Source organism: Xenopus laevis, chromosome 1S, assembly GCF_017654675.1.
Source record: "Xenopus laevis strain J_2021 chromosome 1S, Xenopus_laevis_v10.1, whole genome shotgun sequence".
Classification (NCBI taxonomy): domain Eukaryota; kingdom Metazoa; phylum Chordata; class Amphibia; order Anura; family Pipidae; genus Xenopus; species Xenopus laevis.
In genome coordinates this window covers 1,484,191-1,556,279 of record NC_054372.1, presented here as the reverse complement: position 1 = coordinate 1,556,279, position 72,089 = coordinate 1,484,191, and the positions used below count along the sequence as shown (strand labels likewise).

Below are 72,089 nucleotides of genomic sequence, written 5' to 3'. Positions count from 1 at the left end.
AACTAGACCAAGAGCCTTCATTGCCAAATTCCTTGACTATGCTTATAAAAGTACTCTATTCCAAGCATACAAATGATCCAAAAATCTGGCATTAGAGGGAATTTTTTTTTAATTTTTCAGGATTATTCATTATACCTATCCCAAAAGAAATAAAAGTAACAGTGGAAAAGAGGAAAGAATTTATAAAAGCATGTCAGTCCTTAATGTCTCTGGGTATTTATTTTTCGCTAAAAGGTAAGTGTTCACACCCTGCGCAAAGGAAAGTCAAATGGATGTGTAACACATACTGGTTTCCAAACCTAAAAGAAATGAGTACAGATAAAAGGAATTGTGTGCACTTCCCGTAATAAAAGTTTTACCAGACCATTGCGTCCCTCCTTCCTTCCAAAGATTACTCTTCCAAGATAAGCCTCTGAGCCATGGACAACAAACAACGTCCTCCCACTCCAAATGAAGCAGCGCGGCGTTGATCCACTTCAGAAAAAACAGGCAAGAGAGAGAGAAGACAAAGTTTGCACACTATCTGAATGCGAATGCTAAAGCCTACCCTAAAATAAATATGTAAATAACAAAAATTTAACAGTTACAATTTGTAAACATAATTCCACATTAAAATAATAAAAAACAGTAGCCTGCATTGTCTTTTTTGTTTCTTTTTTATATTTTCATTCTGTATTTTGCACTTAAATTAATAAGCTTAATTACATATAACCATTTTTTATACAATATAAACAATAAAGAAAAAAAAAAAAAAAATATATATATATATATATATATATATATATTGTAGGCCAGCTTACAGCCAAACCCAAAAAGAGAGAGAGAGGGAAAAAAAGTTATAGCAAATAATCTCTTCCTATGGTTTTCTATGTATTTGTTTATTTGTAAATTTACATTAATACGACTCTAGTTATTTTATAATAAAAGCATTCCATAACACCCATTTTTCCTGTGTTTATGTAATGTATTTTTATTTCTAGGTTCGAAATATTCCAGTTTTTCTGTTAGTTGTATAGAAGGTAAATAGAAGGTATTTGTTGCAGTAAATGTGAGGTAAAAATCTTGGATAGTAAGTCAAAAACTTGAGTCCAAGATAAGCATAATTTTGGGCAGGACCACCAGATATGGCAAATCGTGCCTCTTTGTTCACAATTCCTCCAGCATTTCTCACAAGTTGTTAATGGAAATATCTTATGGAGTTTAGCTGGCACATAATACCAGTGATACATTAATTTAACTGATGATTCCAATAATCTTATCAATTTGGTAGATCTTAGAATAAATCTGAAAGCATTATTCCAGTTTTATAAATCAAATTCCATACATAAATCCTGTTGCTATTTTACCACATGGGAGTCTAAAGAATCTTGGGCTATATCATTTAAAGTGGAATAATATTGGGAAATCTTTGTTGCAGCTTGTTTTAAAAAAATTATCTTCTATTGTTGAGTAGATGGATTTTTAATTTTACAAGACTTAGTTGTTCTAATATAACTTGCTAATTGTAAATATAATAAGTAAGATTTATTTGAAATATCCTATTTTAATTGAAGTTCTTCAAAGGATGCTAATTTGTTATTCCCCACTATATCTACCAGATAATAGATGCCCACTGTAAACCATGGTTGTGGGTTAAAATTTTGAATAATACCCATAAAGGCTACTAATGGAAAATTAGGATAGAAGCCACTTTTTTTTTAAAATCTGCATGCATAATGTTGTCCCACACTTGCAATGATGCTTGGGTAGTTGGGAGTAATACGTGTAAGGTTAGCTGTAGTTTAGGTGGTATTCAAAGTATCTCCTTTAACTGAGAGGGAAATAGAAGTAGTTCTTGCCTCTTGGCTGACCCATTGGGGTTGGTTAACTGTATTAAAAATCCTTTGTATACCACAACATCAGATAGATGCTGGCGGAATTGTGGGCAACTAGGTTCTCTATCACACATACTCTGGGACTGCCCCATTATTACCCCCTATTGGGAGGCGGTGCGGGAGCTTCTCAGGAGGGTCCTTCAGGTGGATGTAAGGAAAGACCCTTGGACATTTCTCTTAGGGAAACCCGATACCAAATTTATTAAGCCAGTCAGGAAACTGCTGAATCACATTTTGTCTGCAGCCAGGAGATTGCTCTGCCAGAAATGGAAACAACCCAACAAGCCCACGATGGGGGAATTACAGAATAAGATTGTGGAAATAAAGTGTATGGAGTACCTCTCGGCACTTAGTAGTACTTCAATGCCCAAATATATTGAGACGTGGAGCTCCTGGGTCTCCTGCTTCCCAGAAAGTTGACTCACACTATATCTGACACAATAGTTAACACCTGACCCCCCACCCTAAGCCTGCATATATGATTTTCTTTGCCATTTTCTTTCTTTTTCTTTCTTCTCTTTTTCTCTATGTTGTATAAGTTTGCATACAGCACTCGACAATGCTATAGTTGTACTGTGTGCAATATTCTCATGATTGTACCATGTGATTTTTATTACCTGCTACTTAATACTTGAAAACTATTGTCACAGATACTTGATGATATCAGCTGTTCAAAAAAAATAAAGTGTTTCAAAAAAAAAATCCTTTGTATAAAATTTAAATGAACCGATTTATATTTTTTAAAGTCTGGGAAACCAAGTCCTCCTCGGTTTTGAAGTATTCCAAACAAATTTCAATATTACTTTACGTAACAACACAAAAAACTTGTTTGGAAGGTCTATGGGAATAGTCTGAAACAAATAAAGTATCTTTAGAAACAACATAGTTTTTATGGACGCCATTTTTCCCATCCAGGATAAATAAGTCCCAGTTCTCCAGCAATGGACGGAAATTTACATCATACATAGATTTAACTGAGGTCCCAATTTTTATACCTAGATAAGAAATATATGACCTCTGCCAAGCAAATCTGAAAGAGGATTTTAGCTCAGACAGCATATTTTGAGGAATCCATATTGGTAATGCCTCTGATTTAGATTAATTTACTTTATAATAAGAAATACTGGAGAAATTCTAGAGTGTTTGTGTTATTGCCGGTAAAGAGATAGAAGGTTTAGTAAGAGATCAAATCACATCATCTGCAAATAACGATATCTTGGATGTTATAGATCCAATACTATAACCATAGATTAGGGGGTTTCTTCCTATTGTTTCTGCTAAAGGCTCCATAAGTAGGACAAAAATCAGCCCTGACGCGTACTTTCCTAGTATTATCAGGAACTTGTCAAGAAGGAATAAATCCTACTTGGTCATTAGAAATAAGATATTTCAATAGAGGATTTAAACAATTAGCTAGAATTTTAGCATAAAGCTTTAGATCTGAATTTCATAGAGATATGGGACGATAATTCTCAGCTAGACTGGGATCCTTATTGGGCTTTGTAATAGTTATGATATTAGCTTGGCTTGACTGTAACAAATTAAATAAATTAGCTAGTCCTGGAGATAATGGCATTGCTAATATTTTATAAAATTCATTTGAAAACCTGTCTGAGCCTGGAGCTTTGTTAAGTTTGTTAAGTTTAAGCCCTTTGGTTATTAGCACCACTTCTTCTACCACAATTGAGCTGTTAAATGTTCTTCTTTTAACACTGGTAACGAGATATTAGCCAAAAAGGACTCAATATTAGGTGAATCAGGTTGTATCGTATCCTTATCTTCATGTAGATAGAGCTTGCCATAAAATTTTGAAAACTCCTGAGCTATACAGTATATTTTGGATTTGTAAGAACAGCACCTTCAGGAGTTTTTATATTCAGAATTCTCTGTTTGAAAAGGATGAGGGAACATTATGAACATTTAAGAAAATAGCTTTTTTGGATCTGTTGCGAAAGATGTTTATCTGATAATATTAAATCTATTCTAGAATATGAAGGATGCCCTGATCTCCATACATCATATAAGTCATAATCTTTTAGTATTTTAGAAAAAACTTTGGAGATATTTATTTCAGTTCTAAATGTATTACCCTGGGTAATTGGGTGTTTAACTTTATTAATACATTACATTAACATTACATTACATTAACTTTATTAATACATCTCCCCTGTTGAGAATTAGGAGCATAGACATTCACTATAATATATGTTTCTGAATTTAATTCACAGTTTACTATGGGGCGTTTGAATATATTATTTCCTTGTAAAACTCGGAGTACAATTTAGGATATGTATTTCCCGCTAGATGTGTTTCTTGGATACCCAGAATGTTGATGTTGGAATCCTTTACCAATTTAACAGTGATTTCCTTTTATGAGGACTATTAAGCCCTTTAAAATTCAAGGAGGCAAATTAATATTCATATTATTTACATTAATTAAGTTTTATATACTCTTATTATCGTTGTTCTACTCTTAACTAATAACTTGCCTTCCTTTAACGTATAATGACAATTGAGTCTTAGTAAATGAAAAGTCAAAAGAAAAAAATTAAATAAATAGATGACCATAATAGAGATGCCCTCTATACTATATAAACAGGAGGAATGTTTTTTTATTTTACAACATGTATGTCTGTTAAATAACAAATAGTGATGGGCGAAATGGCGCCAGAGTCTCGTTTTGAAGCCGGCGCCCGTTTTTTTATGCCGGCGCCTGTTTTTTTGACGCTGGCGAAAAAAAAATTTTTTGACGCAGGCGAATTTTCGTGGCGTTTCAGAATTTATTCGCTGGCGGCGAATCACGCAAATTCGCAGTGAATTTGTGCCTGGCGAATAAATTCACCCATCACTAATAACAAACTATTTTCCCCAAAATAATAACTTATTCTGTAACACAGAGATTTGAAAGTGTCAAAATAGATACTTAGGCAGGTGTTTAATCCTTATCAAATTCTCAATTTCAATGCCTACTTACACCTAAAAATATATTAACTTTCTTGGGAAAATTATGAACCAATTGTAGTTCAATCTAAAAGGTCTTTTTTTGTGGACATGTTTGTGTTGCTACATCCAATCCTTCTGTTAGTACATTCCAATCCCGTAAAGCACTTGCAGCTTCTTCTGGTTTTGAAAATATAAGATGTGCGCCATTTCTGTACACTTTCAAACACACAGGGAATCCCCAGCGATAGTTTATATCTTGTTTGCGTAAAGCTTCTGTTATTTTCACATATTCCCATCTTGAGGCCAACGTATGAGTGGACACATCAGCAAAAATGTGTATATTAGCGTATTGCTCCGGAATTTTAAAACCTATCCTGAAGGTTTGCATAATCATGTTCTTGGTGTTATAAAATTGGATTTTGGCCAGAGTGTCTCTAGGCTTATCCACTGATGTTTGGGTTTAGGGATTCTGTGGATTCTATCCACCTTTCTCTCAATATCAGATAATTGTGGGAGTAACGTTTGAATAAAATTCTGGAAGTAAAGTTGCAGCTGATCCTGCTTAATTTCCTCGGGGATGCCCCTGATCCTGATGTTGTTCTGGGACAGTCTTCCATGTCCGCCAATTTAGTTTTAAACCCTTTAATTTGTTCTGCTTGGAGGGCAATAATATCAAAGTGGGCATTAATAGAGACACAGTTCTCATCTGTTTTAGTTTCTAACCTGTTCACTCTATTACCAATCTCTACTATCCCTGCAGACATTTGATGTAAAGCGTCAGTTATATCTGTTTGTATAGAGATTTTAAGTTCAGCAAGGGACATCGCATGGTCTTTTCAGTTATAGTCTTTTCAGATAAGGAGGTGGATGCACACTCACCCCACACCTGGTTATCAAGTTCAGGGTCTTCTCTGTCCTTCGCCAGGCTGCTTTGTTTCTCGGAGTGTGGTGATTCCTCATGCTCCGGGCGCAATCTGCCATCTTGAATTTTGGCCACTTGCTTTGTTCTTGCCATGAACGGGTCCAGATCCGGGTGAGTCACCTTTTTATTAAGCTTGGGAGGCATCTTAGACAAGTGTTGATCCTGGGAGGACAAGGGGGGCTGCTCCGAATCGGTGTTCCTTTGCTAAACGGTTGTTTAGGTTAGAGTCGGCGTGGTCTGGATCTCTACGATGGTGCTCTGTAAAACACGACCATCCAGTCCTACATCATAACCTCTCCCCCTGCTTACTTTTTTGGAAAAGAGGATATGATGTCACTGACAAAGTAATGTTGAGGATATAGCTGTATCATAACAATTTACTAGGAAGAACCTGGCGAAGTAGACCATGGTAAAAAGGGCAATGTATTGGAAAGGTTATACTTTGATAAATTTGCAGATTAACACATGTTTGCCTGAGCAAAAATTCATCTGGCTAAATGAAGCAAAACTTCTCGTATACTGAGTTTTTTTTTGCTAGTAAATTGTCTTTGCCTTTTAGTAAATTTGTGAATTTGCAGTGAATTTTCTTCTATAAATCACAATTCACTCTTTAGTTAATAAGCCCCCAAGAAGCATTATGTTCCATCCCTGAATGGAATATAGTAATATAAAATATATTTAGGGGGTTATTTAACAAATTCCCAAATTTTCGGAATTTTTTATATAAAAAATTCCAACCAAACTAGAATCCATGATTTACCCTTATTTATCAATAAAAAAAAACACAAAAAAAGTGTGGGGAAAAAGAAATTTAATTTTTTTTTTAGATTTGACTCTCCGAAAAATCAAATTTGTTTGCAAAATCGGTGGAAAATCCTAATATGATTGGATTATCATACAAAACCCAGTGCAGACAATAATATCTTCAAATTGCCATTGACTTCTACAGTACTTCGACAGGTTGAAGATGGAGAATTTTCGGATTCTCACTTTTTTCAGCCTTGTTATAATAATAAATCTCAAACAATTTTTGGTTTCTTTCAACTAAAAATTTGAATTTTATAGTAAAAAAAACTAGATTGTTTTGTTTCTAGCATTTGCATTCTCATAAATAACCCCCTAAATAGTTTAGCATTCTTGGAGAAATTTCAGGTTCATTCTTCTGAACAATCAGGAAACTTAAATAAAAAAACAGTTTTTGTAGATGAAATCTTTACCATTAACAATCTTAAAAGGAAAAAAGCAGATGTCCAGACAGACTTTCCCCAATTTTCTACAAATTCTTGAAACAGAAAATCTGTTTCTTTATCATTTTTTTTATTTACATTTATTTTACTGGGTAAATCATTACCTACAAGTTCATTGTCAAACGTAATTACTCCTAAGGTAGATAAAGACCCATCTTTCCCCTCATCTTATAGGACTATCCTGTTAGTAAATTAAGACATTAAAATACTTTCAAAAATCCTAGCTGATAGACTTGCATTGATTTTACCTTGTTATTTCACCTTTTTGAAAAAAAAGATTGAAAAATTAAAAACATGAAATCTTAAAGATAATTTGTTTTGCCAAACCCTTGTACTATTCTCAGATTGCCGAGAAATAGTGATGGGCGAAAAATTCGCGAAACGGCGCCGGCGTCTCGTTTTTGACGCCGGCGCCCGTTTTTTGACGCCGGCGCCCGTTTTTGACTCCGGCGTCCGTTTTTTCGGAAAAAAAATTTTGACGCCGGCGAATTTTCGCAGGCGTTTCGCGAATTTATTCGCCTGCCGCGAATCGCGCAAATTCGCCGCGAATTCGCGCCTGGCGAATAAATTCGCCCATCACTACCGAGAAAGCATTTGACAATGTGACAGGGGATCACCTCTTTAACTGTTTAGAATCAATTGGTAGTAGAGGCCTCTTTAACAATTTTATAAACTATTTATACTCACATGAATCGCAAATTCTAATAGCAGGTGTGAAATCTCTCCCATTTTACATTTTAAAGGAACTATACAGGGATGCTCTTTATTCCCACTCATTTTTAATATCTCGCTAGAATAATTTATTAGAGCCCTAGATAATTTGGAGACTTTTCAAGGTATCAGGATCAATAATGTCCATATAAAATCTTTAGCATTTGGTAATGATTTATGTCTGATAATTCAAAATTACAATAACTCCTTAGGATAAATGTTTAAATTACTTAATTATTTTGCTCTATTTCCAGGTTACAAAATTGAAACTAAATTCTCCAGCATCACAATTTAGATACTTGGGGCTAATTATCCCAAAAGAATTAAGGAAGCTTTATAATCTAAATATTGCCCTGAATGTTAATAAAATAGAGTTTTTCGTTGTCATGATTGGAATAATACTTTGAATTTATAGGGGAAGAAAGCAGTCTTTAAAATGATGATTTTGAAGTTATTCTACCCTCTAAACAACTTAAACATTCTGATACACAAGATTTGATTCAGCATTAAGTTCCTTTATATGGAGTGGTGAGAAGCCTAAAATTGCTCTGTCTAAGTTGCATTGTCCCTATAATATAAATTGGCTTAAACTTCCCCGATCACTAGATATCTAACAGAATGGGTCTTTGGTGGTGAAAATTCATAAATCCTAAAGTAGAAATTTTCCCTGCATCTCATTCTCATACACTGTTTATTTTATACTCCAAATGGAAAGACGTACCTTCTGAATGTAGGACCAATCCCTTATTTTGAGATTAAATTTTTACCTAGCAATTGCTATTTTCAAGTCATGGTTTTAATCATGTGATGACTCATTTTATGCCAATTTAGCTTTTAGAGAAAAATGCAAAACCAGGTTATTATTCTTTTATATATGTATATTATGTATATTTTATATTTTGTATATTATTTTTAAAAGCTGTTTCCTTTGATTTCCAACAAGTGATTTTTTGCTCTCCAAAAACATTGGTTGGCTGAGGAGATCAAAAGATATATGTCCCAAGGCTTCTTTATAGTAAAAATAAATTATTTATTAATATTCACATTAAAAAGTTTTTGGTTTATATTCTTATTCTACTTTTGATATATTCTTAATCTACCCTTTATCTTTTTATATTTCTGTCAATATACTATCTATGTAAAATTTATTAAAAAAAAAAAGTTTTTGGTACATACTGACCCCACATGGCCCACCTTACGCGTTACTTACCCTCTGGCACTTAGTCATAGGTGTCTCTGTCAGAAGCATATTGAACACCAAATTTAAACCCAGGTAATCCCACCCATTTTCTATTAAAACCAATCAAACGTCACAGGGGATTAACACTACTTCCTTTGTGTCTTCTCACAAAGTGCCTATGCAGGGTATTAGTACCGTTTCTTTTACATTATACATTGTAATCTCCAGTTTCGTTGTAGTACCATAACATCTACACATTCATTGTTATACAGCATAATATAATGGAAGTGTATAAATATCATAATCACCAACAAGGTTATAAAAAACTTTGCACAAACGTCCATTGTTATAAATATATTATAAGTTATAAAAGCCGTCACAAACTCATTCTATTTAGAATTCTACAGGATAAAAATATTTCTATAACATGGGGTAGATTTCTACCCTTTCATGTTTAGGTATTTTGATATCAAATTCATGGTTAAGTCCTAATGGCTAAAGATTAGGGATGTAGCGAACTGCCGTTTATGTGTTCGCGAACGCCGTTCGTGAACACCGGCAAAAAATGCGAACAGTTCGCGAACTGTTCTCGAACTTCGAACATCCGAAAATCGTTCGATTCGAACGATCGAAGGATTTTCGTTCGATCGATGGATTTTCGTTCGAATCGAACGATCGAAGCCATTCGATCGAATGATTTCATTCAATCCAATGGCTTCGATCGTTCGATTCGAACGAAAATCCTTCGATTTTAGCGATCGAATGGTCGAATGGTCGAACGATTTTGACGCGAACGCCTATTGGCGAACGTCGCGCGACGTTCGCGAACATTCGGCGGACGCGAACAGTCGAAGTTCGCGCGAACTAGTTCGCCGGCGAACAGTTCGCTACATCCCTACTAAAGATGGGCAAATTAGGGGCGGCCACTATGAATATCTGGTAATGCCATTTGGTCTTTGTAACGCCCCCGCAGTGTTCCAGGAATTTATCAATGACATCTTCCAGGACCTGCTGGGGTTATTCGTAGTGGTCTATCTTGGCGAAAAATTCACAAAACTGCGCTGGCGTCTCGTTAGACATTAGAATTTTTGTGGCAGTTTTGAGAATTTATTCGCCAGCGGTGAATTGCGGGAATTTGCCACAAATTTGCGCCTGGCGAATAAATTCACCCATCACTGCGAATGGCAAACATTTTTCCAGATGAAAAATCCAATACACCTTTCTCCTTTCTAGAAGGCTTAGATGGTCCCCCCTCTCACTCCTAGTCTTACTCTTTCTATCCCATGAATGGAAAAGAGGGGTATGTCCACTCTATTACACAATGCAAAATGTCTAGTGATGTTACTTTTATTCTACTGTTCGGGGGTTTCTGATCTGACTCATATGCTCTCTTGCTCTTACTTTCAATTTCCTACTCGTGCACCCCACATATTGTTTATGACACTTCAAACATGTGATCAGGTAGATCACAAATGTAGTGTTACAGTTGATATATCCTTTGATATCAAACTCTTTGCCTGTCACTGTTGATTTCAATTTCTTAGATACTTTCATCATCTTTTGATATAACTTATGCATTGTGACTGCCTTTGGAACTGGGGCATGTCCCTCTGGCTTGGTTAGAGATTCACAGAAATCAGCCATATGGACTCCCGACCAGAAAATAATTTGTGGCTGAGGAGATGGCTAGATTGGGTGATGGTATGGAATCTTTCAACTTTGATTATTTATCCTGGAGGTTATGGTGTTCTCCTTTAAAACAAAACCAGCCCTCAAATGGTCAAAGTATCTCCTTTGTGAAATCACTTATTCCCAATTAACTCATTTTATTCTCAGGTTTAGAAAAGTTTCTTTTCAGAAGATTGGAGAGTCTAACATTTTAGGTTGATCCATTAGGGTTATGGGAAACTTTTTTGTAACAAATGAATGTTAACCTTTTTCAATACCTTTGGAATTGCCCCTAAGTCCATAATGTCTGGCAAAGATTGGAAGAAATTATTTGTTCAAAACTGAATGTATGCTTTGCTATGTTTCCAACCTTCGCTTTATTAAGTTGGGTACCATTGGTTGGGCATAGTAAATTAAATCTCAAAATGATTGTTAATCTAATCTCCTTCTTCATGGCAGCTACTAAAAAATGTTTTTTCCAATTTTGGCTGTTGGAAGGTACTCCTTCTATAAAAGATATTGTAACAGTTAAATATTTTATGTTGGCAAGATACAATAAGGACCAAAACAACTAAATCCCACTTAAAGCAAATCTTTATTGACAATTGGGCTTTTTCTTGACCATTTTGATTCCACTCCAGTTACCCAGAGGTATTGGTTGATCCAAAGATTTATTGTTTTTATTGATTTATTCTTAAGATTCAGCTTTATCTGTATTTGTCAGAGAAGAATTAATTTAATGGTTCCATATTTCCATAGCAGCAAAAATAACTGTAACGTTTTCTGAAGAACCAAAGATCCCCAGGTGTCTGTGTCTATATTCAGGATACTGTACAAATCCTCTCTCTGTTCTCTATAAAATGAGGGTTGGATTAGCCAGTTCCCTTACTCTTTTCTATGCAATCAGCCAATTCCTGGATCCCATGTGTTACTGATTGCTGCTGCTGCTGGGAAAAGTTCTGACCTTGTGCCTTGTATTTGGGTATAAGTTTCTGTATGTGGGCACAATGTTGAGAGACACAGCTGCATCTAAATATCTGAAAGCTCTGATCTATCTGATAGTCCTTCCTATGGCACCCTGCAGATCTGGGGATCAGACCAACAATCCTGCCTGTCGGCTGAAGGTGTTGATTAGAGCATCTGAGCAATATGAATATATACAGGAAGGAGACATCATGATTGGAGGAGTATTGACTGTTGGTGTCAGAGGTACCTATGTTAACAAGAAAGTAGTGGACTGTGATAAGTAAGTGTCATTTCATACAAACTCTATGAAACAGAGAAGGGATAACTGAGAAACACAGTATCACATTGGTTTTATCTGGGGCAGTTACAGACTTGTATTTCCCTCATTATATTACACAAAGATAACTATTTATTCTTATTGATCTTTCATTTTTATAGCTTTGACATGGTTATACTGTGCTGCACAGAGATTGCTCATGACTTTAGTTCTGTTGTTCTTATTACTCAGGGATATACAGTATAACATTGAAATACATATAGTCAAATACAAGAGTCCTCTGCACTCAACCCATTATCAATATATTTAAGACATTGAGACATTTTGTGCCACTGCTACTGAAAAATGCCTTACCCTTTAAACAAAACAGGGATTGTTTGTCCATATATTGCAATATATTTAAGCTGAACAACTATGTCACAGTCATCCCATATCTGGCCAGTCCTAGGCTTAATTTTATCTGATTCATTAAGAATTCTATTGCTTCATTATACTGTACATTTTACAAAGGGACTAGGTTTTACCTGCAACTTACTTGCTGCTTTCAAAGTAAACCTCCCAAACTTGGCTGCCCTTTTATTAGACACCAGTGGGACTAGGTTTTACCTGCAACAGTATAAAAGTGAGATGTGTGTGTATTGCATATATCATGTCCCATACCGCGGAGCTGCAGTACATACTAATTCCAAATTCCATATGGCAGCAGAATATGTTGGATACTGCATGTACTGGAAATGGAATCAACCACAAGCAACCTCCAATGGAAGTGTCCTGGCCTTAGCAGAGCATGGTGGGTGGCTTGGCAACCAGACATAACTCCTAGCAAGGGATTTCATATTTACACTGCCCAGGTGACTTTGAGAACATGGGTTTGCCCTGCTTTGGGAATTACTCTATGTAATAACTCTATTTCCACACAAAAGGCAACCTTTGTATGCAGAGAATTCATACTGACATTTCTCAAAAGGTGTAAACAGTCCCAATAATGGCTTGTGTCAGTAATAATAGCAAAGCTTTTGCAATGCAACTACTCATGACATTTTTTATACCTGCCACAATGGCTAAAGCTTTCTTATCAATCTGAGAATAATTCATCTCTGTGCTACCCATGGTCCATGAATAGAATGCAATGAGATCCTTATGACCGCCACTTACAGTATGACTTAAAGCAGCCCCTCTCCCATAAGTAGAAGCACCACATGTAAGGTTAGGAGGTTTATGCAAATCATAATGTACTTACACACTGTCTGATGATAAGATTCTCTTGGTGATTCAGCCACAGTAACTTTGTCTTTCAAGAAGGAATGGTAGAAATTGAATGGGCCAAGAAATGTTTGCAGCTCCTGTTTATTTTTGGGTCCTGGAGCTTCATGAATGGCTTTTACTTTTGCATCTGTTGGAAATATGCCATTTGCATCAACTTTGTATCCCTGGAACTAAACACTTGGTACCCCCAAACACATTTTTATTTCTTAAGTTTTAACCCAGCATCTGCAAATTGTTGTAATACTACTCTTACCCTTTCAGTAAATGATTCCATAGAGTCTGCTTCAATGAAGACATAATCAAAATATGGCACCACCCCTGGCAGATATGTCCAAAAAGCTTTAGTCACATTTTTTTTATGCTCGTAGACTTTAATGGGCGTCATTTCGCCGGCAGCACATTTTTGGTGAAACTAAACAGGTCAACTTTGCCCATCCCTAGCGCTGGCTCTTTTTCTAGATACTGTGATTCAGGCTTGAAGTGATACAAGTGTGAGCCGGATAAGGATTGTGAGCACAATTTGATCTTAGGACTAATACTATTTGGACATATATGACTTTTATCCTGGAGACTCTAGTGAATTGGTAATATGTTCACGCAAACAGAGAGATATGACATTGAGAATATTTTTAAAGGGGAATATATCCTGGTTGATGATATTAGTAATTTGAAAAACATAAAAATTTTAATTGTTTTAATGAATTAGAATATATTATGTTTAAGGAATTAAGAGCATGGTGGGATAGACTGGCCCTGAATAAATATATAGAAGATAAAATTTCAACAAAGGGGCTAAGGCTGATAAAATAACCCAAATTTGGTAAAAATTACCCTGAATTTATGTCAGAATGGAATTGATTTTAGAAAATTGTAGTTGAAAATTGATGCAACTCATTGTAAAACAGAGAACAAAGGAGCTGGATGGTTACAATAGAGATATCAATACAATACAAGAAAAAATTAAACCATTCATAGAACTAGATGAATATACAAGACAAGAACAAATGCAAATAGAAAGGTTGGAGCAATTAGAAAAAAACACATTAGAAACTAAACAACACAAGTTAAAAAGAGATATTGGGGACTGCAGGATGGAACACATTAGAAAGTGGGGGGGAAAATGATGCACCCAAGAATAATGTACAAAATACTACAAAACTGGTAAGGGAAATTGGTATAGATTTAAATTATAAGAAGGGTCACTAAAATAAAAACACCAAATTTTACTATATATGTAAAAATAATGAGCACAGAAAAGAAGTAAAAAAAAGGGTAGCTTTTTAGGGGTCAGACACAAAGTAACACAGAAGAAAAAGATAAAGAGGAGGGGAAAACACATTACCACAGAGATATATGGATGGATACAAAATGGGCGGATATTACAACTGGACTAAACCAATACAAATTAGTTCACCGAAAGAAAAATACACCATGAAAGAAATGAGAGAGAGAAAACAAATATATATAAATAAAGACAAAACCTAGAGGGAAGAAAATGAGAAAAAGGTACTAACCAAAGGATTAACCTTTGCTCCTATGAATAAACCTAACAAGTTTGAGGCATATCAAGATGTAGAAAACAGAAACTGACACACAAAAAATTATAAAGTAAATCAGAATTTATTCCATCCATAGAGAAGGGAAATCACATACAGTTATATGAGGAAACAGGAGAAAGAGATCTCAAACGGTTACAACAAAGGTTGGAAAATAAACAAAAAAAAAAATCAAATTCAATTAGAAAAGAAAAAGAAGCTTAAGCAGGACTAACAAAAGATGAACAAATAGTATTCAGGCCAGCAGATAAGGAGGAGGAATAGTTTTGATGGATAAAATGGGAAATTTATATGTGTGCCAAGATCTTCTAGGAGACATTTATATAAGATCTTAATAAACTTTCAATCCAACATTTACAAAATTGATCGATAATGATAACGATAAAGGTATTCTAAATGAAAATTAATATAAATTCATTAAAATAAAAACCCTATTATCCCTATATTCTATTGCCTACCAAAAATACATACGGGTAGGCCCATCATTTTGGACATAGGGTCAATCACAAGTAATTTATCACAGTACGTAGATAGAATATTACAGGAATATGTGATAACATTTCCCACTTACCTAAAAGACTAAAAGACTCTACCCAGTTGATAAAAAGATATTTTTTAATTACAGGAAATAAAATGGACAAAAGTTCATCATAGGGACTTTAGGGGGCAGATTCACTAAGGGTCGAATTTTGAAGTAAAAAATACTTCGAAATTCGACCCTCGAATTGAAATCCTTCAACTTCGAATATCGAAGTCGAAGGATTTAGCGCTAAACGTTCGTTCGATCGATCGAAGGATTTTTCATTCGATCGAACGATTAAATCCTTTGAATCGAACGATTCGAAGGATTTTAATCCAACGATCGAAGGAAAATCCTTCGATCAAAAAAAGGTTAGCAAACCTATGGGGACCTTCCCCATAGGCTAACATTGACTTCGGTAGGTTTTATCTGCCGCAGTAGGGGGTCGAAGTTTTTTTTAAAGGGAAAGTACTTCAACTATCGAATGGTCGAATAGTCGAACGATTTTTCGTTCGAATCGAAGTCGAAGGTCGTAGTCGAAGGTCGAAGTAGCCCATTCGATGGTCGAAGTACCCAAAAAATACTTCGAAATTCGAAGTATTTTTCATTCGAATCCTTCACTCGAGCTTAGTGAATCGGCCCCCCGATGTAAAATCTTTGTACACGTCTATAAGGCACAACCAGGGCATACAATCAACTGCACATTTCCTGGATAAAGAAATGGAAATGACAGTAGAACAAACAGAGTTCATTTTAAATTCCATAGAATTTATTTTGGAACATAATTTCTTTTGATTTGAAAAAATTTTTATGTACAATTGTGTGGCAACGCCATGGGGAACAAGATTCTTGCCCAGTTATACAAACCTATTTATGGGTCTATGGGAAATCCACAACCTACTCCCATTATTATAGATGGGTGTGAGTCTATTCCTATGGCAGCATTGCATTGACAATATTATATTTGGAAGGGCACAGAGGGTGAAGTTATACAGTTTATAGATGGATTAAACAAAAATGACCTACCATCAGTAAAGAGAGCGCTATATTTCTGGATCTTGAAATAAATGTAAAAAATAATAAAATACATAAAAAATATTTTAAACCTGTACATTCAAACGATTATGTTATGCCATCAAGTAATCACCATCCCCAGTGGGTTCAAAATATACCCCTATTGGAAATGTGTAGGGTAAAAAGGAATTGTTCAGAGCCTGAAAATATAAAAGACCAATTACAGTTCATGAGCAATAGATTTAAACAAAGAGGATTTAATTGGGAACTAATTGACTATACTGTTGATGTGGTTCAGAAAATATCAAGAACAGAACTATTGAAGGAGAAGCCAAAACTGTTAGATGAGGAAAATAAAATAGTGTTTTTGACTACACACAATCAAATAACAAAACAGATATGGGGCATTATAAAGAAACACTAGAACAATTTAAAAGAAGAAAGTTCAAAGCTCCCCCCCCCCAACCAAAAATAGTCTTTAAAAAACCCAGGAATTTTAAACATGTTTAAACTAAAAAAAATGTATTAAATTATAATATTAAAGATAGATGCCTCATGGGCAGAATTCTTTCCATGCGTTACATGTAAAGTCTGTAAATAATTTATTTAAAGCCTGTAAAGAAATAACTGACATTTCGGCTAATCCTATAGCCTTTCTCAAAAAGCTGATAGCACCCAGGCACCAAACACCTTTTTACGAGTGGTGCTGGCCCAACATGGACGCTATATATGTATATATATATATATATATTACATTATATACATTACACTATCTTCCCATCATCTTATGATGCATTAATAAACAACTGTTTAAAACAAAATGAAAGGATTAGGCCCCAACGTTTCGGCACCAAGGCCTTTGTGAATCCCCTTGACAAAGGCCTTGGTGCTGAAACGTTGGGGCCATTCTCATTTTTTTGGTAGGTGTATCCGCTCCTTGCTGATATCTTGCTTGCTATGTACAACTAATGGGTGGTTGATATTCTATGCTATTTTTAACATTGTATAAATTATGCCATGTGTTGTATGTATGTGCATTCCCCACAAAAACAAAATGTGAACAGCCTCTTTGACATTTTTCAATACCTGACACTCCACTTGTTAAAAGGGTAATAGTAAGGCTGCAGCATCCACTTAATCACTTAGGATTGCTTCTCCTTCTCCAACCCACTCAGTCCTCTTCCTAAGCAATTTACTTTAGCTTTTGGCTGCTGGGCATGCTCAGTTCTTTTCAGCTCATATTATTAAACACATCCTCCAGTCTTGCAGTCTAGAAGAGACCGCATTGCTACTTCCATACAAACTCTGCTTTAGCTGTCTGCTCCTATTTTTTCTCCTTACCTCCTCCTGAGCTCAGCTTAACCACTATGTTGCACAATATGACTTTTTATCATTGTTAATTGTTTTGAATTATTTTACCTTATAAGTTAACCCTTACCCCATCATCCTGCCCCCCCCCCATCCACTTTCCCTTATCTCCATAGAGTTGTAAAAGTATAGCATTTTATATGGTATTTTATATTGATATAAATTGCAACACAAAAAAAAATATTTAATATTTGATGGAACAATTTTTTTTCAGTTGATCCAGAGGAAGGCAAAAAAAACCCCATCTGAAGTTTCTCCAATTTGCCTCAGAGGGGGAAAAAATTTCCTTTCTGACTCCAAAATGGCAATGGGACCAGTCCCTGGATCAACTTGTACTATGAGCTATCTCCCATATCCCTGTATTCCCTCACTTGCTAAACACCATCCAACCCCTTCTTATACCTATCTAATGTATCAGCCTGTACCCCTGATTCACTTCCCAGCTCTCCCTGTAACACCCCTTTCCCTCCTCTAATCTCATTGGCTCCCTGCTGTCTGCTGGGAGGAGCTACTGGTGAATAAAGCATCCGACCCTTCCTTGTACCTATCTAATGTATCAGCCTGTACCCCTGATTCACTTCCCAGCTCTCCCTGTAACACCCCTTTCCCTCCTCTAATCTCATTGGCTCCCTCCTGTCTGCTGGGAGGAGCTACTGGTGAATAAAGCATCCGACCCTTCCTTGTACCTATCTAATGTATCAGCCTGTACCCCTGATTCACTTCCCAGCTCTCCCTGTAACACCCCTTTCCCTCCTATAATCTCATTGGCTCCCTCCTGTCTGCTGGGAGGAGCTACTGGTGAATAAAGCAGCCGACCCTTCCTTGTACCTATCTAATGTATCAGCCTGTACCACTGATTCACTTCCCAGCTCTCCCTGTAACACCCCTTTCCCTCCTCTAATCTCATTGGCTCCCTCCTGTCTGCTGGGAGGAGCTACTGGTGAATAAAGCATCCGACCCTTCCTTATACCTATCTAATGTATCAGCCTGTACCCCTGATTCACTTCCCAGCTCTCCCTGTAACACCCCTTTCCCTCCTCTAATCTCATTGGCTCCCTCCTGTCTGCTGGGAGGAGCTACTGGTGAATAAAGCATCCGACCCTTCCTTGTACCTATCTAATGTATCAGCCTGTACCCCTGATTCACTTCCCAGCTCTCCCTGTAACACCCCTTTCCCTCCTCTAATCTCATTGGCTCCCTCCTGTCTGCTGGGAGGAGCTACTGGTGAATAAAGCATCCGACCCTTCCTTGTACCTATCTAATGTATCAGCCTGTACCACTGATTCAGGGAGACAATTCCACATCTTCACAGCTCTCACTGTAACAAACCCCTTCCCAATATTCAGGCGGAACCTCTTTTCTTCTAATCAGAATGGGTGACCTTGTGTCAGCTGGAAAGACCTACTGGTAAATAAATCATTAGAGAGATTATTATATGATCCCCTTATATATTTATACATAGTTATCATATCACCCCTTAAACACCGCTACTCCAGCGTGAACATCCCCAATTTGGCCAGTCAAGCGATAGGAAAGTGCATCCCTAGCCAATGGCTCATTGCTGTTCCAGGTTGCATTTTTTTTGGTGTTCCTGTATCCTGACAAGACATTCGCTTAATTTAATTATTTTCATGCAAGACAACACATTATTTGCTAGTTAGTAGTTAGTTAGTTAGTAGCCATGGAATGACACTGCCGAGACTTAGAGAACTTATAAAAAAAATCCTGAGAAGCTTTTCAGTTAAGGATGCCACTAACATATTACTATTTAGTGTATTTATGTTGATTCTATCAAAGTGCTTAAATTTGCATTTATCAACACTGCAAAGTGGCAGCTTCCTCCATGACACATTTGTACAATTTGCACAATCATCAGCAAACCAGTACTTTCTATGCCCTCCTGCAGATCATTAATACAAAGTTAATAATTCTGTAGCCAAGTACAAATATTCCTTAATTTAACCATTAACCTTTTGTGTGGAACTGTATCAAATGCTTTAGCATAAGTTATATGTATATGACATTCACTGCCTTCCCAGAGGGAAAATTAAAGGAAATTAAATTAGTACTGTGATTTTCAGATTAGACATATTACCCCATGTCAGAGGAGTGGCAACCATAGAGCTAAGCCCATTAAGTACCCTGGAATGATTAAGATCCACTCCTAGAACTTTGTTTACCTTTACATGATTTTCCTCCTGAGTGACCCATCTATCAATATAGAATACATTTAATTAGTAAGAGACACATATTGACTATGGCATGAGAACTTTAAGATGTTTGCCTTTGGGGGAATTTATCTGTTCATGTTATTTGCACATATATTATTTGCTAGAATGATTTTCAGATTGAATGATTTTATTTCCCCAGACCTAGTCCTCAGAAATACAGATATCTTGTGGATTTTGCCTTCCGTGTAAAGGAAATGAATGAGAATCCAGACCGGTTACCCAACATAACTCTGGGATATCATATACAAGATTCCTGTGGAGACAAACGAAGAGCTCTGATGAGTCTTTTGCAGATATTATCTGGTACCAGGAGTATAGTTCCTAATTACTCGTGCAGGAGAAAAGGGAGGCTAGCTGGCTTTATTGGGGATTTACTCTCAGAGACAACAGTATCCATTGCACATATTCTGAGTGTACTTGGTTATTCTCAGGTGAGTCAGTTAAGCATTTTTTAAAATTCAGAATATTTATGATTAACCCTTTCCTTGTCAGCTGATCTGTCCTAAATGTGAAGATCTATTGCCAATAAGTTTTTAGGCCGTCATTCATTACATTTATTTAGGGTTTTAAATGAAAATAAGGCAAATTATATATTTTATTCTGTAAAGTATTGGGCTTGAACACTGAAACAAAATGCTGTCATTTTTCTGTTGACATAACAAACATTTTGAGTCAAATATTTAACAAAAAATATGTGAAATAATGACTAAAGTAGTTTTTTTTGTTTTTTTTTCCAAAGAAGAATTAAATTTACTGACAAAAAGTTTACTGTTTGTAAAAGCCCTGATTCCGCTGAATCCAACAATACCAGATATGTATTGGTATCCCACTTTTCTTTGTTCAGAATATACCCCAATAATAAAACTGCATTTTGTACATTTATACATTGAAACAAAACAGATAAGGGCATCTCTAGGTTAATGTGGCAATAACTAATGATGGAAGTGAAATACCCTTATATATTAGGTATTTTTTATAAACTGCCTCAAGGATTTTAGCTGTGGTGTCATTTTTGCTCTAATATAGATCAGCATAAAACTGTAACCATATTTTTGGGGATTTTTTTTTTTTTTTTGAAACACCATCACTGTCACAAAGTCAGAAGTGAATTTGAGAAAAATACTCCAATAAAAATATTTTAATTAACCTAAATATGAAAGAAAAAGTACCGCATGTTTGGGTATAGCTAAAGACGTGGCCTTCAAACAACCCGAAAAAAGAGGCAATACATCTTAGCAGCACCATCATTGCTTTAATACATGCAGAACTGTCAACACCATAGATTGCAGTTTGGCCTGAAATAAAGAAAAAAGTTAGATTTCTCCTCAAAATTGCCATAAAAAATAGAAAAAAAACTGCTAATCTGCAACTTCTCCCAAATAAAATGATACCCCACATGTATGGGTGTAGCCTCTAAACTCCCCAAAACAGGTGTGTGCCGCCCATTGGGCTTATATAGCTCTTTCTATATACTATTGATAGCCAAGTTTTATGTTTTCTATTTAGTTTAGTTACTTCATTCAGAGCCAAGTACTGTAGTTTGAACTTGCTAGCTTTCACCCAACTCATGTCACTGGTTCAAGTGAGTCATGTGATCACAGTGTGGGCAGCCATTATTTTCCTTCAGAGTGGCAGCCATTTCTACCTTGTTCAGCCTAGGGTGTGAAGATATTCTGTTTTTACCTCAAGGATTCATCTTTGGATTACAATTTCTTGCATAAATTCTACAATAAAAGTCAAGGCATTAATGCTCATCTAAGGCTGTGTTCTCATGAGTAAGTTACTGTCAAATGTAAGTTCAATCCAATTTCTACCACAACTTACAGGAGGCAAAATAAGGGGCAATATATAAGGGCCAGTGATGGGCAAATTTCTCCCTTTTACCTTTGCTGAAAAATTTGCGAATTTCCTGTGAAATACGTGAAACGGTGAAAGATTAGCAAAAAATTTGTGAAACTCGAAAATTGATGCCTGCGTCGCTCTTATCAATTTTGCCGGTGTTAAAGTCAATTTTGATACTGGCAAATCTTTGCCAGTGGCGCAACGTAGAAATTTGCCACTAATTTGCGCCAGGCGAGTTAATTGCTTATCACTAACAAAGACAATTTTAGCTGGAAAGTTTGGGGCTGCACACAGGGAGAATGGGAAGCTAGGCAGTTGGTAGTCGCGGTCACAGGCCTGGGTCAAACACACCAGTAGCGCTGTACAGAATTGTGATTGAAGAGAGTAGTCAAAAACAGGACAGACAACAAGTTAGGCAAAAGTCAGGGACAGGCAAGGTCACAAACAGGTGAAAAACACTTAGAATTGCACCCAGGAACTATTAAAAATAGACCTACATTGGGCAGTGAATTATTGGGCATGGCCCCTTTAAATATTTGAATTTCATGCCAAGCGCAATGATATCAGACTCAGCGCATGTGTCAAAACCCGCCCCTTCGTAGTGGGGGAATATGTTGAATTAACTTGAAATCTAAGATTGTCAACAGTGTGACCCATCACAAAACAGTGTCTTAAGACCAGGAGGAGTGTTTACAGTATTGGGAAATCCTTTATTTTCTGGATTGCCTCCCAACATAGAAAAAAAGAGTATCCATGAAACTTTACTTTTACTGATTGCAGTATAGCATGGGGTCTGTAGGTTTGTTACTCTTTTAATATGACTTTTGAATAAAAGTAGAGTTTCATGGAGGTAGGTGTTATGAAATACTCTTTTTTTAAATGAAAGTGCACTTGGAACTGGGGCTATTTCACATTAACTATGGCCTTTTTTGACTGGTCATTTCCATTCCATTATATAAAAAATATAATTTTTTTTTATTGCCTCCCAACATGGACACCACAAAGATCCAATGACAATAATTGTACCCTCTGATTTGAATTCCCTATTTGCCAATGGATTATTAAAGGTTGTGCTTGTTTAGTACAAACCCTCCCTAGTGGTCCCAGGAAAGTATTCCTTTTAAGTGAAAACCATCTCTGCCTGTACTAGTTTTTTACCTACAGTTCAACTTCTCCTGAAAGACATCATCAGTATTTGACAAAAAATGTAAAATTGGATAAGCATCTTTTAGTTAGTGAAAAGCCCCACTTTCAGAAAGATACTGTCCTACAATGAACACATGTTGTCCATCACTTCTCCTGCTTCTGGAGGAAACAGCTTCGGAAGATAAAACAACAATCTTTTGGCAATTAGCAGTCATAGTGAATTGTATATCCTTATGTTCCCAACTCATTGCATAATTGAAGAAGGACAAGCATACCAAGTCCCTCTGCCATAGGAAGAACATTCTGACTTGCTCCACAACCTCTTGTGAAAGGTCACAAATTCAGATGCTTGTCTTAATAACACAACACTTCCTTGTTGCAAAATCGAAAAGTTGAGTTTATTAGGTCAGATAAACAGGCAATGTTTTAAGCTTAATCTTTCTTAAGCCTGACTCAATAACACAAAACATTATCTAAAAGGAGAACTTCAGGTGAGATCCTACAAGTCTCAGCCTTTTATAGATGACAACGTATCTAATCTTATCAGAGATGACACAGACTATATAACTTTCTGTGTGTTCTTGTGGTTACAGCTGTGCAAACAGCAAAGCACATATAGGGGATAACTAGTCATGTCAGGCCACGGTGGTTTTGTTGTCTTTATAGGGGACACCAGAGGATTTCATGTGTCTCTTTATTCAGAAATTATCTGTCAGTCTGTCAGTAAGTGTCTCTATACAGAGGAGAATAACCAATAAGCTCCATAGAACTTTCTGTAGCTCAAGTGCATGTTAGACCTATATTGTTACATTTACCTAATTAATGTACAATTAATACTAAAAAGAATACTAATCCAAATAACCCAACTGATCACTGATCACACAGAGACTACATGTATCACTGTTAAAAAAACAAAATTGTGAAAAATATGAAAATGTGAAGAATTTAAGTTCTATAAAAACTGACATTGCATTTGTTTATAAATACAAGACATGGATGTTGTGTGTGTTCCATTAGGGCAGATCCAGTAGGTAAAGTCTAACAAAAGGCCTTGAAACAGGGAACAGGTTAAGGAGCTGAGATGTGAGCAGGAGGCTGAGGTTAAATACAAAAACAGCAGAGTTAAGGTTATTATGCACCTGATTATTTTGGTAAATCCTGAGACAATTGGGTCCCCAGAGGGATCTGACCTCTTTTTCATGCTTATTATCAAGGTGGGCATCAGACATCAAAAAACTGTATAGGTGGCTAGCTGCTTAAAGCCAGGCCAGAAAATATAGGCTCTGTGAACAGTGAGTTAAATATTTATCATTTATATGTGCTTACACTTTACATATATAATGTCTCATTTCATGTATATTAAAGAATTATCCTTGACAAACCTTTCACTGGGCTTAAAAGGGCTTGTTTTTGGTCACCCCAAAATTGATGCAGTTGTTGCTCAAATTGATACCATTCATTAAAATATCTGTAACTTCAGGGTTTCCATAGTGGGCTTGTAAAAAGGTAAAATATATCTTGTTTTATTGCTGTAAATAGTTGGCATTGTGGTAGTTCAGGCAGCAGGTGGCGCCAACCCTAAGGTTGGTCTGTAGGGGAACTCCCCGGCAGGAACCTATATAAGGCAGCGAATCACTTCTACTTTGGCCTAAGAACATCAAGCAGGCAGGACTGAAGACTGTTGTGGCCAGACCAGGTGGAAGACTCTAAGGGGCAAATTCACTAAGCGCCAAAGCGCCGAACGCTAGCGTTAATTCGCTAGCGTTTGGCATTTTCACTACTGTGCAAATTCACTAACGAACGCTGGCGTAGTTTCGCTAGTGTTACTTCGCACCCTTACGCCAGGCGAATTTTCGCTAGCGACGAAACTACGCAAATTCACTAACTTGCGCAGTGTACTGAACGCTACCTTTTACGCTAGACTTCCTTCGCCACCTCAGACCTGGCGAAGCGCAACAGAGTAGATAGGGATTGTTTCCAAAAAAGTCCCAAAAAACGCTGGCGTGTTTTCTACATTATGGGTGATAGGCTGAAAAAGATCGAAAATTTTTTTGGGGCTCCCCTCCTTCCCCCTTACATTTCCTGACTCATGGCAACTTACCTATACGAATCAACGCTAGCGCAACTTCGCAACCCCTGAGCGCAACTTCGGATTTTAGTGCGAAGTGCGGCGAAGCTCGGCAAAGTTGCGCCTGGCGCAACTTCGCATCTTAGTGAATTTGCCCCTAAGAGTGAGAGAAAGAGAGGCTAGTGAGCAAAGATAGCCTGTTGTCCTGACAAGGAGCAAGTTTTTGGGAAGAATTCCTTTGAGATTGTGCACCAGATAGGAAGAGAGCATGTAGGGACTATGTTAGAGGTAGCCTAGTGGGACCATTGGGAGAGGAGGCCCCTTTGAAATGACTAAGAAATATAGAGAATCTTTTGAGAAGTCTTTTTTGGGTAACTATTTTCCTTAAATCAATAACCAGAGCTCCATTCTGTAACCTGACTCACTGCAATAAAGTGTGCCTTGGTTCATCACAACCTTGTGAAGATGTCGGCTTTTTACAGTAAAGGCATTCCTACTGCCTCTTACAGTATTAGGTGTCCACCAGCCACACACTACAAAAAACAACATACTTGCAACTAAAATATTGCACTCATGGCATTTTGATGCTGAGCACCGACAATGGTTCAATTTCCTGCAGAACTGCATCCAGTTTGTCATAACACACAATGTGCAATTGCATGTGTTATAGATATCCAAGTGTGTCATATGCTCCTTACCCTCATACCCCCAATTACGCTGGAATTATTGGTAAAAACATTGAAAATTGCATCCAGAATTGCACCCAGACTCATAAAAGAGGAATAAGGTGAGTTATAGAGTGAGTCTGTCCCTGTTTAACCTGTTCCTTATTTACAGATCAGTTATGGAGCCACAGACCCGACACTCAGTGATAGAGCCACCTTCCCTTACTTCTTCCGGACACTACAAAGTGATGAAGAGGAAATTATTGCTTTAAGCAAATTACTGAAATTCTTTGGCTGGAACTGGGTTGGAATTGTTTATGTGAATAATGAGAGTGGAGAAAGAGATTCTCAACTGCTGATCAAATATCTTTCAATGGAAGGAATCTGTACTGAGTTTGTCAAGAAACTCAGTTTGACTGTGGAGGTTAAGAGATTTATTATGAAAACCATAACCAGGGTAGTTATTATCTGTGGAGATCTCAATTTTGAATATCATATGTATGCATACAATTTACCCGACATAATTAAACAAAAGACCTGTATCTTTTTATCTAAATGGTTAAATCATCATGCGTCATTGGACTTGGCCTCATTACTTAATGGCACAGTATTATTCATACAGAATAGATTAGATGATCAAGACGATGCCAAATTCAGAGAATTCTCAGACAGTTTCCATCCATCAAAATACCCACAGGATGATTTGCTTCAAAATATGTGGCTCTTCCATCATGAATGTTGGATAAAATATGATGAAAATAAAAATGAATTTTTTTATTGGGAGGGTACGTGGGAAAGTTGCAGTGGGAAGGAAAAACTTACAGATATTCCCAGTTATCTCAATTCTTATCACTCTGCCAATGTGATACAAGCAGTGGATATAATGACTATGGCACTAGAGGATATGCACAACTCCCATATCAAGCAAACACATGGGGAGCACAGATGGAGGGATAATTATAACTACCAGGTAAATTGATTGGTTTGTAGGTGCATGTTACTGAAAATTCTCTGTGTTTGTGTGCTGAACATTTCTGTACAACAACAATGTGGTATTATAAGTTGTGTTGTATTAATAGGGAGCAGGATGTATTTGACTATGGGATGAAGGATACAATCACCTAGTGAAATTGACCCATTTTGCTTCCCAAAAAATTTGCCAAAAGGCAAAAAGGTCGAAAAAACATTGATGTCAATGGGCGTCAACAGATAATTTTTCATACCATGTGTCATGATCAGCACCCAAAATCCAGAACCAATGCTAGGCTCCCTGGTCTAAGCTCTTGCTTCCACCTTTAACAGCTGCCTTTCACCTTGGGAGGAGCCCTCACTAACCAGATGCTGGCAGGTCTTATAAAGAGAGGAGCCCAACTAAGGGTTCTGGATGAGCAGAGGGGCACAATTGTTATGCAAAAGTCTTTTGGCCACAAGGTCACAGACAGAAATCGTAGTCAAAATCAGGCCAGGTCGGGGCAGGCAGAAAACAAGAGGAGTCAAAAAAGCAGGGATCAAAGCCAGGAGATCAATCAAGATGGTCAGGACAGGCACGGGTCAGAATACAGAAATCAGAATAGTTGAATACCAGGCAGAGCTCAGGATCACAGATATCAGCAAAGTCAGGCAGGCAGGGGTCAATACAGAAATCAGAATATAAGAATAACACCCTGGAGCTCACTAAGAATAACCAAATAAGGGGCAATGAAAAAAATACAAAATGTCCCTTTAAGTACCTTTAAATTTTGCGCCATTGCACGCTGGCGTCATCACGCCAGCGCAAATGTGCCTATAAAAAAAGAAGATGCGCACCGCATGCACCCTAAGTTACCGGCACACAGTACCGCTGCACCACTAGACTACCAGGGTGAGTTATTGCATCACCCCTTCGAGGAGGGGCCACCGGAACATCACCCCCTCGAGGAGGGGCCACCGGACCTCCATGTCTCTCAGGAAACTTAAGATGAAATTTTTTCCTGAGACGATCAGCCCTAATGTCACAAACAGGAACCCAAGAATTCTCCTCAGGGCCATAACCCTTCCATTGAACTAGATATTGCAATTTACCCCACACAAGGTGAGAGTCTAGGAGTTCCTGGACTACAAATTCAGGCTGTCCCTCCACCAACACTGGGGGAGGAAAAGATTGTTGATGGACCTGAGAGGCTAAAGAGTTAGATATTTTAAAATGATCAGGTAGTTTGAAACGGACAGAGGAAGGATTAATAATTTCCACAAACGGATATGGTCCAATAAATCTGGGACCTAATTTGAGTGAAGGAGCTTTAAGTTTAATATTCCTTGTGGACAACCATACAGAGTCTCCTACCTAATAATTAGGTGCCTCCCTGCGAGACCTATCAGCCGCTTTCTTTTGAGCAGCCATAGCTGCAGAAAGGGACTCATGTACCCCAGACCAGATTTTGGAAAACTGTTTAACAGAGGAATTAACAGATGGTACAGAGGAAAAGGAACCAGAAAACGAAAAAGCTTTTGGACGTAAACCATTAACAATAAAAAATGGAGCTTGGCCAGTGGAAGCATGAGTTGCCTTATTGTAAGCAAATTCAGCCCAAAGTAATAGCTCAACCCATGAAGATTGGTTATCAGAAACATAACATCTTAAGAATTGCTCAAGGGAATGATTGACCCTCTCAGCCTGACCATTGGTTTGGGGATGATAAGCAGTAGAAAAAGATAAATCAATCCCAACCAAGGAGCAGAATGCTCGCTAGACAAATTGTACCTCCCTGTCAGAGACAATATTCACTGAAAAACCATACAATTTGAAAATATTAGAAATAAATAACTCAGCCAATATCTTAGCAGATGGGAGGGATGGGAGGGGAACAAAATGACTCATCTTGCTGAACCTATCCACCACTACCCAAATTACTGTCTTCCCTTGAGAAGGAGGGAGGTCAACAATAAAATCCATGGATAGGTGGGATCAGGATCTATTTGGAATAGGCAAGGGCATTAGCAACCCCTGTGATAAATTTCTGGAGGGCTTTGATCTTTGACCGGACAGGAATTAACACATTTTTTGACATCCTGTTTAAGGGAAGGCCACCACACATTATGAGACAATAAAGAAAAAGTCTTAAATATACCTGGATGTCCCGCCTTAGAGTTGTGAGCTTCACCAAGAACCTTTTCCCTTAACTCTTCAGGCACAAATAACCTTCCAGGAGGAGTATCTACAGGGGCAGAAGTTTGTGCTGGAGATAGAAGTGTGGCAAGATCTGCTCCCAAAACCACCACAATCATCTCCCCGGGAATGATGGGAACACACTCAATGGGCTCAGACATGTTAGACTCAAAACCCCTAGAGAGTGCATCTGCCTTAGTATTTTTAGAACCAGGCCTGTATGTAAGGGAAAAATTTAATTGAGTAAAAAAGTAAAGCCCATCTAGCCTGCTTAGGGTTCAACCGTTTAGCAGACTCACTGTAAAACAAGTTTTTGTGGTCAGTAAAGACCGTTATGATATGTTTAGCCCCTTCCAACAGGTGTCGCCATTCCTCAAAGGCCCATTTGATAGCAAACAATTCTCTTTTACTAATGTCATAGTTGGCCTCAGCAGAAGAGAATTTCTTAGAGAAGAAGAATGCACATAGATGCACCTTGTTGGTTATTGGATGCCTTTGAGAAAGGACTGCCCCTGCCCCATCTTCAGAAGCATCAACCTCTACATTGAAGGGAAGAGTAGTATCAGGGTGACGGAGAATGGGGGCACATACAAACTCCTTCTTAAGGAATTCAAATGCTTGAATAGCATCGGGAGGCCACATACTTGGATCAGCACCCTTCTTGGTCAGATCCGTAATTGACGACACCACCAAGGAGAAGTTTTTAATAAATTGACGATAGTAATTAGCAAAACCTAAGAGACTTTGGGTTGCACGTAAGGAAAGAGGCTGAGCCCAGTCCAATACAGCCTTGACTTTCTCGGGATCCATTTCTAGACCCTTATCAGAAATATTAAATCCCAAAAATTGGACAGAAGAAACCTCAAAAGTGCATTTCTCAAGTTTCGCAAATTAATAATTCCTTCTTAAACCTCCCGGACATGTTTCTGCTGTTCGCCCAGGTAAGAAGAGAAAATTAAAATATCGTCAAGATATACCACTATGAATAGCCCAAGTAGGTCCCAGAAGATGTCATTGACAAATTCCTGGAACACTGCAGGGGCATTGCAAAGACCAAATAGCATAACTAAATATTCACAGTGGCAATCCCTGGTGTTAAAGGCCATTTTCCACTCATTCCCTTCCCTGATACGAATAAGGTTATACCAGGCAGAGGTCAGGATTACAGAAATCAGGAAAGTCAGGCAAGGGTCAAAACACGAATCAGAATAGCAGAAAAACACCCAGAAACTCACTAACACAAACCAAATAACGGGAAATGAAAAAATACAAAATGTCCCTTTAAGTACCCTTAAATTTTGCGCCATTGCGTGCTGGCGTCATCACGCCAGCGCGAATGCACCTATAAATAAAAAGAAAGCGCGCCGCGCGTGCCCTAAGTTACCGGCACATATGAAGAAGTGGAGCGACGTGGCAGGTGCCAGATATTTTTTTAGATTCCTTATTGTATTCTATAACAGGATTAAAAAGAAATATCAACATACATGAACAGTGTGGGGCAGATTTACTAAAGGGCGAAGTGACTAACACTGGTCACAATTTGCCAGCGTTAAAATTCAGTGAACTGAGCAATAATCCAATAATCTATAATCTGAAAATGACCAAAAGAATATCTCCACAGCCACACAGGCACATTAATCAAAAAACTATATACAAAAGGCATTTATGCTCTTTGAATCAGCTGGGAAATGATCAAATATTTGGATCAATATGTATATAAATAAAAAGGCAATGTCTATTAACCACCGTGCCAATAAATCACTCTATAAACCTTCATTACCATAATACGAATGTTTACATGTACTATGATGCAGTGATTGAAAGATCATAAGGTCATTAATAATAATGTCAGAATCCCAAAGTATGTGTCTGTAAATCCAAACTGCAGGTAGAATCCAAGGGTGCTGGGTTATACAGATAACCTATGAATTACAAAGTCCTGAGAGTTCCTGGATATATTAACTCCCTGTAGTTATCTGGTTTCCTAACAGAGAGAAAGTCCGCTATACCGAGTTGGAATAGACAGGATTTGTGAGGCTACTGTAAAGTACTTGTAAAGATAACACTGGATTTTGGAGGTAATTAGTGGAGAAAAGACAATAACCACAGCATGTTGTATTGATTAAGCACTTAGTCTGCCATGTGTTAATTAGTGGATGCGGCAGCTGTTGTTCATTGTATCCGAATATCAAAATATAACATGAGTTGTATCCCTCTATGAATGAGCCAAGTTTAACAACATATATGTGGCATCTTCTTGAGATTTAATTTACATGATACTTAGCTGCATCGCCGTTCCACTTAAGACTCCATATCAAGGTGTTGAAGTCATGCTGTCCAATACATAATGGTACTCCATGAAACCTCACTACTGTGTGCAATCACTGTCGCTGTGTTCATCCTAAGGGTAGGGGCACACGGCGCGATTTCGCCGCGATTCTGCGCTAAGCGAGTTGTCGCTGCGTTTTTTAAGCCGAAATAGCTTTGCTAACTTTGGCGCTGGCGTCAATGCAAATCGAGGCGAAATCGCTGCGCTAATTCACACGCGGCGATTCGTTTTCTATTGTCGTCCGAAGTTGCCTCGCTGGGCGTTTCCAGGCGACAGTAGAAAAAGAATCGCCGCGTGTGAATTAGCGCAGCGATTTCGCCGCGATTTGCATTGACGCCAGCGCCAAAGTTAGCAAAGCTATTTCGGCTTAAAAAACGCAGCGACAACTCGCCCAGCGCAGAATCGCGGCGAAATCGCGCCGTGTGCCCCTACCCTAAGTCTGTCTGAAACTCAGGGAGAAGGGGCCCCCCTCTTACACACAGCAAATAGCCTCGACGGCTGTTTCGCCGCACTTTGTCAAGAGAACTCCGAAGATGGATCTGACAAGATTTATGGGGGAAGGAGTGAAGTGACATTTCTTAAAGTTGACAAGAAGCTCCATATGTGTAACCCTATGATACAATTTAGTGTGTCTTTGTGTGCATCAATAAGTAGGGATGGGCAAATGTTATCGCCTTGTTTCCCCGTGGAAATGTCACTGCGTGACAAAAATTAGACTTTAATGTGTGTTTCACAAATTTTTTTAGTAAAAACGTCCGAATTTCACGTTTTTTTCGTGAAAATGGTTGAATTTCATAATTTTTTGTGAACATTCTGATTTCACGGTTTTTCGCAAATTTTTCGCCATTTGTAAATTTTGCTGAAAATTCGCACATTTTTTGGCAAAGAGAAAAGGGAGAAATTCGCTAGCTAGCATTTTTTCTTCAATTTTTTAGCTCATTAAATATATCCCTGGGAGAAAAGCTGATGTTATTCCAATATTTAAAAAGGGATTACAATCTCAGCCTGGCAATTATAGGCCAGTAAGCTTGACATCTGTGGTGGGCAAATTATTTGAAGGCTTGTTAAGGGATCACATTCAAAATGTTGTCCTAGTGAATGTCATTATGAGCAGCAATCAGCATGGCTTTATGAAGGATAGGTCATGTCAGACGAATTTGATTGCTTTGTATGATGAGGTAAGTAAGATGCTGGACAGTGGGGGGCAGTAGATGTGCCCCACAAACGATCTATTTGGATTTTGCCAAAGCGTTTGATACTGTGCCCCACAAACGACTGCTTTCTAAACTAAGGTCTGTTGGGCTTAATGAAGTCGTTTGCACATGGATAGGAAACTGGCTACAGGATCGGGTACAGAGGGTGGTTGTTAATGGGACATTCTCTACTTGGAGTAAGGTTCTTAGTGGGGTCCCCCAGGGCTCAGTATTGGGGCCACTTTTATTTAACTTGTTCATTAATGACTTAGGGGAGGGGATTGTAAGTAATGTATCAGTGTTTGCAGATGAGACAAAACTATCAGCCCAATTAATTCCATCCAGGATGTGGCACTTGCAACAGGATCTTGACTAACTGGCAATCTGGGCAGCTAAGTGGCAAATGAGATTCAATGTTGATAAATAGTGATGGGCGAATTTGCAACGTTTCGCTTCGCCGGAAAATTTGCGAATTTCGTGCGAAATTCGCAAAATGTCCGTTTTTTTGACGCCGGCGAGCGTTTTTAACGCCGGCAAATTTTTCGGGCGAATTTTCGCGGGCGTTTCGCGAATTTATTCGCTAGCGGCCAATCGCGCAAATTTGCGCCTGCCGAATAAATTCGCCCATCACTATTGATAAATGTAAAGTCCTGCACCTGGGATGTAACAATATCCACTTATACCCTTAATGGGACTGCACTAGGCAAATCCATAATGGAGACGGAGCTTGGAGTCCTTGTAGATAATAAACTTGTCTGTAGCAAGTAATGCCAGTCAGCAGCATCAAGGGCAAATAAGGTCTTGACTTGTATTAAATGGGGCAGAGAGTCACGGGAGGAGGGGGTCCCACTGTATAGAGCACTGGTAAGGCCCCATCTAGAATATGCCGTACAGTTTTGTCTCCATCACTCAAACAGGACATTATTGTATTAGAGAGGGGACAGAGAAGGGCAACTAAGCTGGTAAAGGGAAAATCTTAGCTATGAGGAAAGACTGGCCAAATTGGGGATGTTCACTCTGGTGAAGAGGCGCTTAAGGGGTGATATGATAACTATGTATAAATATATAAGGGGATCATATAATAATCTCTCTAATGATTTATTTACCAGTAGGTCTTTCCAGCTGACACAAGGTCACCCATTCCGATTAGAAGAAAAGAGGTTCCAGCTAAATATTGGGAAGGGGTTTGTTACAGTGAGAGCTGTGAAGATGTGGAATTGTCTCCCTGAATCAGTGGTACAGGCTGATTCAGGGAGTCAGTTTGGAGCAGAACACAGCCCAAATGGAATGCGTTTGAAATGGTAAAGTCCCTGATGTGTAATGAAACTGTCAGGTTTCTGGCCTCCCAATTTGTAAATAGCCTTTACGGAGGTCCTGCTTTGTAAAAAAAAAAATTGACCCATGGCATTGCAAAATGAGGTCTTCTGTATTGGGCAGAGGGTAACAGTCAGATATTATTGCTTTATTTACCTGACGTAGGATTTGCCCATCTTTTTATTAGCAATTACTAGGTTGGAAACCCATGGGGAAGAGTCAATTGGTTCTATAATATCCTCATGCAACAGCTTATTCAGCTCTGTTTCTACTGCAGAACAGATCACTAGAGGGGCCTGTGCAGAGGCTGTATCACTGGAGATACCTGGGTGTTTAACATTGGATTGTGAGAAAATTTGCATATGTGACCCAGCCCAGTAAAAACCTGGGGATATTAAGCTTTCCAGATAGTGTCTATACTATGTGTATTTCAGCATTTGTCTGATCAAGAACTTTAAATCCCAGTGCATGAAACAAATCCAGCCCCAGTAGATTTGTACCTTTCTCTGTGACAAAAAATGGAAAGCTTCTCAAATGCTTGTTTTGGTGAGTAACAGGAAAGGTTACTTTGCTCAAGACTGAAATTTGGGTATCACTGTTACCTGTTAAGCATATTAGTGTATCTTGGAGTGAGTAATGCTAAAAATATGCATTGTAAGTAGCAGGGTTTATAATAGAAACCTTTGCTCCAGTCTCCAAAAGCAGTGGAATTGTGACAATAGCAAAGTGGCAGAGCTTGAAATTTTCATTCTCCTTACCCACCGCATTAATCTCACTATTATCAGGTGTACAGTCATCTTGTTCTAGATTATGATCTGGTGTGTCTGGCACTGAGCGGCACAATTTAGCAAAATGGTTTAATTTGTTACAGTGCCTGTAGTGTTTCCCTTGTGCTGGGCACAGTTTCATGCCACCTGTATGGCGGCTGCCTCCACAATTAAAGCAGTGTGCATTCAATTATATATATATATATATGTGTGTGTGAGGGCTAGGGATGGTCCCCACCTGTACACCCAGAAGCTCTGGACCCTGGTTCAGTGCTGCCCTGTTGCCTGCCCCCCCTAGCAGAGCTTGGTGGGGTTTTCTGCCTTTGTGGGGCTGACTCATTATCCTCATCAACAACAACACATAGTTCCCCCACTGAACTGCTGCTGTTATCCTCCTGAGCTGGGTCCAAGGGTCTGTCCCTGTCATCATCCTCCCCAGACCAATTTATAAAACACAGATTCTCTCTATCTCCAAAAACGCCAATCAATGGCCACCTCTGCACCTCCTTATATAGACGGTGGGAGGGTTCACATCTAATTGGCTGCTGTGGCTGAAGTTCCGTTTGTCGCGCGTTGTTTTTTATGACACACACGCCTTAGGCGGCAAGATTCTGTGCCGCAAATTTCACTAAGGCAAATTTATTCGCCCATCACTATTATTCAGTATATCGCCCTATTCTGACAACTTTTTAATAAAATATCTCTTTGGCTTTTTCACTTGTTTCCCTCATTCCTGGTAATCAGTTTGTAATCAGATGATCATTATGATTCTATTGTATTACAGCAGTGCCTACAGTTCACTTTATACACTATAACATTGATTTCATGTGTAGTGAGTTTATCTTTGTCTAATTACTGTCGTCTCTTTGCTTTCTGAATATAAACACACATCCTACTAACGGCTTAATAATCTGCACTTTATAGTTACACCGCTACCTGAGAAAAGTTTCATATACAATAGATGGGAGTCATGTATCATCATTTAATGAAAAAGGAGAGTTTGTGAGTCAATATGACATTATTAATCCTTTCTTTGGTCCTGGAGGCAAGTTTTCTTGGCAAACAGTTGGACATTATGTACCATGGGCTCCAATGGAGCAAAGATTAATATTAAACCCATATAAAATAGTATGGAACACCCCAAAACATAAGGTAAGAAATGACTTCTTGCTTTCCTCAATATATACAGTGTGTATGTGTATATGGGCTCATATATATTTTTCTTTATAATTGTAATTTACACTAACTTGTGCATGGAATGTATGCACCTATCTGTTGCCTCAGATCCTATTACAGGTATGGGTCCTGTTATCCAGAATGCTCGGGACCTGGCATTTTCTGGATAATTAATCTTTCCATAATTAGGATCTTCATACCTTAAGTCTACAAGAAAATCATGTAAACATTAAATAAACCCAATAGGGTGGTTTGCTGCCAATAAGATTACTGTATATACTCGAGTAGAAGCCGACCCGAGTAGAAGCCGAGGTACCTAATTTTACCTACGAAAACTGGGAAACTTATTGACTCGAGTATAAGCCTAGGGTGAGAAATGCAGCAGTTTTTAGCTGAAAGAGCAAGTGAATGCTCAAAAACATGGTAAAAATGTGCATTGTTTTGTGCCAAAAAGCCAAGGTAAGCACTGTGGAATATAGTAGGGAAAGTTGTCAGCAAAACAATAAAAGGTATTATATCAATGTTTCACAAGTAGAATCCTTGAACCCGGCGACAAGATGCTGGGAGTTTTGTTTCAGCAACTGTTGACCTGCAGTAGGTTGGCTGTTATATAAGTGTGTTTTGTGACAGCAGGGCACAGGGCTTACCTGGGAGTGCACGCGGGGCTAATCGAGTGGAAAAGCAAGCATGCGCTGGTCGGTGATGTCACACTTAATGTGCAGCCAGTGACATCACTCACAACGTGCCATGGATAACCCGGCAATCAGGGGCATGCAGCCATTCAAGTTGATCAGCTAGGTATATATTTATACTGACTTGAGTATAAGCCGAGGTAGACTTTTTCAGCTCATTTTGGGTGCTGAAAAACTCAGCTTATACTCGAGTATATACGGTAATTATATCTTAGTTGGGATCAAGTACAAGCTACTGTTTTATTATTACACATAGAAAGGAAATCATCTTAAAAAAGTTGAATTATTTGGATAAAATGGAGTCTATGGGAGACTGGCTTTCTGTATTTTGGAGCTTTCTGGATAACGGGTTTCTGGAAAAAGCATCCCATCCCTATTATATAAACTAATGGCACCTGCTATAATTTCACATGGGATCTGTTATGTAGTAATAGAATGCCCAGCTGAAAATCTAATAACATATTTCACCTGATATATGAAATGCTTTATACTGGTTGTGCAAATCTGTGAATTTTCCAATTTCATGCCTTTAAGAGAACCCTAACCCTTAAAATATCACGTTATTTATTAAACTAAGTAGTTCAAATGAAATTCTTTCAAGTATCAAAATCTGATTACCATCAATAAACATTTTACACAGTTGCGACAAATAGTATGGAAGAAATTAAAGAGGTAGAACATAATAAATACCACTTTGAAGATGCAAATTTGGTGGATAATGTATAAATTATGCACAGCAACCCCTTGGGGCTAAATACAGATTATAAATAATGGCATTTTATAGGATTATTTTCTCATATCCTATTAATAAATTATCATTAGATTTTAATAATTTTTAATGTTAACTTATAATAAACTATAACTATCAGCATATTTAACAGTTTTTGAGAGATATTGCCTTATTTTTAATATATTTTTTTTTAAAAAGGATACATTTATTACAACTAAGAAGGTTTTTCAATATAGAAAAGAACTACATGATAAATAAAACACTTTTTCTTTTGTGGACTTTGTGAATGAATAATAAAGTTAAGTGAATAGCAAGTGGGACAATATGGGCCCCCCGGAGCTACAATAAAGAGACAATATAAGTGTAGGGGGTGTTTGACTGGGCCAGGAAATACAGAGAATGAATAGTGTGTGGGCGAGTGTAGCTGCCAACAGTTGGGTGGAGATAGCATATCATAGCATAGAATTGGCTGCATACCTCTCCCCCACCCTCTCTGTCCTGGAGCTATTAAATAATGGGGTTAAGGCTTTTCCCACAATTTTTTTTGAATAGAGGCACCACATTAGCAATTCGCCAGTCTCTCAGCACAATGCCAGATCTCAATGAATCCTGAAAAATTAAGTAAAGAGGTTTGGCAATCACAGAGCTCAATAATTTGTCTACTGATCTACCACATGCTGAACCCTGGCACCAGGTAGACAGCAAACTGGTTGTAGTGACCTGGATGACAGATTCCCCTATCCACTTTCCTAATAACTGAATCCCCTACAACCACAATGTGCTTAGGCCTGACTCTACTCTCCTCCCCACCACTACTAGAGACACTGGTCTCCCGGCTGTTAGAGAGATCAGCCCCATCTAAAATTGTCAATCCAGAGTTCACACTCCGATCTCCTTCACACAATCTGCAAATTTGTTGAGATGTATAAGCTCCGGATCAGCCTCCATTTTCCTTTTGCCCACATTAGATGTTCTAACTGTCACCCAGCCTCAACATCCTGCTGCTGTTCTGTTCCCCCCAAGCTATCATCAGAGGTAAGCATTTTGGATCTCTAGTTCCAAATCTACATATGTATGGCAGACTGTGCACTGGGTCAGACCTTCAATCTTGCAGTTACAGATCAAAACAGAAATAAAAAAAAAATTAGGATTTAGAACAAACTTTTGACCTAGTTTGAACCTCCTTTAGTTTGAAGCTCCTGTGTTTGTAACTCCACTTACAGATCCCCCACTTAAAGAGCAAACACCTAAGAGAAGCTAAACACTAGAGCAAGTTCCACTGGAGTCCCAGGGCTTCTATTTATACAGTCTGTTCAGGTGCAACTAATCAAGCTCCACCCCCTCAAACTGAGGGAAAACTAAGTGCAAAGTAAATCAGGTTGTGACAAAATTGCTGTAAGTACATTAGCACCAAACTTTACTATGTAGCACCCAAGACAGAAAAAATATACAAACAAATAACCACAGTCTTTAAATATAAAATCTTACTATAAAATAACAGTTAATAACAAATACTTATCCTTTTAAGTTGATTTGTTTGCTTTTAGTTGTTTTTTCCAGTCAGCAGCCTGTTAGTAAGTATGATTGTGAGGATATTGGTTATTTGATTTTATAATAACAGTTTGTCAGTTTTACAGGAGACATTCATTTAAAGTCCACAGTGAACTGAGTGGAATTTCTATTTCATTAAAGCAGGGAGTTGCAAGTCAACAAAAGTTTTTTATTCCAATTTGTGAAACAGTTAAAGTTAGAGTAGAAGCTCTACAAGAGTTCTATGGTGTTGCGTATTTTGAAACATTATGGGGCAAATTCACTAAGATGCGAAGTTGCGCCAGGCGTAACTTCGCCACACTTTGCCGCACTTCACCAGGCGTAGTTTCACCAGCGCTCCGCAAATTCACTAAAATCCGAAGTTGCGCACAGGGGTAGCGTAAGGTTGCGAAGTTGCGCTAGCGTTGATTCGCTATATAAAGCGAAGTTACGCTAGCGAAGGCTAATTTGCATACAACACGAAATTCAAATTTCAATGGAGGAACACGTATCAGCACTACAAATGCCTAGAAAACCTTCAAATCATCAAATAAAATTTTTATTTTGCCCTACACATGTGCCCACTGTCTAGGTAAGTTGCCATGAGTCAGGAAATGTAGGGGGGAAGGAGGGGAGCCCCAAAAATTTTTTCGATCTTTTTCAGCCTATCAGCCATAATGTAGAAAACACGCCAGCGTTTTTTGGGACTTAGAAATTTTTTTTACTATTTTTGAAACCCTATCTACTCTATTGCGCTTCGCCAGGTCTGAGGTGGCGAAGGAAGTCTAGCGTAAAAGGTAGCGTTCAGTACACTGCGCAAGTTAGTGAATTTGCGTAGTTACGTCGCCAGCGAAAATTCGCCTGGCGTAAGGGTGCGAAGTAACACTAGCGAAACTACACCAGCGTTCATTAGTGAATTTGCGCAGTAACGAAAAATGCCAAAAGCTAGCGAATTAACGCTAGCGTTCGGCGCTTAGTGAATTTGCCCCTATGTGTAAATGTAGGGGTCCATAGGATTTACTTCCCCGTGTCTTGGAAATCCCCTAGTGTGGCCAGCAGGGAGTTGAATATGGAAGGGGGAATGAGTCCTTTTTCTCCAGTGAAGTGTGTCCTGGCAGTTCCAGATTTTGCCAGTGTCACAGTTCCATAACCATTTATATAATATAGCAGAGGTGCCATGTGCTCTGCCTCTTTTCTATTTTACTCCAGGAGGGAGTGGATGCTGCAGCAGCTCCTACAGTCTAGGCCCCAGTTATTGGAGGGCCCAAGGGTGGACTGGTCAGCTAGAGAGCCTGGTAGCCCAGCCTGAAGATGAAAGATTTATGTGGAGACCAAAGGAGAGGTATTTGTGCCAGGTAGCACTACCTGGGGAATTTTTAAGATCTCTTGGGGGAAGGGACTGCCTTTGTCCACTTGGAGTGGAGTGTGGGACAGTGAGTATTGGTTAAGACTGTGCCAGAGTTGGATTTACCACACAGGTTCCCCAATGAGGGATGATATTGTTATTATTACAGATTGCATTTCTTAATTTCTATATAAAGTTAATTTGTTTGCTGCACTTGTGTGTTTTATTTGTTCCTGGTGAAATTCCCCTGAGGTGTAATTCCTCAGTGTCCACTAGGCACTGCATTAAAAATTTCCAATATCTTTCCTATAGTGAAGGGGATTCAGGCCCTGTATTGTGAAAATGAATTGTTTTATTTGAGAGTGTACATCCTATACTACACAACGTGTCACAATAGGGTTATGTACATTTTTGTTAAAAGGGGTTGTGTATTGAGTAAATGCACCAAGTACCTTGTATTTATATGAATCCTGGCACAAACTATTGCATGATAGCCCAATTGATGTGATTCATTTGTATTTTATATGAATTGTAACACAAGTAGTGATGGGTGAATTTGTCCCACTTCGCTTTGCTGGAGACAATTTTATGTGCATTGAATGGCGTGCGTTTAATTGTCGCCGGCAAAATTCACCCATCACTAAACGCAAGTGATGGCACAATAGTACATTAATGTAGTTTTTGACATTTATTTTAAACACATTTAAGATGCATTTCAAATAATATCATTGTTTAATTTTTTTTTCACAATACAAATTAATGTTTCTGTCCCCCACCTTATTCCATATTTTCTTGTATATTTTCCTTTGTTTTATTTTTTAGTGTTTTATTCTTTTTCTTTTCTTTTACCATGTTTTTTCTTCTCTTTTTATCTCTTTCTTTTTGTGGGTGTTTCAATATATTTTCTTTTGTATGTACCTGACAAGACCCAGCCTGGCAATCTAACCAGAAGAGAGTGATCCAATCCTACAAATCATCTAATTGCTTAAGCATTGTTTGGAGTGGGTATCAGTTACACAAATTGTTTAACCCTTTCCCTGCCAGCCAATTTGTCCTAAATGCGAACATCTACTGCCTATATGCTAGAATTTTGGTTTAATTCCACTTCTGTAAAAAGATATAGGCTTCTAAGTGTCTGATAAAAGGAAAAAAATCATGTTTCACATAGTAAAATCACTTATATCAGAAACATCATTTATTTTATGTACGAGAACACAGCTGATTTGGAAAGGTCTATGTCTCCTGAATGTGCCAATACCAAATATATATAATTTTATGGAGATTTCTCACTTGTATAGATCAAAATCTACAAGCAGTACACTAGCAAATGTCCAAAGTACCGCTCCACAAAACGGCATACTTCTGATTTCAAGGCCAAATATTCCACTAACAGTAGGTTTGCCCTAGAAAACAATGCATTATTAGAAAGAGCAGATTCTGGCAAATCAAAAAACAGGTAAATATATCTATGTACGCCAAGCTGCCAAGCTGCAATTGTTTCCTAAAGTTATAATTTTTTCATAGAAATTGATTTTTTTTAAATATTACCTCAAAGCTTCCAATCTACAGCATCATATCTCTCACACACCATTAGGTACTAAAGTAAAACAACCTAAATATGATTGTCAGGAGTCCACTGAACAGTTTGATGCCCAGTATGTATAGGTTTACCAAAGAATGTGTTATATAGGGGCCCCAGAATGTAGATACCCCATTTGAGCTATCAGTTCTGTAGTTCCAGATACTGCAAAATCAATACATTTACATATTTTTATAGTTTTTGGGGGAAGAAAGGTAGAAAAAATATGTTCACCCCAGAAAACCATATATTTTCACAAAGTACACATTCCCCTGAATCTAAATTGGGTATGCATGTCTTTATAATCCAGTAAGTACCAAGCCGCAAACCTTTCCTAAATTTGGCAATTTTGGTGATATTTCCATCACCTCAAGATTTAACCCGCAGCATCGTATTTCCCACATACTTTTAGGTATTGTGACAAGTCACCCCAAATATGAAATTCTGGGGTCCTCTGCACAGTTTTATGTCTAATATGTATAGGTTTACCTAAGCACATGGCATATAGGGGCCCCAAAACGAAGACCCCCATATGGTCTGTCATTTCAGGTACTGCAAAATCAACACATTTACATAGTTTTTGGGGGGCAAAGGTAGAAAAAAGTAAGTTCATCCCAGAAAACCATATATTTTCAGAAAGTTCACATTCCCACAAATCTAAATTGGGTATGCCTGTCTTTGTACTACAAAGCACCAAGCCACAAACCTTTACAAAATTTGACAATTTTGGTGACATTTCCAATAATCACCTCAATATGTCCAACCTACAGCATCATATTTCACACATATTTTAAGGTATCATGACAAATCACCCCAAAAATGAAAGTCTTGGGTCCACTGAACATATTTATGCCCAATATGTATAGGTTTCAAACAGGCTACTGACTGGAAAAAACAACTAAAAGCAAACAAATCAACCGAAAAGGATAAGTATTTATTTTTTTTTATATTAAGGTTTTATATTTAAATACTATGGTTTCATTTTTATAACTTTTTTTCTAGCTGGTTGCACTTGTTTGCGCATCTGTGTGAAGATACCAGCAGAGAGGGGGGTGAGCCTGGAGGTCAGCGTACATGCGAGTTCTCACATACATGCGCACATTCACGCACGCTTGTGTATGCACGCGCTGAGGAGGGGGTTATTGGGCTGGCTGGGTTGCCTGGGGCAAGTTTGCCACAACCTGCAGTTATTTTTTCCCTAGTTTGAGGGGGTGGGGTTTGATTAGTTGCACCTGAACAGACTATATAAATAGAACCCCTGAGACTCCAGTGGAACTTGCTCTAGTGTTTAGCTCCTCTTAAGTGTTTGCTCTTTAAGTGGGGGATCTGTAAGTGGAGTTACAAACACCATTGTTTCAAACTAAAGGAGCTTCAAACTAGGTCAAAAGTTTGTTCTAAACCCTAATTTTCTTATTCCTGTTTTGATCTGTAACTGGGATAATGAGCGCTAACAAGATTGAAGGTCTGACTCAGTGCACAGTCTGCCATATGTATGTAGATTTGGAACAAGAGGTCGACAATACTTACCTCTGTGGTGGTTGTGAGCAAATTGCCCCTTTGGAGGCTCAAGTTAGAGTCACTATAGCAACAATTGCAACACTGCAGTCAATTGACAATCTTGAAAGGATACTCTTGCTCACTGAGCAGGACCTAGCGAGGTCAGATAGTTTTGAGGGAACAGAACGGCAGCAGGATGTTGAGGCAGCTAGCTGGGTAGAAATTCTAAGGTAGGCAAAAGGAAAATGGAGGCTGATCCTGAGATTACACAGCTCAACAATATTTGCAGATTGTGTGAAGATGATGGGAGTTTGAACTCTGGATTGGCAATTCTATATGGGGCTGATCCCTCTAACAGCCGGGAGACCAGTTTCTCTAGTAGTGGTGGGGAGGAGTGTAGAGTCAGGCCTAAGCAGATTGTGGCTGTAGGGGACTCAATTATTAGGAAAGTGGATAGGGTAATGTTGACATCCGGATCACTAAAACTGAAAGTTTGCTGTCAACCTGGTGCCAAGGTTTGGCATGTGGTTGATCGGGTAGACAAATTAATGGGTGGGGCTGGGCATGACACTAGTGTCAGTGCATATCGGTTCAAATGAAAAAATAAATGGTAGATGGAAGACTGTGTTCAGGGATCTAGGCTCTAAGATTAAGGGAATGTCTTCCAAAGTAATATTTTCTGAAATTTTTCTGAAATTTTCCTGTGCCATGTGCAAGTTTAGGACAGTGGGAGCTTAGGGAGCTAAATGCGTGGCTCAAGTCTTGGTGTAGGAAGGAAGGGTTTGGGTTCCTAGAGCACTGGGCTGATTTTTCCTTGGGGTACAATAAAAACAATGTAGTAAGTGTTTTTATTGTCTTGTGGTATTTGGAGTCTCTTTTGTGTAGCGTATCCATTTATAGTTGTGCAAGGCGTATGCTCAAGCTATCATTTATCTCTATTTCCTTGGGGTACAACCTATACAGTCGTGACCATTTTCACCTCAATGGAAGGGGGTCCATGGTGCTAGGGGAAAGAATGGCTAAGAGGTTGGAGGAGTGTTTAAACTAGGCAAGGGGGGGTGGGTGAGATAAAGAATTGTGGGGAAGCTAGGGTAGATGGGGCAGTGGGATTAATAAAGGGGTCATGGGGGAGGAGTGAGGGGGCATACAGTTTACCAGCTAAGAAGGTCCCTCTGTTACAAGGAAAACATACAAATACAAACTTAACATTTCAAAAGTAAAAGTAGTAACCTCCGCTGTATGCTGCAAATGCACGGAGTTTGTCAAGTAAAATGGGAGACCTAGAATTAATTGCTCTAAACATTATGATATAATTGGTACCACTGAGACCTTCTGGGATAAAACATGTGACTGGATTGAGAATTTAAATGGTTACACCCTTTTTAGGAGGGACAGAGGGATTTAATAGTTTGTTTGTATGTAAAGCCTGAATTAAAGCCATGCACTTAAGAAATAACCATAGCTGGCACTGGTGAGGGAGTGGGATGAGAAATTTTGACAAGGCAAAAGGTTAGAAAGAATATTATCATTGGTGTATGTTGTAAACCACCTGGTATAAGTGTCGAGTATGAAGCCCAGTTACTCTTGCAGATACAAGCGGCTTCACAGCTGGGTCAAGTTATTACTATGGGTGACTTTAATTATCCAGACATTGACTGGGGTAATGGGGTTGCTAAGACAGAAAAAGTGAGTAGGTTTGTAAATATGCTGAATGACAACTTTTTATTCCAGCTCGTTCAAGAAACTACAAGGAATAACTCACTGACTTTTTAAACTAATAATACGGAACACATCTCTAACATTTGTGTGGGTGAGGGGCATTTAGGGAATAGTGATCATAACATGGTCTCCTTTGAGATTCTGTTGCAGAAGCAATTCTATAAGGGAGTAACTAAAACACTAAATTTCAGACGTGCAAACTGTGACAGTATAAGGGCATCTCTGCAACATATTAAGTGGGAAATGCTTTTCACAGGGTTAAACAAAGAACAAAAATGGAAAGTTTTAAAATGCTGCTTAATAAATATACATGTCAGTATATTCCCCTTGTAAGCAAGGAACTTTGTTTCAAAACAAAACCATTTTTGGTTCAATAGAAGTGTTGAGGTGGGTAAGAGAATACCTGCTTTTAGGCTTTCAAGTTAGCTGGGACAGCCAAAACTTTTATAAGGTACAAGAAGGCCAATAAATCATGCAAAAAAAGCTATAAGGCAAGCTAAAATTTATATGGAAAATCATAAGGCAGCAAACAATAAAAATAATCCAAAAATATTTTTTAAATATGTTAATAGTAAAAAAATGAACATGTTAAGATTAACAAAGGTCCGGGGCCAGATGGTATTCATCCCATGGTACTTATTCATTGAGGTCTGGCATAATTGCTAATGTGGTGCCGCTATTCAAAAAGGGATGCCGTTCTCAGCCTCAAAACTATAGGCCAGTTGGTCTGACGTCAGAAGTAGTAAAGCTTTTCAAAGGGTTAATAAAGGATAAGATACTGGACTTCATAGCAAATCATAATACTATGAGTTTGTGCCAGCATGGTTTTATGCATAATAGATCTTGCCAGACTAACTTAATTTCTTTTTATGAGAAGGGACCTCAATTCTGGGATGGCAGTGGATGTGATTTACTTAGACTTTGCTAATTCATTTGATACAGTGCCATACAGATGGTTAAATTAAGGAATGTTGGCCTGGAACATAGTATTTGTACCTGGATAGAGAACTGGCTAAAAGATAGACTACAAAGAGTGGTGGTAAATGGAAAACATTTTCTCAGACATTTGAGGGGCATGGAACATTCATTTTAAGGTGGGCTCATGTGTAGGGCATTAGATCATAATCTCTTTTGTCTTTATCCAGGTTCCTGGTTAATTTGTAATAATAAGTGGCCACTTCAAGCCTTTGTACCAACATCTCTAATAAAGACAAATATATAACTTTAATGTACCAGCCCTATTCAAATTAACCTAAGTGCTAGAGTACTAACAATGTTTCATTAGACAGAAATGAAAGCTACTGTAGCAAAAATTCTATATGAAATGCTTGTGCAGCAGAATTAACACTAGTGAGAAGTCGACAGATTTTGGCAACTGAGACGCAACTTTGCATTTTAGTGAATTAGCATAGTGGTAACCAGACAGGTGCCAACCCTAAAAGGAACCTTACACCGTACAGACACCCCAAAATGATTACAGTCTTCTGTATTTTCCATTACTTCTATTTTAGGTGCCAAGAGCTCAGTGCTCAGGAAATTGTGTCCCCGGCTTCAGGAAGTCAAGATTGCCTGGATCCCTTCTGTGTTGTTATAAATGTGTCCCATGTCCTGAGGGTGAAATCTCCAACAAAACTGGTATAACTGCTTGCTTAATATAAATTACTTCTCCTTGTATAAGAACATATGATAGACTATGGAGAGATACAATGAATGTGACACACGCAATTCATTAGAGCAGGATAAGCGGGTGCAGTAGTCATACTATCAAGATTTAGAAGCTTTGATTTGACCATAAGAAAGTTTGGGATAGTATTCAAGTGTGCACAACTTTGTGACCATTTTACTTTGCACTTGTGCACATATATGACTTCCATTAGTTCTCCCAGATTCATTCAACCTCCATTATAATTACTGTATCTTGCTGATACCTTCTTTAATAGCTACTTGTCACGGTCGGCACCCTAAATCCAGAACCAATGCTTCTGCCTTTAACAGCCGCCTTTCACCTCGGGAGGAGCCCTCGGCTAATTGGATGCTGCCACGTCTTAATAAGAGAGGTGCCAAGTGAAGGTTTCTGAACGAGCAAAGGGGCACTACGGTGATGCAAAGTCTTTTGGGCAGAAGGTCACAGTACAAGGCATAGGCAGAAAGCATAGTCAAATCAGGCCAGGTTGGGGCATATACTTATATATGGATATAGAAGAGCCGGTTACCAGGCAGGGTCAGGATTACAGAAGTCAGAATAATCCAAAACAGGCAGGGGTCACAACAAATATCAGATCACAGAAGCTATACAGCACAGAGGCACCAGGAAACTCACGAGGAAAGATCCTATAACGGGCAAAGAATTACACACACACAAAACCTTTTATACAGATGCAGCCACTTTGGTTTGTCTGTTTGACACAGAATAACTAAACACAGATATCCCATTTATCTCATTTAACACAGAAAACTGTGACATAACATCCCATCTAATTAAAGCATTCACCATTGTGAACAATGGTGCTTTGGTATGCTAATGAAAAGGTTAAATGCATTAAATGAGTTAAGATAACTTTAGATAACACAGTTTCTTCAATTAACTCTGAGTCATGACGCATTTAACTCACAAATCCAAGTGGCTTCATCTGTAGCATTTGAACTTCACACCATTGTGCGCTGACGTCACACGACAGCGAGCATGTGCCCACAAACAGAGGAGACACGTGGCGCGCGCCCTAGGAGGCACACAATATGGAGGAAACTCCATATTGTGCAAAATGCTCGCCAAAATTTAGAAAAATGCTCGCCAAAATTTAGAAACGAACTGTACCCCTCTATCAGAAACAATATTGACCAGAAAACCATATAATTTGAAAATATTAGAATTAAATGACTAATTTTGTTGAACCTATCCACTACCACCAAATCACTGTTTTTCCTTGAGATGGAGGGAGATCAACCACAAAATTGAAAGACAGATGGGACCAGGGTCTATCAGGAATAGGCAATGGCCTTAGCAATCCCTGTGACAGGTTTCTAGAAGACTTTGACCTTTGACAGACAGGACAATAATTAACAAAGTCTTTGACATCTTGTTTAAATGAAGGCCACCACACATTATGAGACAATAAAGATAAGGTTTTAGAAATACCAAAATTAGATTCAAAGCTCCGAGAGAGTGCATCTGCCTTAGTGTTTTTAGAACCAGACCTGTATGTGAGGGAGAAATTAAACTGGGTAAAAAATAAAGCCCATCTAGCCTGCCTAGAATTCAACCATTTAGCAGATTCGATGTATAACAGGTTTTTGTGGTCAGTAAAGACCATTATAGTATGTTTAGCCCCTCCAACAAAGGCCAATTTGCTAGCCAACAATTCTCTATTAATTATGTTATAATTGGCATCGGCAGGTGAAAATTTCCTAGAGAAGAATGCACATGGATGTACCTTGCTGGTTATTGGATGTCTTTGAGAAAGAACCACCCTGCCCCAACCTCTGAGGCATCAACCTCTACAAAGACCGAACTGCATAACTAAATATTCATAGTGGCCATCCTTGGTGTTGAATACGAATGAGGTTATATACACCCCTAAGGTGAAGTTTGGAATAGATGGTAGCTTTTTAGACCTGATCAAATAACTTAGAAATCAGCGGAAGGGGATAGCGGTTTTGATGGTAATTTTATTAAGCCCCCTATAATAAATACATGGATGAAGACCTCCATCCTTCTTGCCCATGAAAAAGAACCCAGCACCTGCAGGGGAAGGTCTAATAAAACCTCTTTCAAGATTTTCACTGATGTAATCTATCATTGCCTGGGCTTCGGGGCAATGAAAGAGGATACGTTCTCCCTCTAGGAGGAGTAGACCCAGGAATGAGGTCAATTGGGCAGTCATAACACCTATGTGGGGGTAATGTTTCTGCGGCTTTTTTAGAGAACACATCAGTGAAGTCAGCATAAGCCGTGGGTAAACCCTCTAGGGATGTGACTGCCACCAATTGAGCAACACTTATGCAAGAGCCCTTACATTTTTGACCCCATTGAAGAATTTCCCCAGTTACCCAATCAATACATGGGTTATGTACCCGTAACCAAGGTAAACCTAAAATTAGAGGAGGAGAAGAAGACCTCTCAATAACATATATGGATAACTCCTCAGAATGCAAGTTGTTAGTGCACATGGACAAAGCCACAGTCTTTTTAGTTACCAAACTCACGAGGAAAGATCCTATAATGGGCAAAGAATTACACACACACAATCCCTTTAATAGCATTTGAACTTCACGCCACTGCGTACTGACGCCACACGCCAGCACGTATGCACACACAAACAGAGGAGACGCGCAGCACGCACACCCTAGGAGGCACACAATATGGAGGAAACTGTTCGGCATGACGGGCGTCCCCGCAAAGGGGGCGGCTGGCGTCCCTTCCTACACCCTCCCACTAGACCACCGGGGTAAGTTATTCCACTAGTACTGTTACTGACCCATTGCTCATCACATTATTTGCCCATTTACATTTGAATAACATGTTTGAAGGTTCAACAGTTGCATCATCAAATTTTGCAATAGTCCTTGGTATAAGACTGTTTACATACTGTAGATGTGGGATCTGTTATCCAAAATGCCTGGAACCAGTGGTTTCCTCAAAAGTGGCCCTTATCTAACTTGGAGAACAGTGTGTGTGGGTGTGTCAATTCATACTGATGTTACAATAATCCCATTAAGTTTATTTAATATTGATTTTAGCAGACTTAAGGTATGGTGATCCCTTATCCTGAAAACCCAAGATTATGGATAGTGGACCATTTAATCATATTGCAATATATGCTTAATGAATCAGGATAAAGTCAGTGTAGGACTGGTCAGATAACATATTACAATAACAATAAAAATTGCTCTTAACAGAAGTATTTGTTTATTCCTCCCTGTTCTCTGGTTCTGCAGAATTCAGTTCCACCAAAGCAGAGAATAGAAAGAACATAGCGGCACAATTATACATAGAGATACAAAAACAGCTGCAATTAATGTATATTGCAAAGTTACATAGAATCACAGTTTAATTCGGCAAATGTGTATTTTTGTGTTAATATCAACTGTATTTGATCTGTATTTGAACATTTGTTCATATTTCACCTTAACTTGGCCATATACGGGTTTATTTAAGACAGCAAATTAAATTACAAAATGGGGGCAGTTGTTGTGTGTAGTGACTCCATTCATTAAAGTTACTCGAGTCTTATACCCAGTTCTGTTGTGATGAATCGTATATAAGTACACTTATTATTGCAGAGAAAACTTGGAGTTTCCCTACCTTAAAAGTGGGGCTAATTTATGAATTCCCACTGTGGGCTGTGTCCTTTCTACTAGATTATATAAATTACTATTCGTAGGTATTTCATAGTTTTATAATATGTGGATGACTCCTCTTTGAACTTAAATAGCATGTGTAAAAGTGCATCATTTGTTTTTGAGTCTGATTGTTTTTTCATTATTTTCACCCTACAAGACAGTGAGAACTGCATCAGGTGCCCAGAAATGGAATGGTCCAATAAGAACAGGACTATCTGCATTGCAAGAATAGAAGTATTTCTCTCATACACAAATTATGTGATTTCTGTGATGTTTTCATCAATTTCAGTTCTATTCTTTTTTCTAAGTCTTCTGATTTCAGAAGTTTTTATTTCACACCGGGACACCCCCATAGTGAGAGCCAACAACAGGAGTCTGAGCTTCCTCCTCCTTGTCTCCATCAAGCTGAGCTTCCTCAGTGTGTTTCTGTTCCTCGGTCGCCCTGTGGATATAACCTGCAGGCTGCGTAACATCACTTTTGGAATCACCTTCTCCATAGCTGTCTCTTCTCTCCTAGCCAAGACTATCATGGTTTGTGTTGCCTTCAAAGCCACCAAGCCAGGGAGCTCATGGAGAAAATGGGTGGGAGTCAAACTGTCCAATTCTGTCGTCTTGTTCTGCTCATCCATTCAAATAATAATCTGCATGACTTGGTTGGCCATTTCTCCTCCCTTTCAGGAACTGGACCTTCACACTTACCCTGGAACCATCATCATTCAGTGCAATGAGGGCTCAGCTATTGGCTTTTACTCAGTTATTGGGTATATGGGGCTTCTGGCAGCTGTTAGTTTTGTTTTAGCATTTTTAGCTCGGACATTACCGGACAGTTTTAATGAGGCCAAGTACATCACTTTCAGCATGTTGCTCTTCTGCAGTGTTTGGATCACAATGATCCCGGCCTATCTGAGCACCAAAGGCAAAAACACTGTGTGTGTGGAGATATTTGCCATACTCACCTCAACTGCTGGACTTTTATTCTGTATATTTCTGCCCAAATGTTACACAATTTTCTTTAAGACTGAAATGAACACAAAATCACAACTATTTAGGAACAAACCATATTGATAGTTCAACTATCATTCCATATTATTGTTCATCATATGTATTTTGCTTAAATACTTAGGTTACGATAAATCACAATACATCTTGTATTTTTTCTATAGTAATATTTTAAACCTTTTTAAATGCTACAAATCATAGAGAGCTTTATTCTATTCCACATGATGTTTACTCCAAATACACTGCACAGAGTCATCCTCCCCTCTCTTACTTACTCTTCACCTTTATTAATATGCACCACATTTCTACGGCTGCATTCGGCCTTCTTTACAACTTGAATTGATCATCTATTTCCAGCGCTGCCTCTATATTAAAATCCTGGCAGTGGTGCATTTCTTGTAATGGATCAGGCAGCTCAGTTCTTCTAAGGTACAATGCCCCAGTTTACAGGCAGTGGACCTGGATCTTTCTCTAATTTGGATCTTCATACCTTAAGCCTACTAGGAAATCATATAAACTTTAAATAAACCCAATGGACTGGTAAAGTTCAAATAAGGATTAATTATATCTTATTTGAGATGAAGTAAATGGTACGGTTTTATTATTACAGAGAAAAAGGAAACAATTTTGAGAAATTTGCATTATTTTGATAGAATTTCGTTGATGGGAGATGGCCTTTCCATAATTCAGAGCATTCTGGATAAAGGGTTTCTGGATAACAGATACCATACCTGTACTAAATATACAGTAAACAAACAAAGAAATGGTGAGCACCTTTATTGAAGGTTAAAAAAAAAAATCTAAAAATCGATTCTTTAAATTCTACTCACAAGTGTGACCTTAAAAAGTAGCCTTTCCCCAGTGAGCAGGGAACAAGTTGCTGGACCAGGTTCTATTGCATGTGAACATTAATCATCATAATTATCAGCTTTCATCTTGAGTCCTGCTAATGTAGCAAATATGTGAGTCTTTCTCTGGGATTTTCCAGTTTGTGTGGTCCTTCTGGTCTGTTGGCTCAGGGATTCCCAGTTTTCACTGATATTATCAGCAAGCAGTGAGGAGGGGGAAAGCCTGGTTGCTTTCTGTTCTGTGGGGTAAATCTTTATGGCAGCTCTGTGTTTCAGGTCATGTGACCAGTCATTAGGGATTGCTGCTTCCTCAACTCCCCCAAGTTATCCCCAAATAGTAATAAAAAATCAAATTGGGATTCATACCTAGTTATGCAGATATATAAACAGGATTGCCACTAATTATAGTCAAATACCGTCTGTTTCCATGACTTATTAGTTATTAAATCCTAAAGCACATGGGTCTTCCAATGTATCATTTTACCCATTAGATGTGAGTGTGTCTAGAAATGAAATATAAAAATGTTCCCTTTGATACAGAACTGTCATCTATATTGTGGCGATATGGGATTTGTTCAAACTCTTCTACTTGAATCTGTCTAGAATTCTTATTATGTATTGGTTCTTGCAACCTGGGGAAAAGGCTGTTCACCCAATATGCCTTTTTGTGGGTAGAATTCTACTGAATACATTTTTAAATGTTGCACTTGAATTGCTGTAGGCCTATTTTAGAGGACCTAGTCTCCCCCCAGCACATTAAAAACCAGCATTAGATTGTGTCCTTATGGCAGCCAGTAAGACCAGGGCTACATTTTACCTGCCAACGCTGAACTTTTTTTACCTCCAACTGGATTGTCTGCTGGTAAAGAGTGCAACACTGCCCCTGTTGAAAGTTGGAGGTTTTGCAGCCCTGAATGAACCTGCACTTGCATCAGGGGCAGTAATATATGAACCTCCTTATCTCCTTCATTCTCCATTCTATATACTTCACTTTTTCTCTTTTCATTTACTTACTCTTTTCCACCTTTTCTTTCCTTGCTCAGTCTTTTCTTCTTGATTTCTTTAATTCACTCTCTTACTCCTTTTTTCATTACCTCTCCTTTGTTTATTTTTACCATTTCTTACTATCCCCATTCTTCCCATTTTATATGTTTATCTCTCTCTCTCTTACTTTGTACCTACCTGTGGTCTCTCTGTCTATCTTTATATGAGTTTAAAGATAATCCATTTTTTACAGTTTATTTCTTAATGACATACAGTACATTGTTAAAGAGTAAATGAAAATGATGAGCCACCTGTACTGACACCTATTCACCCTAATTATCTAACAATTTTCCAACAGATAAAATTAAAATCTATACTATCCAGCTTGTGGTTAATGTCTAGTGTAGTAACTAAAAGAAATGTATAATAAATATGATAAAAGAAATGTAGAATATAGTTATATAAGGATGGTAGTTGATTAATATGATTGTTATGGAGACTATATCAATGTGATTGAAGGTGTAGAAATGTATTTGTTAGATATTGCTCATAATTACTGTATATTCTAGACTCAATTTTCAACAATTTGTATAATGTAACCCTGTATAACAAGATGCCAGTTTGTTGTGATATAAGTTCTTCCTGAATTCAACAAATGTTAGTAGCTGACATTTTGGTTGAAGATAAATTTATTGAAAATGGAAATTCAAAAATCAGAATAATATACACAGTATATATATATATATATATGTAGCCATCCTGCTAACATGACTATCATTTAAATTGTGCAAAGTATATTCTGTGTAAAATCATATTGCTGGGACTTGTAGTTTTATTAATCTTCAGCACTGAAACAGTTAATTGCTGAAGACCTTGCTGGTCTTGCAGTTTCCCTCCCACAGGAAGAAGAAAGATTCCTGCCACCAATAGGAGAGCAGCTTTCAGACTGAGGAGTTGCAGCCAATGAGAGAAAGACTGACTTCTGAAAGAAGGAAAAGGAAGAGGGAGAACTTCCAGGAAGGCAGAGAGATTCATATATCGCCAATAATTCAGCTTGTGTCATTTTCTGCATGTTCTCTCCTGAGTGAAGCCTCCCACTACAGCCTGGTGGATCACAACTACTGTTTATTTGCCTTGTGGATTACAAATACTGGTTTATATATGAGCTCCAACTGCCGGCCTTACTGCTATTATTAACACTGGCCAGTGCTCAGGAAATTTGACTTAAACATTATCTGAGTTGACTAGATCAGTCTGTTTATTATTCATTGTCATTTTCTAACATTTGATATTACATTAGTGCTATAACTGTGTGTTCAGATGCTTTGACTTATTTGTTGAAACATATTGCTAAAAGAGAGATTGTTCAATTTATCCTTATTACTGGGTCTTCGGATCCGATAAAAGTGCTTGACATTACACTGCTGGTTTATGTGTATCACTGGGGGTTGTGGGTGTCACCAGAGGTGGACGAGAGCAGGACCCATCTAACACAGCTACACCTACGGGTGCGCTACATATATATATATATATATATATATATATATATATATATATACAGAAATCCAAAGGATCCGCACTCACAGGTCTTATGCGTAAAAAAAGATTTTATTACAAAGCTTACAGCCTAACGTTTCGGCCTCCTCCGAGGCCTTTCTCAAAGTGTATTGGTCACATACAGGAAAGCAATATATACATACATTGGCTGGAAACTGCAATGATGTCATGTCATGATTAGCATAACGAGATAATTAATATTCATATGTGAATCCCACTATATACAAATTAAACCATTAATGTATTAATATATTATCCTTATCACTTCTGTAATTCATTTAGCCCAACAACTCATGAGTTAAGTTAAAAACAGAAACGAGGAACCTTATTTTGTAGATACATCCTTGACAAATATAAGTATGCATGACACGGACAGCGATGGGGACACGGGTGGTTATGGGAGGTCCCTAGGGGAATAGTGGATTATATTGATATTTTAATAAATAACCTTCTGAATGTCAGTGTCAAACATGAAGCTCTATTTGTCCACCCCAGTTAAGAGCAAGCCTGGTCAATACCCTTAATACTAAACATAAAGGCACCAAGCAGTTTTATTTCAAAGATGGAGACTTTAGTTTCTTATGCGACTTGGGCTGTGCCACAATGAGGAACAATTTTTATCTTTATTCAGCAAATAATTCCTCCCATGGATCTTGGGTGTAGCGATGGGGCCCCCTACCCATATCTCCACACCTCCACGACCATTTCGCCAAAACCATGGCTTTCTCAAGAGGTAATGTGCACGGGAATACTTTCAGTACTAATATAATAATGAATATTATACTCAGACAGCTCCAGCCACAATTTGCAGGATAGAAATGTCAATGTATGAATTAAAAAACAGATTTAAATCCATAGCCATGGCCATTCTACACCTAATCTTTACCATTTACTACATGCCTTCTGCTCAATGTGCTCTCTATGGGGCAGATTCCCTAAAGGGCGAAGTGACTAACGCTAGTGAAAATTCCCCAGTGTGATGTCATTTTGGTACTTCGCCAATTACCTAATGGTCACAGGCATCACTTCGCTAGCATTGCTTTGCACTCTAACGCCAGGTGAAATTTTGCTCAGGCGAAGGGACATGTCACGTTCAGCACCCGAAATCCAGAACCCAAGCTAAGCTCCCTGGTCTAAGCTCTCACTTCTGCCTCTAACCATCTTTCACCTTGGGAGGAGCCCTCGGCTAATCGGATGCCGCCAGGTGTTAATTGAGAGAGGAGCTAAGCTAACGGTTCTGGACGAGCAAAGGGGCACGATCGACTCACCAGGATACTGGAAGAAAGAAAACCACCAGGAACAGGCAGGCCAGGCCAGCACAAGCAGAGAATCATCAGACAGGCCAGATTCAGGGTCGGAGAACGTAGAATAGTCAGTGGACAGGCAAATTATCAGGATTGGAGAGTTTGGAGTAAACAGGAAAGCAAGGGTCAGGATTGGAGAGGATCAGGATAGTCAAGAAGGCAGGCAAGGTCAAACACAGTAGATCAGATAGGTTTCACAAGAATAAACACCCAAGACCTTTTCTAAATAGAACCTACCAACGGGCAAAAGGCCCTTTAAATACTATTTGAATTTCACGCCATTGCGCGGGACATCATCACACCAGAGCATAAACCAGGAAGCGCACCGGCACGCGCAAAATAAGGGAACAGGTCCCTGAAGAGAAAGGAGCTGTGCAGCAGGCATCCACGCCGAAGGAGTGGCGGTGGACCCCGATGCCCACTAGACCACCAGGGTAAGGTGTCCTTACAGGACATAACTCTGCCAATTCACTAAGATGCAGATTTTACTGAGCGTTACCTCTTTCTCCAGACTTGCCTTTGCCACCTCAGACCAGGCGAACTGCAATGGAGTGGATAGGACTTCCTCAATTTTTTGTTGAACAATTTTCTAAGTCTCAACAATGGAGTCAAATTGAATGGAGTGGCCGTAAGTTTTTTGTGGGGTAACCGGGTTCCACCCTATATTTCCTAACATATGGCACCTAAACTATACACTGGGTTCATGTGTAGGGCAATATAACAACTCTATTCTATTAAGGTTCCCTGGACTTGTGTAATGTAATGTATTTGCTGCAACATATACGTCTATTTAACTTTATCATTTCCTGCCATATGCCAATTAGCAACTGGCACTGTTTTTAAAAACGTATTTTGTTTTGTGAAAATTAAGCAGAATGCATTTTAAAAGAACACTTAACCCAATCATAAAGGTGTTTCACTGAGCCCCCTAGTTCTCTAACCAAAAACATAATTTCAGAGAATCAGCCAATGAGAATGTTAATTCCTAGCATTAGGTCAGCCATCTTGCCATTATCTTACATAAAGAGATTATTGTGTCATTTTGGGGTCACTATGTGACACTGGAATGAGACATGGGGATAAAGGACAGACCTGTTCAGTGCTTGGAAACTGAGCTTAATGCCCCAACTCCAACTGCAATAACTAAGAACATGGAGCCAGAATGATCAGTTGGGTTTCTTTGGGCCCTGGAGAGCTGGAAGAAGTTTTATTGTGCAATATTGCTTTAGGAATACAACCCTAATGCTGCTGGACTAGTTTAGCAAACACTGAGTAAAGTGTGATTGAGCAGTGCAGTGCAGCAGGGTTTAGCATCCATGTCAGCATTACTTTAGGTCTATATTAAACATGGATGAATATTGATTTACAGGATATTATTCTGTTATTGCATAGTCGCATAGTTGTGAAGTTATTTTTGGTTGAAAAAAGACTAAAAAATTTTTTATCAAGTTGAACTGCAAGTGCACATATACACCTACATATACAAACCTAGCTCTATACTTGCATATTTCAAACTATATAGACAGATACCTATACTAAGAAATCTGTAGTTTGCCAAACTAATTTAATTTATTTTTATGAGGAGGTGAGTAGAGACCTTGATTCTGGGATGGCAGTGGATGTGATTTACTTAGACTTTGCTAAAGCATTTGATACAGTGTCACACAGAAGGTTACTGGTTAAATGAAGGAATGTTGGCCTAGAACATAGTATTTGTACCTGGATAGAGAACTGGCTAAAAGATAGACTACAAAGAGTGGTGGTAAGAGGAACATTTTCGAATTGGACCAGTGTTAAATTATGAGGGGAGACTGACAAGGTTGGGGTTGTTTTCTCTGGAAAAAAGGCGCTTGTGAGGGGACATGATTAGACTTTACAAGTACATTAGAGGACATTATAGACAAATAGCAGGGGACCTTTTTACCCATAAAGAGAATCACGTACCAGAGGCCTCCCCTTCAGACTAGAGGAAAAGAAGTTTCATTTAAAGGAATAGAGTAGGGGGTTCATCACAGTGAGGACAGTGAGGTTGGGGAATGCACTGCCGGGTGATGTTGTGATGCTGATTCATTAGGGTTTTGGATGATTTCTTGGACAGACATAATATCAAAGGCTATTGTGATACTAAAATCTTTTGTCAGGGTCAGTGTGTGTAAGTATGTTTCTGGGTTTCATTTGGAGGGGTCGAACTTGATGGACTTTGGTCTTTTTTCAAGCTCACTTAGAGCAACAAGAGGGGGGTTGTGGGTGCACTCCTAAGGCCATCTAAAAAAATATATAAATACAATAATCCCCTGTCTAAAAAAAGAAAAACAGGGTTTTTTGTTACAAAGTTATGATCATAAAATTGGTAAGCCGCAACAGTTCAGTGTAAAAATAAAAACTGGGTAAATAAATAGTCTGTGCAAAATAAAAAAAATTTATCTAATATAGTTAATTAGCCAAAAATGTAATTTCCCCGGTCACTATGGCAGCCATCACATCATGGGTTAATTCCCACCCTTCAGGTTGATAGGACAGATTTCCAAACTCCACCAATCAGATCTTCCCCTCCCCTATACATACTCCTTACCATATCTGACTCTTTGTCTTTTTTTCTGTCCTCGTGACTTGATAGGATAGGTTTTTGAGCCACTTCCGCATTCTTGACTCAGTAGTTATTAGTAATCAAACAGGAACAAGGAACTATCAAGGGAGTCACTCCCTGGATGGATAAAGCTATATTGCGTCTCATAGAGACATTACAGAAACAAAGGATGATCGTGGGAGGCACTCCCTAGATGGATAAAGCTATATTGCGCCTCTTAGAGACGTGTGCTTATGTTATGTTTCCTTAATGCGGTAAACAGCCTATGTGTTACACAAGATAGGTTGGAAAACGCGGGTCTGGAAGCCAGAGGCGCCATCTTGCTTTCTGGCGGAGGCAGAATGTCATAGGCGTTCTCCAGCGCAAACACGCAGGACGTAAAAACGGCAGACGTAAAAACGCCAGACGTAAACACGCGGCGGCTGTGTGTTTGGCGTGTGGAGCGGTTGCAGTGCTGAGCGAATCGATTTCAGAGCAACATGGAGGATATGGAACATTTGGAGCCTAGTAGCCCAGAAAATGCGGCCCATAGTAGTAGGAGGTGAGTCAGATTAAAGGGGAAGTGTGATTTTTAATTTTTTATTTTTTAGTTACTTATGTCAACGTATTGGATTGTTTTCAGTGTGTCTTCACCTAAGAAGAGGACTAGCAAAGAAAAGCACAGGAACTGTGTTGCATGTGAAAATACAGCCCAGAAGCATTCTAGGTTGTGTGAACGCTGTTCTAGGAAATTGGCAGGTGATGCGGCAGCTGATACGGCCGACATCATGAAATGGATTAAGGAAGCAGTAGAGGAAGGAGTTAAAGCTGCAACCAAAAGATCTAGAAATGAGATGGAGGTGGAGCCCAGGACTGATACATGCAGTCGGCACAGTGTAGACATTTCTGCTGCAATGTCAGATATTTCAGATGAGGAAAACTTCAGAGAAGAATCTCAGGGAGACTCTTTTGATATTTGTTCAGTGGAGCCTTTGATTAAGGCAGTTAGAGCGCAATTGAATATGCCACAAACAACAGAGGCACAAGCTTCTACATCAAACCCATTTAAGTCACTTAGAGGGAGAGGGTTACATTTCCCATTCATGAATTTATAAAGGAAATTATAGTAAAGGAGTGGGAGAAGACTGAAGGCAAATACCCAGTACCTTCAAGACTTCACAAAATGTACCCATTTCCATCAAAGGAAGAACAAGTGTTGGATAAGTGTCCGAAGGTGGATGCGGCAGTGGCTCGTTTGTCAAGCAAAACGGCTTTGCCGGTGGATGATGTAGTATCATTCCTTAATCCAATGGATAGAAAGATAGAGGCTTCTCTTAAGAAATCCTATATGGCAGTTGGAGCTACGGTTAAACCAGCACTGGCCTTAACTTCAGTGTCAAGGGCCTTACAAGGATGGATCCAGAATGTAGAAATTGCATTAAAAGAAGGCGTAAGTAGAACAAAGATTTTGGATGCCTTGTCAGAAGTAAAATTGGCAACGGATTTTGTTACAGAATCTTCATTGGATTTGGTGAAATCTTCGTCCAGAGCTATGGCGCTATCGATAGCAGCAAGAAGAGCTCTATGGTTAAGAGACTGGAATGCGGATAAAGCCTCCAAGATGTCATTGTGTAATTTGCCTTTTGAGGGCTCCATGTTATTTGGAGCAAAGCTGGAAGACATAATCAAAAAGGTGACAGGGGGCAAGAGTGTCTTTTTGCCTCAAGAAAAGCCGCCAGTTAAAAATTTCAATACAGGGGCGGAAAGAAATTCATTTCGCGAAAGAAGATTTGCGAGGGGTAGAGGATACTTCAGAGATACAAGACAGCCCGCAAGAACCAACCAGTGGAGAGGTGGGCAGAGTTCACTTTTCAGGTCTCAGCCCGGGAAAGGTAATCCTGGGCAGGCCAAGAAATTCTGAAGGGAAGACAGTCCAGTCCTCATTAATACCCAGGAGACTAGAAGGTTTTGCAGAGGTCTGGGCGAAGTCCATAAGAGATCGATGGGTAGTTCAAACATTAAGAGAGGGATATCATCTGGAGTTCGAGACATATCCAGAGAGCAATCTATTTCAATTTTCAAAGATTCCCAGTCAAACGCACAAAAAAGAAATACTAGTAGATTACATACGACAGTTGTTACTGGATGGAGCAATAGTACCAGTGACGACAGAGTACAGAAAGAAGGGTGTATACTTTTTCTACTAAAAAAGAAAACAGGAGACTATCGCCCAGTGTTAGACCTGAGACCGATAAACTCGTTCTTAAGAATTCGTACATTCAAAATGGAGTCCATTCATTCGATCATTGCACAGATAGAGCAAGGAGATTGTATGGTGTCCTTGAATCTAAAGGAGGCATACCTGCACATACCAATTGCACAGGTGCATCAGAGATTCCTAAGATTTGCAATACAGGAGGACATGCATTACCAGTTTACATGTCTACCATTTGGTTTGGCAACTTCACCAAGGGTATTCACAAAGGTGTTGCAGCCAGTAATTGCGGAAATAAGAAGAACAGGAGTCCAAATTTATCACTATTTGGACGATATATTAATAAAAGCCAATGATCCAAGAAGGCTAGAAGACCATCGAGATTTTGTGGTGAAAGTGCTGAACAAATATGGATGGGAAATCAATTTTCAAAAAAGTCAGTTGATCCCTTTACAAGATTTGATTTATCTGGGAGCCAGATTTTTAACGAGACAAGCAATAGTAACTTTGCCGGATCAGAAAAGACAAAAAGAAAGAGTAGTAATAAATCAATTGTTAGAGGGATCAGTGTTTTCGGCCAGAAAGGTAAGCAGAATCCTGGGATTCTTGAACTCGACAATACCCATGTTGAGATGGGCAAGGTGGCACATAAGACCGTTACAGCAGTGCTTCCTTCAACAGTGGAGAAAAATGGATCCAGATTGGGAGCAGACTATAATAGTCTCACAAGAGGTGAAGGAGCGAATGAGATGGTGGTTATCGAACAAGAATCTAACCAGGGGGGTGTCTATCAAGCAGACACAATGGACAACGCTAACAACAGATTCCAGTCCCCAAGGTTGGGGAGCGCATACGGATCAAGAGTTGCTTCAAGGCAATTGGAAGAAGGAGGAGCAGGTTTTATCATCCAATATACTGGAACTCAGAGCAGTGGGGAGAGTGATTCAGCAGTTAGATCAAAGTCTGAGGGGAACAGCTTTGCGGATAAGATCAGACAATCTCGCGACAGTAATGTACATAAAGAAACAAGGCAGGACTCAGAGTATAGGTTTGTTAAAAGAGTTATACCCGATTATGAGTTGGGCGGAGAAACATCTCCAAGACCTAACAGCTGTGCATATACCAGGGAAATGCAATCAGATAGCAGACTTCTTGAGTCGAAAGACGATAGACAAACACGAGTGGGAATTGAATCAAGAGGTTTTCGTACAAATATCCGGAATCTGGGGGAAACCGGAGAAGGATTTGATGGCAATATGGGGGAATCAGAAGGTGAGCAGATTTTATTCCCGTTTTCATTGTCCCCAAGCGGAAGCGAAAGACGCTCTCAATCAGAGTTGGAGTCAAGGACTCCTGTACATTTTTCCACCATTTCCCCTGATACAGAGGATTTTGGAAAAGATCAAGAGAGAGAAAGCCAGTGTAGTGGCAATTTTACCAGATTGGCCCAGGAGGGTGTGGTACCCACTGTTGAAATCAATGGAAGTGGACAAAGCATGGGTTTTACCCAACAGGCAAGACCTTTTGGTGCAGGGACCAATCAAACATCCATACCCTCAGGCGTTATCCCTAAAGGCCTGGAAATTGAAAGGAACAGGCTAGTGGAGGAAGGGTTTTCAAAGGCAGTAATAGATACTATGATAGCCTCAAGAAAACCCACTACAAATAAAACTTACGAAAGGGTTTGGAAGACCTTTATACCGTGGTTACTTAAGAAAGGAGTCACTCCTGAACAAGTAACGGTCCTACATATATTGGAATTTCTTCAAGCTGGACTGGAGAGTAAATTGAGTGTACGAACATTGAAGTTACAAACTTCAGCAATTTCGGTTATAACAGGGATTCAGTGGGCAAAGAATCCTAGGGTTATAAGATTCCTAAGAGGAGCTCTTCATATAAAACCTCTAGTGAAGGTCTATTCAGCAGCATGGAGTTTGCCCTTAGTGCTGAGTAAATTAACAGCACATCCATTTGAGCCGATAGAGACAATATCGGAAAAACTATTGACTTTTAAAGTAGTCTTTTTGGTGGCAGTCACTTCAACAAGAAGGGTGAGTGATTTGCAGGCCTTTTCAGCAAAGGAACCTTATACAATCATACAAGCAGATAAGGTTCGTATGCGAACAGTGCCGGAGTTTTTACCAAAAGTGGTATCAGAACAACATCTCAATAAAGAAGTTGTTTTGCCAGCTTTTTTTCCGGAACCGGAATCACATCAGGAAAAAGAATGGCACAACCTGGATGTGGTGAGGTGCCTAACGACATATTTAACCAGAACAAGTCTATGGAGAAAGTCAGACAGATTATTTGTCATCCCTTCAGGCAATAGAAGGGGACAAGCAGCAACAACTCCAACTATAAGCAGATGGATTGTAAGCTGTATAAAAGTGGCCTATGAAGAAGGTGGAATGGCATTACCAAAAGGTGTAAAGGCACACTCCACAAGGGCAATTAGTGCGTCATGGGCATTTCAGGCTGAAGTGCCACTGGAAGGAGTATGCGAAGCAGCAACTTGGAGTTCTGCGAATACTTTCCTTAAACACTATCATTTAGATGTCAAGTCCAATAAAGAGTCGGATGTGGGCTTGAAAGTATTAGAAGCAGTCTGCGATGCAGAATAAAAAAAAAAAAAAATTTCGGTTGAGACAAGAGATGAGTTTGTTATTTAGCCCCCCTTTTTTTTATACAGATTGCTGAGGTATATCACCCATGATGTGATGGCTGCCATAGTGACCGGGGAAAAGGGAAAATTTAACTTCATACTTATCGAAATTTTCTTTTCCTGGTTACTATGGGCAGCCAACACACTATCCCTCCCAAGAAAGATGACGCGGACAGAAAGACAAAGAGTCAGATATGGTAAGGAGTATGTATAGGGGAGGGGAAGATCTGATTGGTGGAGTTTGGAAATCTGTCCTATCAACCTGAAGGGTGGGAATTAACCCATGATGTGATGGCTGCCCATAGTAACCAGGAAAAGAAAATTTCGGTAAGTATGAAGTTAAATTTTCCCTTATATAAAGGCTGGAGTGAGTGGATGTGTAACATAATAGCCAGAACACTACTTCCTGCTTTTCAGCTCTCTAACTCTGAGTTAGTCAGTGACTATAAGGGGGGCCACATGTCACATAACAGTTCAGTGAGTTTGTAATTGATCCTCAGCATCCAGCTCAGATTCAAAAGCAACAGTTATGTGCCATGTGCCCCCCCTCAAGTCACTGATTGGTTACTGCTGGTAACCAATTAGTGGAAACCAAGAGAGCTGAAAAGCCTTCCAGTCACTCCAGCCTTCATACATTACATTTTTGGCTAACTATATTAGAAGCAAGTTTTATTTTGCACAGCTTATTTATTTACCCAGTTTTAATTTTATACTGAAAAATTCCTTTAACTTCATGACTATATGTTGTTTATAAGAATAGAAAAGCCTTGGTTATTTTGCTTGTTTAAGAAGCCGCCATTATAACAGGTCATTCCCCAATCTCCCTGTGAAGAGCCCCCTTCACTGCTTTAATTGAAAGTTCTGTTTCTCTCTAGTCTAAAGGTATGGCCTGTCATTTTTTTTATCTTTTCTATGGAAAAAAAGACTGAAAAACTGGATAACGGTTTATGAAGCCTAAAGTAAGAGCTTGAGGGACTTGGCATGTACAGAAAATGGAAGCACTATTTTTATGTATTTTTTTCTAATACCCAAAGTTGAGACAAGAACTGTAACATTAACAACTTGCCAAAGATAGTAGATATCCCCCAGGTGCCTATGTCTATATTAAAGATTCTGTGAAAATCCTCTCTCTGTTCTCTATAAAATGAGGGTTGGATTAGCCAGTTCTCTTACTCTGTTCTACACATGCAGCTCAATCCTGTGACCCCTGGACTCTTTGTTACCAACTGTTGCTGGGAATATGCTCTGACCCTCTACCTTTTCATTGGGTATGTTGTGCTATCTGGAGGTGCAATGATGGGAGGCCAAACAACATCTTATCCCATAAAAGTTCTGATCTTTCTGGCAGCCCTGTGTGTGAGACCCTGCAGATCCTGGGGCCAGCACAACAATCCTGCTTGTAGACTGGATATAATGAAAGCAGAGGAGGAATATGAATACTTACAGGAGGGTGATATCACGATTGGAGGAATTCTGACTCTCAGTACGTCTGGGGGAGAGAAAAGCATGACATTATCTGCTTGTCAATAGTAAGTTGAATACAAATATCATGGCCAGGGTTACCATGACATCCTTTCATAGCTTTGAAGCTGATCATCACTAAACCTAAACTTTATATTGATGCCTGTGGTGTTATGTTTCCCTGCTACCAAAAGGCAAACATTCATATCTATGTGGATCTGGAGACAGAGGTAGTGTTCTGACATGACTTACAAGATGCTTTCAGGGCCTATTGTGCTCAAGCTGAGTAGAAAACACAACCACTACCACCCCCATCTGTTGTATGTAAATCTTATTGTTGAGAGAGAAGTAGTTAATGGTCAGAGTGAATTGTAGACTTTTTCATTGGTTCCATATCCATTTTGTGGTTTTTGTATGTAATAATTACATCTTGCATTGCCATCTTTGTGTCAGATATTGGTGTAAAAGGATTCCACATCCAGGGTGGCTAAAATTGTTCTGTCTGGTATTGGACCTACCATCGTAAGTTAGTTAAGGAGATCCCTTATATCCTGAACAAAGCTGGGTATGTTTTTTTACCAAAGGTTTTGGGCTTTTTTTTACCCAGCCAGATACATTCTCTGTGAAAGTACCAGTACCCGAATTATTTGTCTGCCAGGGTTTCCCTCTTTGTTAATGTAGGGAACCATATAAAAGCAAAGTACTTTAGGATCCCTGGGTATTGGTGCCTGTAAGCCTCTAAGCTTTCACGCCTGCTCTTGTGTTGTGGAATTATTATTGGTGGTGTTCCTTCATTTTAAATAATGGAGCATGTTGGATAATTATCTGTGTTTCTTGCACATTGTCAGCAGTGTTTATAATGGCTCCACTTATGATGTTTTTATTCTGTTTGAGTGATATGAAGGCATTACTTTCCAAATTGGAAATATTCTTTTGTTTGTGTTGCTTGTTTAGGATTTCTGTTGTGACTCGTTGCCTGAAGCTGTCTATGTAATTGTTCAATGTGGGATTAATACCAGGCTTGGGGTTCCACCTTGCTCTTTCCATGGCTTGATGTGTATTGGAACTGGGCTTCTGACTGAATGTTTCTCAGTTTTGCTTGTCATGAAAATATTGTTTTAGAAAAAGTCAGTTCTCTGTTATCTACTTTTCATTTCACATGTCGGATTCCTACTTTGATGTAACCTCGTCTTATTGTGTCTCTGTGTGTATACAGTATATCTCAGTTACTTAGTTAAGCCTTATATAGTACAGTATCAGAGTTATGATACAGGCTGTCAGAGTTGTCCTCAGGAGGTTATTTTAATGACTTACCGCCCTGGTGATCTAGCGGTGCGGCCTGGATGCCAGGCACACTGCACCGGTAACTAGGACACACGCGGCTCGCTTCTTCAGTATTTATACGCCAGCGTGCAATGGTGCGAAATTCAAATGTATTTAAAGCCACATTTTATATTTTTTCACTGCCTGTTATATGTTTCTTCCTTGTGAGTTTCTGGTGTCTCTGTGCTGTTTAAGCTTCTGATATCGGATTACCTGTTCTGACCCCTGCCTGTTTTGATGATTCTGATCTCTGAAATCCTGACCTCTCCTGTATCCGTATCCCTCCTGATTGATCTCCTGGTTTGACCCCTGCCTGTCTGACTCAGTTTGTACTCTGCCTGCCCCGACCTGGCCTGATTTGACTCCGCTTTCTGCCTACGCCTTGTACTGTGACCTTCTGCCCAAAAGACTTTTGCTTTACCGTTGTGCCCCTTTGCTCATCCAGAACCCTTGCTTGGCACCTCTCTTAATAACACCTGGTGGCATCCGATTAGCTGAGAGCTTCTCCTGAGGTGAAAGGCGGCTGTTAAAGGCAGAAGCAAGAGCCATGAACAGGGTGCTTAGCATTGGTTCTGGATTTAGGGTGCCAACTGTGACAATTATTACATTTTCACAGAGCATCAAGCAACATAGTAGCCCAGTTTAGCTGTACATATCTGTACTTGCTTCAGTTCATTCATATCTTTTTTAGGAACTGCCCACAACTACAATGAGGCCAATTCTCTCTGCAAAGCTGTAAAATCTAGTGGGGCACTTCTCTGGACATCAGCAAAAATAGAACCAGTACTTTCAATGGCCACCTCCAGGTCATTAATAAACAAGTTGAAAAGCAAGGGACCTAGTACAGAGCCCTGCGGTACTCCACTAACAACACTGGTCCAATTAGAAAATGTTCCATTTACCACCACTCTTTGTAGTCTATCTTTTAGCCAGTTCTCTATCCAGGTACAAATACTATGTTCCAGGCCAACATTCCTTAATTTAACCAGTAACCTTCTGTGTGGCACTGTATCAAATGTTTTAGCAAAGTCTTAGTAAATCACATTCACTGCCATCCCAGAGTCTAGTTTTCGGCTCATATCCTCATGGAAGGCAATTACATTAGTCTGGCAAGATTAGGCTTTAAACTATGCTTGCACAAATTCATAGCATTGTGATTTGTAATGTTTTCAAGTGTATCTTATCCCTTATGACCACTTTAAAAAGCTTTCCTATCACCTACGTTCATAGTCTTTCAGTTCTTCTTTTAGATATTTTTGCCCACTCTTCATTGCAGGTCACTGAAAGGAAAACACAAACTGCCTGACAAACATACTGTACACAACACACATATATATATCTGAAACATATGCATAACACACACAGTACCTAACCTCTATATATATATATATATATATATATATATATATATATATATATATATATATATATATATATATATATATATATATCTATATATAAATAAGAACACATATATATTATATATATAATATTTATTGGGAATAAGAACATGCTGACATTGTGATATAATTGTATAAAGATAAAAAGAACGCACCAATACTTTATATTTAAAAATACAGGTCCCACACTTGAGGATACTCCCAAAATCTGCACTGCAAAAACAATCATCTGCTATCATGTTTTGCAGTGAGGTATTGTAGTGCCTTTGCCAGCTCTTTTAAGCCCATACAGCTTTGGCATAGTTGGAGGAGGATCTGGACAAGCTGGCAATCTGGAAGGCTAAGTGGCAGATAAGAGTCAATGCTGATATAATTTTATGCATTTTGCATTTGCATCCTGAATATATGTGTAACACCCTCTTGTCGACCCCCCCCCCCCGGTGCCAAGGTTGTACCAGCTTACCAACTCGGGTCCTGAGTTCCCTTTGCAAGTTGAAAGGTACTTGGAAAACTCTTCTCTGGCAGTGCCTCCACCTAATGGGGTCCTGGAATACTCCTAAGGATATGCCCATTAGGAAACAAATCACCCACACACTTTATTATATAACAATATAACTTTATATAAAATAAGTGTAATATTAAAGGGGAAGTAAAACACATTCACATCATATCAAATGACCCACTCCCATGGAAATCTATGGCAGTCCATTTCCTGGCCCTCCATGCCAGGCAAAGTCCCGCAACTCCTTTGGCAGACTATTAGTCTCAGTCCCTTTTCCCCAAAGAGCACAATAGGTCCCATGTAGAAATAGCAGCCCAAAATACCTTTCCCTCCGGTTAGGTACTGGCTCCCTCGTGGCAGGCATCAACACAGCCTGTGTTATAAACAGAAACCATCCTGGATCCTCTCTTTTTCGAAGGTTCAGTTGTCATCTCCAGTGTTTAAAAAGGACATCTGAAATAGAGATAGAAACGAAAGATCTCAGTCATACTGTGTATTTATATGTATGTGTGGGACTGAAGGTTAGTTACCCTTTGTTCAGGCAGTCCCCTGGCGTTTTGGACACATAAGGGCTGTTTCTAATAGATAGATGAGAAGCTGTTTTTTATCCTGTAGTTCAGTAACTGGTTAGTAAATGTCATATGTTCTGCCTCGTTCTTTGGATTTCTTGAAGGTGGGTACAAGATAGGCCAGGGTGGAGGAAGTTTTCATTTGTTAATAGATTGAATATAATTAGGTTTAGATATAATAAACAATGTGATATTTAGCTTGGATTATTTCTTTTTCAAGTCTTAGTGCAGAGAAATACAGAAATCTCGTGGAATTCCTCTTCTTCATCAAGGAAATGAATGAGAATCCAGTCAGGTTACCCAATGTGACTCTGGGGTACCATATATTTGATTCCTGTGGAAGCACACAGAGAGCTCTGAGAAGTCTGATGAAGATATTATCTGGTTCCAGTCAGCCCGTTCCCAATTACTCTTGTTTGAGACAGAGAAAAGTCATTGGGATTATTGGAGATTTAGACACAGAACCAACTATATCCATGTCTTATATTCTGGGTGCACTTGGATATTCCCAGGTGAGAAACATGATGAGGAAAATTTAAAGGGAAATTGTATTGTTGTTTTACTACAATTTACCCACATTTGCCAGACTGCAAATTGACATTCCCTTTAAGAAGACCTTTGCCATTTCCTATTTTGTCTTCTTATCATCAACATGTTGGAAATACAAAGCTTCAAAGTTTTGTTAAAACAAATTATGAAAAAACATTCTCAGACAGTGACCAAATGATGAAAAGTTGGAGCAAATCACCACGATTTCCATAATAAGTCTTTGTAAGGCTTTGTAGTCTTACAGCAACCGGCCCCAGCAATCATAGTTACATTATTGGGTTGAGCAGGTCAGCAGAGTTTAGTGTCCCATTAAGGGCTGCCATTCAGAGCATAGATTAAGGTTTATGTTTTCTGCTAAAAACACAAAACAGAAATGGTTTTCATTTAAAATGATATTAAAGAATTACTGTGCTCAATTTATTCCCTTAAAAAGTAGATATAGAAGGATTAAGAACCAAGTAAAAAAGGTAAACAGGAAAGCGTTTAAAGGGAACACTAAACCCTGCTGCACAGCACTGCTCAGTGATACTTTACTTGTTGCCTGACTACAAACCCCATCATACTTTAAAATATTATAAAGGTTGAGGCATGCTGGGAGCTGTAGTCCAGCAGCACCAGGGTTGTATTCTTAAAGTAATATTGCACAAAAAATCTTCCCCCGGCTCTCTAGGACAGCACTTAAATGGAAAATAATCCTCCAATGAAAATCCCATCTGATCTGTTTAAAACTGTCTGGCTCCATGTTCTTTGTTCCTTTGGAGTTGGAAACATTAAGCACAGTTTTCCAGCACTGAACAAGTCTGTCCTTTATCCTCATTTTTGATTCCAGTGTCATAAAATTTTGAAAATATCACAATAATCTCTGTATATAAGAAAAGAACAAGATGGCTGACATAGTGCTGGGCTCAGCATTCTCGCGGGTTGATTCTATTTGCATCTGTAATTAAGTTTTTGGTAAGAAGAATTCTCATTGGTGAATTGGTTTCAATGAGAAATTATGTTTTTTTGCACCTGCTAAAGAGAGCTAGGGGGTGCAGTGGGACAACTTTATGGTTGGGTTTTATAGTGCCCTTTAAAAACTACAAATCAGAGAGGACAGAAGCTGTATATATATTTTAGGAATATAAACCCTATAAAAAGTTTTGTAAAACTGCAATCAGAAGGAGAAGATAGGAAATGAGGAGCACATTGTGGCAGATGCTAAGACTAAACCCCCAATTAATTTTTTTGAATGTGAACGAGGTGCCAATTGGAAGAGACCCTCGGGTAGTAAGAGTAGCTTAGTTCAGTTTTAGACCGGCCTATATGACTGATTTTCTCAGACTGGCTTTTATCTGGTTTGGTATTTACATATGCTGGGCCTGCATACTTAAATAAATTACCAATGCAAGGTGCTATCACAAAAAAGATTTCCTTATATGTTGGGTTATTCTCATTTTTGCCAAATGTGTCCACTTCTTAATGATCTTTTTTTGCCTTGAGTATGTATTTGGGTGGTATGTATTGTTACTATATTATGCTATTAAATAGGATTGATTTGTTTAGGTGTATAAATTCCTGACAAATATTGCTTTCTTTGATATATTTTTACTTTATTTATTTTTATATAAAGAAATCACATATTTATTTGCAAATGGTTGTATTGCCCATGTTTTTTCCTGATTGCTAAAATATTGCACTGCTGTGCCTTTCTTCCCTTTTTTTTGCCAATTTGAATTGCGCATAATGTTTCGCAGGAGGGGACAGTTCTGGTTTTGGGTCTTTTTTTTGTAAATAATCATTTTTAACTTTTTTTACTATAAAGGCAACAGACATTACAGAAATAATTTGTCCATCCATTCTTAGATAATTTGGCTAAGTGAAGACAACAACAGAGTAATACAGCTCATACAATTACCAACTTTAATATTCTGAAGCGGTTTGAGATCTATCTCCAATCAATTCTTTGAACATATATTTCACTGCATATTAAAGATCATTGGAAAACAAGGAAATAGAAGGAGGAAATAGGGAGGGGGGACAAGTTAAAGTTCACTGCAACCAAGTGTCCGGCTTCGATCTGTAGTTAATTTGTGTTGGAAAGAAGTTCCCAGGGGGACCATACATAAGGAAACAAGGGTATCTCATGTTGTATACAAGCCAGGCTATATTCAAACTGCATGATACCATTAATATTTTGAAAACCTAAGGGATGGTATGTTAATTCAATGTAGCTGCTAGTGAGATACGGGCAATATAATGTACCTGGTTTACATGTTTCCCCAAAAGGAAAGTGAGGATAATCGTATCCAGTGTCTGGTTATCTGCATTACGAGAGTCAAGATCTTGTCCCAAAATATCTGTATCTGGGGCAAGGGTGGGTTTTGGGTCTTAAGGGGAGGCCTGGTCATGCTTTACTCACTTTTCCAGAGCTTTGCCCCCAGTGCTGTCAGCTAGTTTCAGGCTGGAGCTGTCATCCTGCATCTCTGTTGTCCTACATAACTCTCTATACTGCAGAAGATAAAGGGACAGTAACACCAAAAATGAAAGTATAATATACTGTTGCCCTGTGCTGGTAAAATCTGGTGTTTGCTTCAGTGGAAAAAGGGGAAAGGCACAGGATAAACAAAAGATAATCTCTGTTATATACAATGGGTTTTTACTGAGTTTATCTGCTATCTACTGTGTATCCTGTGCTTGAATGGCTGCCCCCATGACTACACAGCAGCTTGTTTATATAAACTATAGTAGTACTTATCTGTTATCTACTGTGTATCCTGTGCTTGAATGGCTGCCCCCATGGCTACACAACAGCTTGTTTATATAAACTATAGTAGTACTTATCTGTTATCTACTGTGTATCCTGTGCTTGAATGGCTGCCCCCATGGCTACACAGCAGCTTGTTTATATAAACTATAGTAGTACTTATCTGTTATCTACTGTGTATCCTGTGCTTGAATGGCTGCCCCCATGGCTACACAGCAGCTTGTTTATATAAACTATAGTAGTACTTATCTGTTATCTACTGTGTATCCTGTGCTTGAATGGCTGCCCCCATGGCTACACAGCAGCTTGTTTATATAAACTATAGTAGGGATATAAGATTCTCAGCCACGATGAGTAAGTCCCTCTTGGATTTGAATAAATAAATACTTAAATCGAGCCTGGCCCCGAAGTCCCCCCTGAGCCTGACTTGAACCAATCAGATTCACTCAGGAAATTAACCAGACAGATTTATTTGAGGTATACATTAATACAGAGTATTACAATACAGAGTATTAAATAATAGCTCACACGTCCTGAAAGCTCGTGAGGACATTGGGGGACAATTAGCAATACAACAGATGACT

General features: G+C 38.7%; 1 protein-coding gene across 1 annotated transcript; it reads left to right on the top strand.

Annotated features, from left to right (window-relative positions):
* The first annotated feature begins 48,858 nt into the window (after window positions 1–48,858).
* Window positions 48,859–59,193, top strand: LOC121398269 (vomeronasal type-2 receptor 26-like). The gene is made up of 3 exons (XM_041577243.1): window positions 48,859–48,925; window positions 49,978–50,753; window positions 58,690–59,193. Exons 1-3 carry the CDS (start codon window positions 48,859–48,861, stop codon window positions 59,191–59,193), a joined length of 1,347 nt encoding a protein of 448 aa, XP_041433177.1.
* Window positions 59,194–72,089: the final 12,896 nt, after the last annotated feature.

Bases quoted from the DNA above. Each gene is read 5' to 3' on its own strand.
- LOC121398269 (XM_041577243.1), top strand. From the start codon at position 48,859: ATGACGGGCGTCCCCGCAAAGGGGGCGGCTGGCGTCCCTTCCTACACC. The intron at 48,926-49,977 runs GTAAGTTATTCC...TCACCCTACAAG, and splicing joins CCTCCCACTAGACCACCGGG to ACAGTGAGAACTGCATCAGG. The intron at 50,754-58,689 runs GTGGAGATATTT...TTTATTTTTTAG, and splicing joins AAGGCAAAAACACTGTGTGT to TTACTTATGTCAACGTATTG.